Here is a 72,089-nt window from a genome sequence, read left to right as displayed (position 1 = left end):
GCGTGACGGGGAGATGCAGAGGGGGCCGTGTGGGCTTCAGAAGCGACGCAGGTGCCGGGGAGTGAGGTGAGTACATTGTGTTTGAGAGGCCCGGGCATATGCGGGGGCATTTCAGGGGTTGGATAAGCCCTTTAATGTGTCTTGTTTACAGCACAAGTGGGTTTCAAGAAGGTACAGTAAGCTAGTGTGACATCACAACTGTGTTTCCATCAGGGAAGCTGTGTGACATCACACAGGGTTTCAATCATGTAGTCTACTGTGACATCACATCACAAGTAGGTTTCAGGCAGTTTAGTTGCTGTTACAATAATTCTCTTTTCTAAAAAAGTAAGACGACACTTGTTCTTAGTTGCAAAAGTGAAATAAAGGCTTAATCCATAAAGGTGCCCAGCTAAATATAAGCAATTTTCAAGCATACAAAGACAGACATGCAGGTATAGATGCGCACATATGGTATGTGACATTTTAACTGTTAAACAAAGGAAGTGGGTAATGTGTCAAAGATGAACAATATAAACTAACCACAGATAAAACCTCTTCCATTTACACATTCTAAGCAGGTGCCTCCTTTACCCTGGGTTCACACCTGAGCGTTTCTGAGACGCGCGTTTTACGCGCGTATTTGTCGTGCGTTTTTATGCGTGTTTTTTTTGCGTTTGACGCGCGTTTGTGAGATTGACTGCAGTGTTGTCCAATGAGTCTATGGGCCAAAACGCGCGACAAACGCCCCAAAAAAAGCTCAAGAACTTGTTTATGCGTCGGGCGTTTTACAGCGCGTTCAAACGCGCTGTAAAACGCTCAAGTGTGAACCAGGGCCATAAGGAAGCATTGGTTTTCACGTGTTGAGCGTTTTACAGCGCGTTTGAACGCGCTGTAAAACGCTCAGGTGTGAACTTAGGGTTATCGATCAAGCAGCTCAAGGTGCATGCATCTTTGCAGCTTTTGGGATGTGTAACGCCCCAGAGGTTCATTACTACTAGAGATGAGCGAATTTAATATTTTGAAATTCGTTCACACTTTGTTTAGTGGTAAAAGTTGAATTGCGTTATGGATTCCGTTACCACGGACCATAATGCAATTCTATGACGGAATGCATAACGGAATTCCTTTAGAGGCATTTCGTTATTCATTCCGTCATAATAGAAGTCTATGGTCTGCAAAATGGATCCGTCTCGTTTCCGTTATGCAGCATAAATGGCAGAGCTACAGGTACATACAGTGGAACCTTCCTTTCCATTCTAACCCCCCTATGTGGTGTAGTGGGCGTTTCCCCACTTGCTGCAGGGAGGGAGGAGTCCTAGTTAGTTAAGTCAGTCTAGCTTGCCCCCTGCTAGGGGAAGGCAGCAGGAGCCCGTCCCTGTTGGACGAGCCCTGTCTGGACCAGCTTGAGCACCTTCAGCTCAGCTGGATAAGGAGGCTAAAGCCTGCAGCCTTGGAGACCAGGAGTGGAGTGTGGCCTGGACAGTTTAGAGACAGACCAGACTACAAGAAGGAAGTTGCAGCCTTCAACTAAAGCTAAGTTATACAGCTATCCTGTTAGCACAGCAGAGCCACAGCAGAGAGAAGTTTGCCTACCACAGTTAATGCCAAAGCCTGCTGGAAACCAAAACAAAGCCTGTAAATCATTTGGAGAAACGTTTAATGAAAGTAAAGCTGTTTTCAACTTCATCACAAAGTCTGGACTCAATTTATTCTTCATCCCCTACTATAACTACCCACTTTTCTGTGCTTTGGAAGGCCACGCCTGGGGTTCCAGCGTATCCATGTAGGAGCTCCGTGACATGTGCATTAACCCCTTAGGGACCCATGATGTACCGGTACGCCATGGATCCCGAGTCCTTAAGGACCCATGACGTATCGGCACGTCATGGGTTGTTCCGATCACCGCTGCCCGGGCAGGCACCTCGGCTAAATGCCCGGGCGGAGGGTCTCGTGACCCCCCCCATGTCAGCGATCGCCGAAAACCGCAGGTCAATTCAGACCTGCGGTTTGTGGCTTTTTATTGTGCGGCGGCGGTGTCATCGGGTCCCCATGGGGCTGTGGAGGTCCCATCGGGTCCCCATCTGCGCTGCCTTCCGGTGAAGAGCCTGTGAGATCCAGCCCCCTGGATCTCACAGGCCCCGGAAGCTGTATGAGTAATACACAGTATTACTCATACAGCTAATGCATTCCAATACAGAAGTATTGGAATGCATTGTAAAGGAATATACCCCTAAAAGTTCAAGTCCCAAAGTGGGACAAAAAAAGAAAGTGAAAAAAAGTTGAAAAAATAAAGTTTTCCCCCAAGAATTTTTTAAGTTTCAAGTAAAAATAAACAAAAACATGATTTTCCCCAAGTAAAGTTAATAATTTTTTTTTTAAATAGGGGGGGGAAGTATACATATTAGGTATCGCCGTGTCCGTATCGACCGGCTCTATAAAAATATCACATTAACTAACCCCTCAGATGAACACCGTAAAAAATAAAAAATAAAAACTGTGCTAAATAAACCATTTTTTTGTCACCTTACATCACAAAAAGTACAACAGCAAGCGATCAAAAAGGCGTTTGCCCACCAAAATAGTACCAATCTAATCATCACCTCATCCTGCAAAAAATGAGCCCCTACCTGAGACAATCTCCCCAAAAATAAAAAAACTATGGCTCAGAATATGGAGACACTAAAACATAATTTTTTTGTTTTAAAAAAGCTGTTATTGTGTAAAACTTACATAAATAAAAAAAGTACACATATTTGGTATCGCCGCGTTCGTATCGCCTGGCTATATAAAAATATCACATGACCTAACCCCTCAGATGAACACCGTAAAAAATTAAAAATAAAAACTGTGCTAAATAAACCATTTTTTTGTCACCTTACATCACAAAAAGTGTAATAGCAAGCGATGAAAAAGTCATATGCACCCCAAAATAGTGCCAATCAAACAGTCACCTCATCACTCAAAAAATTTGACCCTACCTAAGATAATCGCCCGAAAACTGAAAGAACTATGGCTCTCAGAATATGGAGACACTAAAACATGATTTTTTTTGTTTCAAAAATGATATTATTGTGTAAAACTTACATAAATAAAAAAAAGTGTACATATTGGGTATCACTGCGTCCGTATCGCCCGGCTCTATAAAAATATCACATGACCTAACCCCTCAGATGAACACCGTAAAAAATAAAAAATAAAAACTGTGCTAAATAAACCATTTTTTGTCACCTTACATCACAAAAAGTGTAATAGCAAGCGATCAAAAAGTCACAGGCACCCCAAAATAGTGCCAATAAGGGAGCATTCACACGGAAATGCATCCGTGTGTCATCCGTTTTTAACGGACCCTTGGACTGAAAACATTCTAGGAAACCCCATTTCATTACCCATCCGTTTTTTTTGCGGACCGTGAATAACGGATGACACACGGAAGCACCACGTCCGTATTATACGGACTTGCGGAACGGAAAAGCAAAGATAACTGAAGACATACGGAACACACGGATCCGTGATTTACGGACCGCAAAACCAACACGGTCGTGTGAATGCTCCTTAAAACAGACATCTCATCCTGCAAAAATCATACCTTACCCAAGGTAATCGCCCAAAAACTGAAAAAATTATGGCTCTCAGACTATGGAAACATAGGACTCAGCCCTATTTCACCTTAAGGACCAGGCCATTTTTTGCAAATCTGACCAGTATCACTTTAAGTGCTGATAACTTTAAAACGCTTTGACTTAGGCCTCCTGCACACAACAGTATTTTTTCATGGTCCGCAAAAACGGGGTCCGTAGGTCCGTGGTCCGTGATCCGTGACCGTTTTTTCGTCCGTGGGTCTTCCTTGATTTTTGGAGGATCCACGGACATGAAAAAAAAGTCGTTTTGGTGTCCGCCTGGCCGTGCGGAGCCAAACGGATCCGTCCTGAATTACAATGCAAGTCAATGGGGACGGATCCGTTTGACGTTGACACAATATGGTGTCATTTCAAACGGATCCGTCCCCATTGACTTTCAATGTAAAGTCCGGAGTCCCTTTTATACCATCGGATCAGAGTTTTCTCCAATCCGATGGTATATTTTAACTTGAAGCGTCCCCATCACCATGGGAACGCCTCTATGTTAGAATATACTGTCGGATATGAGCTAGATCGTGAAACTCAGATCCGACAGTATATTCTAACACAGAGGCGTTCCCATGGTGATGGGGACGCTTCAGGTTAGAATATACTGAAAAACTGTGTACATGACTGCCCCCTGCTGCCTGGCAGCAGGGGGCAGACCCCCCCCCTGTTTTTAACTCATTGGTGGCCAGTGCGGCCGCCCCCCCTCCCCTGTAGTTAACTCATTGGTGGCCAGTGTGGCCGGCTCCCCCTCCCTCCCCTGTAGTTAACTCATTGGTGGCCAGTGGGCCCCCCCTCCCTCCGCTGTAGTTAACTCGTTGGTGGCCAGTGGGCCCCCCTCCCTCCCCTGTAGTTAACTCATTGGTGGCCAGTGGGCCCCCCTCCCTCCCCTGTAGTTAACTTGTTGGTAGCCAGCCCCCCCTCCCTCCCCTGTAGTTAACTCATTGGTGTCCAGTGGGCCCCCCCTCCCTCCGCTGTAGTTAACTCGTTGGTGGCCAGTGGGCCCTCTCCCCTCCCTCCCCATCCTAATTAAAATCTCCCCCCCTATCATTGGTGGCAGTGGAGAGTACCGATCGGAGTCCCAGTGTAATCGCTGGGGCTCCGATCGGTAACCATGGCAACCGGGACGCTACTGCAGTCCCGGTTGCCATGGTTACTTAGCAATTTGTAGAAGCTTCATACTTACCTGCGAGCTGCGATGTCTGTGTCCGGCCGTGAGCTCCTCCTACTGGTAAGTGAAAGGTCTGTGCGGCGCATTGCCTATAGCACAGACCTGTCACTTACCAGTAGGAGGAGCTCCCGGCCGGTCACAGACATCGCTGCTCCCAGCGATTAAACTGGGACTCCGAACGGTACTCTCCACTGCCACCAATGATAGGGGGGGCGATTTTAATTAGGAGGGGGAGGGAGGGGAGAGGGCCCACTGGCCACCAACGAGTTATCTACAGTGGAGGGAGGGGGGGCCCACTGGACACAAATGAGTTAACTACAGGGGAGGGAGGGGGGGCTGGCTACCAACAAGTTAACTACAGGGGAGGGAGGGGGGCCCACTGGCCACCAATGAGTTAACTACAGGGGAGGGAGGGGGGGCTGGCTACCAACAAGTTAACTACAGGGGAGGGAGGGGGGCCGGCCGCACTGGCCACCAATGAGTTAACTACAGGGGAGGGAGGGGGGGAAGGCCGCACTGGCCACCAATGAGTTAAAAACAGGGGGGGGGGGCTGCCCCCTGCTGCCATGCAGCAGGGGGCAGTCATGTACACAGTTTTTCAGTATATTCTAACCTGAAGCGTCCCCATCACCATGGGAACGCCTCTGTGTTAGAATATACTGTCGGCAGTGGCGTACCAAGGGGGGGGGGGCGGGCCGCCCCGGGTGCCACTCACAAGGGGGGTGCCAGCCAGGCCGCCTGTCTTTAAAAAAAAAAAAATTATATTTTTTATTCTTCAGGCCAGGGCCGCACCGCCGATCGCCACAGGCGGCGCGGCCCTGGATGTAATTGCGGCCGCTGTGTGCTGTGGGGCAGGGGAGGGAGAGGCGTGTCCCTCCCCTGTTCTTCTGATAGGCCGCAGGCACTAATGCCTGCAGCCTATCAGAGGCCGGCTCAGGCATCGCGATGATGTCATTATCATCGCGACGCCTGAGACCGGCAGCACACAGCAGGGACACAGGCCGGAAAAGGCTTGCATCGCTGCTGAGCTGATGGAGGTAAGTATTCGTTTTTTTGTTGTTTTTTTTTCCTCTTTGCGGGGGGGGGGGGGGGCACTATGGGGGAACTAGCACTATGGGGGAACTAGCACTATGGAGGGGCACTATAGGGGGGAGATCATCTGGCACTATAGGGGGGAGATCATCTGGCACTATAGGGGGGAGATCATCTGGCACTATAGGGGGGAGATCATCTGGCACTATGGGGGGGAGATCATCTGGCACTATGGGGGGAGATCATCTGGCACTATAGGGGGAGATCATCTGGCACTATAGGGGGGAGATCATCTGGCACTATAGGGGGGAGATCATCTGGCACTATAGGGGGGAGATCATCTGGCACTATGGGGGGAGATCATCTGGCACTATAGGGGGGAGATCATCTGGCACTATAGGGGGGAGATCATCTGGCACTATAGGGGGGAGATCATCTGGCACTATAGGGGGGAGATCATCTGGCACTATAGGGGGAGATCATCTGGCACTATAGGGGGAGATCATCTGGCACTATAGGGGGAGATCATCTGGCACTATAGGGGGGAGATCATCTGGCACTATAGGGGGAGATCATCTGGCACTATAGGGGGAGATCATCTGGCACTATAGGGGGAGATCATCTGGCACTATAGGGGGGAGATCATCTGGCACTATAGGGGGGAGATCATCTGGCACTATAGGGGGAGATCATCTGGCACTATAGGGGGAGATCATCTGGCACTATAGGGGGAGATCATCTGGCACTATAGGGGGGAGATCATCTGGCACTATAGGGGGAGATCATCTGGCACTATAGGGGGAGATCATCTGGCACTATAGGGGGAGATCATCTGGCACTATAGGGGGGAGATCATCTGGCACTATAGGGGGGAGATCTGGCACTATAGGGGGGAGATCTGGCACTATAGGGGGGAGATCTGGCACTATGGGGGAACTAGCACTATGGGGGGGGCACTATAGGGACAGCTGGCACTATAGGGGGGGCTGGCACTATAGGGGGGGCTGGCACTATAGGGGGGGCTGGCACTATGGGGACATTTCTTACTGGCACATTATGGGGGGGCACCATGGGGGTATCTGTGGGCTTTTTTTTAATTATTGGCACATTCTGGGGGGCACTATGGGGGAGAGCAGCACTATGGGGCATCTGGTGTTACTATAGGGGCATTATTTGGGGGCACTATGGGGAAGTGGGGGCTCTAAAGTGGTCTTTTGTATTGGAACATTATGGGGGGCACTGGCATTTGGTGGCACTTAGGGGGCATTTTTTTACTGGCACATTATGGGAGGCACTATAGGGGAGAGCGGCACTATGGGGGAGTGGAGCACTATTGGGGCATATGGTGGCACTAAGAAGGGGCATTTTTTTACTGACACATTGTGGGGGAGGAGCACTATAGGGGCATCTGCTGGGGGCACTAAGGGGCATTTTTTTACTGGCATATTATGGGGGACACTATGGGGAAGGGGGAGAGGAGCAGTATGAGGGCATTTACTGGGGCACTATATAGGGGTATTTTATACTGGCATACATTATGGGGACATTAGCTCAACTGCGGGCACTAAGCGGGGGTATTTCATGTACTGTCATATTATAGGGAAAATTAGTACTACTAGGGGGTATCATGGGGAGCTATACTACTACTGGGGGCTATGAGGAACATGATTACTAGGGCACTATAGTAGTATTTCCAGGGGGACTGTTTCTGCAGTATAGTATTGGGGGTGGCAGGAAACTAATGTCTGTTTCTCAATCTCTGCAGAGACGGGAGATGGCAGAAAAATCATCATGGCGGTCTGGTTTGAATGGAGAAGATGAGGAAAGAGAACGTCTACATCAAAGGTGACATCACTGGATGTAAGAGGTATGTGGCGCTATGTAGGAGAGGAGATGCCCCTTATGAACCACTGATCACCCCTGATCACCCCATATAGACTCCCTGATCACCCCCCTGTCATTGATCACCCCCCTGTAAGGGTCCATTCAGAGGTCCGTATGATTTTTACGGATCCACTGATACATGGATCGGATCCGCAAAACACATACGGACGTCTGAATGGAGCCTTACAGGGGGGTGATCAATGACAGAGGGGTGATCACCCATATAGACTCCCTGATCACCTCCGTCATTGATCACCCCCCTGTAAGGCTCCATTCAGACGTCCGTATGATTTTTACGGATCCACTGATACATGGATCGGATCCGCAAAACACATGCGGATGTCTGAATGTTTTGTAATAAATATTATTGAAAACATTGAAAAAAGTTTGTGCATGTTTTCTTAACTTTCTTGGGGGGGGGGGGCCAAACAAAGGGTTCGCCCCGGGTGCCAAATGCTCTAGGTACGCCCCTGACTGTCGGATCTGAGTTTCACGAAGTGAAAACTCACCTCTGAAAAAGCTTTTATGCAGACGGATCTTCGGATCCGTCTGTATGAAAGTAACCTACGGCCACGGATCACGGACACGGATGCCAATCTTGTGTGCATCCGTGTTCTTTCATGGACCCATTGACTTGAATGGGTCCGTGAACCGTTGTCCGTCAAAAAAATAGGACAGGTCATATTTTTTTGACGGACAGGAAACATGGATCACGGTCTCGGCTGCAAAACGGTGCATTTTCCAATTTTTCCACGGACCCATTGAAAGTCAATGGGTCAGCGAAAAAAAACTGAAAACGGCACAACGGCCACGGATGCACACAACGGTCGTGTGCAGGAGGCCTTACCCAGGCCGTTCTGAGATTGTTTTTTCGTCACATATTGTACTTCATGACACTGCTAAAATTGGGTCAAAAAAAATCATTTTTATTTATAAAAAAATACCAAATTTACCCTAAAAATGTCACATTTCCAAGTTTCAATTTCTCTACTTCTATAATACATAGTAATACCTCCAAAAATAGTTATTACTTTTCATTCCCCATATGTCTACTTCATGTTTGGATCATTTTGGGAATGATATTTAATTTTTTGGGCATGTTACAAGGCTTAGAATTTTAGAAGCAAATCTTGAAATTTTTCTGAAATTTTCAAAAACCCAATTTTTAGGGACCAGTTCAGTTCTGAAGTCACTTTGCGAGGCTTACATAATAGAAACCACCCAAAAATGACCCCCTTCTAGAAACTACACCCCTCAAGGTATTAAAAACAGAATTTACAAACGTCGTTAACCCTTTAGGTGTTCCACAAGAATTAATGGAAAATAGAGATACAATTTCAAAATTTCAATTTTTTGGCAGATTTTCCATTTTAATAATTTTTTTCCACTTACAAATCAACGGTTAACAGCCAAACCAAACTCAACATTTATGGCCCTGATTCTGTAGTTTACAGAAACACCCCATATGTGGTCGTAAACTACTGTACGGGCACACGGCAGGGGCAGAAGGAAAGGAATGCCATACGGTTTTTTGGAAGGCAGATTTTGCTGGACTGTTTTTTTTGACACCATGTCCCATTTGAAACCCCCCTGATGCAACCTTAGAGTAGAAACTCCATAAAAGTGACCCCATCTAAGAAACTACACCCCTCAAGGTATTCAAAACTGATTTTACAAACATCGTTAACCCTTTAGGTGTTCCACAAGAGTTACAGACGTGGACAAAATTGTTGGTACCCTTTGGTCAATGAAAGAAAAAGTCACAATGGTCACAGAAATAACTTTAATCTGACAAAAGTAATAATAAATTAAAATTCTATAAATGTTAACCAATGAAAGTCAGACATTGTTTTTCAACCATGCTTCAACAGAATTATGTAAAAAAATAAACTCATGAAACAGGCATGGACAAAAATGATGGTACCCCTAACTTAATATTTTGTTGCGCAACCTTTTGAGGCAATCACTGCAATCAAACGCTTCCTGTAACTGTCAATGAGACATCTGCACCTCTCAGCAGGTATTTTGGCCCACTCCTCATGAGCAAACTGCTCCAGTTGTGTCCGGTTTGAAGGGTGCCTTTTCCAGACTGCATGTTTCAGCTCCTTCCAAAGATGCTCAATAGGATTGAGGTCAGGGCTCATAGAAGGCCACTTTAGAATAGTCCAATTTTTTCCTCTTAGCCATTCTTGGGTGTTTTTAGCGGTGTGTTTTGGGTCATTGTCCTGTTGCAAGACCCATGACCTGCGACTGAGACCAAGCTTTCTGACACTGGCTAGTACATTTCTCTCTAGAATTCCTTGATAGTCTTGAGATTTCATTGTACCCTGCACAGATTCAAGACACCCTGTGCCAGACGCAGCAAAGCAGCCCCAGAACATAACAGAGCCTCCTCCATGTTTCACAGTAGGGACAGTGTTCTTTTCTTGATATGCTTCATTTTTTCGTCTGTGAACATACAGCTGATGTGCCTTGGCAAAAACTTCGATTTTTGTCTCATCTGTCCACAGGACATTCTCCCAGAAGCTTTGTGGCTTGTCAACATGTAGTTTGGCATATTCCAGTCTTGCTTTTTTATGATTCGTTTTCAACAATGGTGTCCTCCTTGGTCGTCTCCCATGTAGTCCACTTTGGCTCAAACAACGACGGATGGTGCGATCTGACACTGATGTTCCTTGAGCATGAAGTTCACCTTGAATCTCTTTAGAAGTCTTTCTAGGCTCTTTTGTTACCATTCGGATTATCCGTCTCTTAGATTTGTCATCAATTTTCCTCCTGCGGCCACGTCCAGGGAGGTTGGCTACAGTCCCATGGATCTTAAACTTATGAATAATATGTGCAACTGTACTCACAGGAACATCTAGTTGCTTGGAGATGGTCTTATAGCCTTTACCTTTAACATGCTTGTCTATAATTTTCTTTCTGATCTCTTGAGACAGCTCTTTCCTTTGCTTCCTCTGGTCCATGTCGAGTGTGGTACACACCATATCACCAAACAACACAGTGATTACCTGGAGCCATATATAGGCCCAATGGCTGATTACAAGGTTGTAGACACCTGTGATGCTAATTAGTGGACACACCTTGAATTAACATGTCCCTTTGGTCACATTATGTTCTGTGTTTTCTAGGGGTACCATCATTTTTGTCCATGCCTGTTTCATGAGTTTATTTTTTTACATAATTCTGTTGAAGCATGGTTGAAAAACAATGTCTGACTTTCATTGGTTAACATTTATAGAATTTTAATTTATTATTACTTTTGTCAGATTAAAGTTATTTCTGTGACCATTGTGACTTTTTCTTTCATTGACCAAAGGGTACCAACAATTTTGTCCACGTCTGTATTGGCAAATGTAGATGAAATTTCAGAATTTAAATTTTTGGGCAAATGTTCCATTTTAATCCATTTTTCTCAGTAACAAAGCAAGGGTTAACAGCCAAACTAAACTCAATATTTATGGCCCTGATTCTATAGTTTACAGAAACATCCCATATGTGGTCGTAAACAGCTGTACCGGCACACGGCAGGGCGCAGAAGGAAAGGAATGCCATACGGTTTTTGGAAGGCAGATTTTGCTGGACTGTTTTTTTCGACACTATGTCCCATTTGAAGCCCCCCTGATGCACCCCTAGAGTAGAAACTCCAAAAAAGTGACTCCATCTAAGAAACTACGGGATAGGGTGGCAGTATTGTTGGTACTAGTTTAGGGTACATATGATTTTTGGTTGCTCTATATTACACTTTTTGTGAGGCAAGATAACAAGAAATAGCTGTTTTGGCACCGTTTTTATTTTTTGTTATTTACAACATTCATCTGACAGGTTAGATCATGTGATATTTTTATAGACCAGGTTGTCACGGATGCAGTGATACCTAATATGTATACTTTTTTATGTAAGTTTAATTTAAGTTTTACACAATGATTTCTTTATTGAAGCCAAAAAAAGAAAAACATGTTTTAGTGTTTCCATAGTCTGAGAGCCATAATTTTTTCAGTTTTGGGGCGATTACCTTGGGTAGGGTATGATTTTTGCGGGATGAGATGACGGTTTTATTGGCACTATTTTGGGGTGCGTGTGACTTTTTGATTGCTTGCTATTACACTTTTTGTGATGTAAGGTGACAAAAAATTGTTTATTTAGCACAGTTTTTATTTTTTATGGTGTACATCTGAGGGGTTAGGTCATGTGATATTTTTATAGAGCCGGTCGATTCGGACGCGGCGATACCTAATATGTATACTTTTTTTTTGTTTATGTAAGTTTTACACAATCATACCAATTTTTTTTAACTTTATTTGGGGAAAATGACGTTTTTGTTTATTTTTACTTGAAACTTAATTTTTTGGGGGGAAAACTTTATTTTTTCAACTTTTTATTTAACTTTATTTTTTGCCCCACTTTGGGACTTAAACTTTTGGGGGTCTAATCCTATACAATGCATTCCAATACTTCTGTATTGGCTGTATGAGTACTGTGTGTATTACTCATACATCTTCCGGCCTGTGAGATCCAGGGGGCTGGATCTCACAGGCTCGTCACCGGAAGGCAGCATGATGCCTTCCTTAGACATTGCGCATGCATTCCATGCCATCGGGTCCCCCCTACAGCCACATGGGGGCCCGATGGCACACCCGATCGCCACCGCAAACCGCGGGTCTGAATTGACCTGCGGTTTGCGCGCGATCGCCGATACGGGGAGTCACATGAAACCCCCCGGCGTTGTGATTTCAGCAGGCATCCTGTCACAATTAACCCCCAGCCGCAATCTTTTTTTAAACTTAGGACGTACCGGTACGTCCTGAGTCCTTAAGGACTCTGGAAACAGGGCGTACCGGTACGCCCTAAGTCCTTTAGGGGTTAAGAAACCACAAGTAGTGCGCCCAACAGGTGCTGCAGATGCGACATGGATATTACTGCACATGTTTTTGAACAGAACTTCTATTTTTTCTTGTAAGCAATCAGATGGATTTATGTGACTTATTATAGTGTTTTTATATATGCACATTGCCTACTTTCTTTGTCTCACAATTATGATGTCATATACACTGACTGACAAAAAAAAAAAAAAAGCACCTAGACCTAGAGAGACTGCTACAAAACCTGGCATGCCGTTATGTCTCAGCCAGATATGTAAATGATTATAGGTATGGTCTGATTAGACACTGGGTCTTTCAATAAGAGAGCAGAAAAGTTCTTATCCTGTTGTCCTATAAAAAGGCTCTCAGAGGCTGCTTTTGGGTTTTATACCTTTTGGTGAGAGATCATTAACTGCTAGACATGAATCTACGATGCACTTAAAGACATTTTGTTCAGATTGTGTAAGAACACCCCCCCAACTGGTAACACCCAGTTGTCAATTTACTTATTCATTTTGAGGAGGAATAGTGGAAGAAAGACAACACATAATTATTTAATGTGGAATACAATTTTTTACCAAACAGGCAACCCCCCCCCCCCCTCACTCCCTTCTGGGTAGACCTGCGAAGGGAAGCATACTTACCTGCTTCTTGACACTGGCTCCTTCCCTCTCTGGCCTCAGGTGCTCTTCTCTTTTCCCTGAATGTAAACTTCCAGTTTGACGCCACTGCAGCCAATCGCTGGTGACGTGCTCATCTTGTGTCACTTGATCATTTGACATGATACAAGGTGAGCAGGTCACTGCTAAGCAATTGGCTGCAGCAGCGTCAATCCAGTTCACATTTATGGACCAGAGCGGAGGAGCGGCGGGCAGAAAGCATAGTATCCGGGAGCCAGCTGCAGGAAACAGGTAATTATGCTTCCCTTCACAGGTTTGTACAGAAGGAAGGTATAGGGGGTTGTCAAGCCCTTAAAGTGCAAAACCCCTGACTGACTCCAGTGCACGACCTTGCAGATTCTGGGCCTTCTAGTTGTTGCTTCTCTCTGTCTGGAGTACTTTAATGTAGCAATGACTTTCTTGCTGTAAATGTCTTAGAGATGATGGGTTTCTGTGACTAAGGTCCAGTTTTCAGAGGAGTGGGCACATGTAGCTCCTCTGTTTTCTTCAGCTGGCGCACAGCCCTCACGCACTGAACTAGGCAGGACCTAAGTCCATCTCCTAGCCTCCTAAATGCCCTTGGTCAGGATAGCTAACTGTGATGTGTTCAATACAATAAACCAGAACATTAATTTACCATGAGAACAAACTGTTTTGCAGTTACCCTGTTCTGGGGTACTTCCCACTTACTAATAATGTTCCCTTTTATGCCCTTGTCAATAATAATGCACCTCTGAGCCATTATGCCACCTGTTACTAAAGTGACCCTTTTTATGCGCCCACTCAGTAATAGTGCACCCTTTTCTACCAGCCTCAGTAGTGTTGCCCCTCTCTTTAATAATGCTCCTGTGTCCACTCAGTAATAGTGCCCACTTTTGTGCCTATTCAGTAATAATGCCCCTTTCAGCCTCTCTCTGTAATGTTGCCTCCTCTCTGTAATATCCCACTCAGGAAGGATTCACCCAAATTTTACCCCTACTACAGTACAGTTCTCACCATTAATACCGATCTCTGCACCACTGAAAATTAAAAAAAGTTTGGACTCACCTAACCTTGTTCCCATGACACCATGACAAGGGACATCTTCATCAGTATCAGTGGTCCATCACATGTGGTGCTACGGTGTCACTGCATCCCATTGCTTGTGCCAGGCCAGTAGCATCATCAGCATGCATCTCGTGGGCCACGGGTCTAAAATAGCCTGCAGCCTATGAGACTAGTGAATGATGGGACAGGAAGCTTGCAGAGTGGCCCCCAAATGCAATGTGGGATGCCGCCGGCCGGTATATCTTGCCACTACTACTCCAGTTCAATTCTCTTAGCAAGGGGCTTAATTTGCTGTTGTTATGTAGCATCAGACTTATCTTGCCCAGCTTCATCACTGGTTTAGGCTGCCATAGGACAGTTAGTTCTTCAGTTAGAACAATCTTTTCTCATACGAAATTCTAAATAGCAGGAATTCCGCTATTCCATATCCGCAAAATTTCTGAAATTTTTAAATTAACATGGAGATTTCACAGTGTCTGAGGTAAAAATTTGGACAACGTATCCCACTTTATGCCTATAAACTGGCATACGTCAGAAGTTTCTATTGGAGGCATACCTTTGACATACACTGCCAACACAATCTCACTGATCTCAAGGAATGCTTCTTAGAATTTGGATAGGCAGAGGGTGCGGTAGGCACATCCCTGGTACGCTTTCATAGTTGGCAGTGTCACATAGCTGTAGAAGTAAATATGTTATATGGTTTCGAATCACATGAGCAGTACAGCGTTACTTACTCGCTTATCAGGTTCCCCACCTACTGACTTAACTAAACATCCTGTCTGACATACAAGAGAAGATCAGGACAGAGTCTAATACACATTACCACTATTCTAGCAGAATGAGAAGAATTAAGAAATCAAAAGGTAATAATCATCTCATTTACTCCTAGAATATCAGAAATTTGAAACAAATTGTTTGGCTTAATAGAGTACTTGCATATAGATATATATGGATTTTTTTCCTACTGATCACATCTGAATACTACATTTTTTTTATTGATGTATGCATTTTAAGTTGCAGTACATTTGCTGCACGTGATGAATTTTTTGTTTTTGTTTTAACAGCGAGATTGATGATGTGACAAAAAGGAGACAAAAACACCATATACTGCATAGAAGGCACAATTCTTTTTTTTACCCTAATGAGAGTCAATTGGCAATATATGCGACTATATGCCTGTACAGTGATATATAACCAAGGATTCCATTACAGGCACCGGTATACGTCGAGAGCATTTTCTGCAAATGCAGTGTACACAGAACCCAGTACGATCACTTTGATGTTCACTATAGCATAATGTTTGCACTCCGATGTACTAAAACCAATGTATCTTTGTAGACCTGTATACATGCATTTGTTCTTAGGACTATAAGGCCAATTGGTAATGGACCTGCAAGAATACAAAGTCGATAATGGGCTCGTCAGTGCTATTTTTGCATATATGTTTCCTTTCCATTGAGTGATTATGAAAAATAAAAATTCATCCGTACCTGGGTTTTAGGATATGGCCTCATGGTCAGGTTTTGCATGCAGCTTTGAAAGCCAAAATAGGATAGGACAAATACAACTTTCTTATCTTTAATTCACTCCTGGTTTTGGCTTCCAAAACTGCATGACTGTGGCTGTATCCTCACAGAAAACTATTACAACAAATGCAACAGCTTCACTTTTATGCTATGGCTGCAAACAAGAAGTATTTCTATACTGCATTTTTTTAGTCCTCTTTTGGTCCCTTATGGGTTCTGTCACACGGTCAGGTTTCCTGATGTCGTTTTGGAAACAAAACTAGGTGTGAATAATTTTTTTTTTTAAAGTAGTATATGTTTCTGTTATGTAGTTACATAGCTACTTCCACACCTGCGCTTTCCGTTTCTGCTATTGAGATCCATCATAGGAACGTTATTTAGGGGCAATAATAGGACAAGTTCTATGTTTTAGCGGAATGGATATACGGAAATACGGAATCGGAATGCATACAGAGTACATTCCGGTTTTTTTGCGGAACCGTTGAAATGAATGGTTCCCCATACCGACCGCAAACAGAACCTGCAAAAACGGAATGGAAACGGAAGAAAAAAATAAAATATTTGTGTGCAAAAGCCCTTAGATCCATATTATGGATGTAAGGTACAATAGAGAATTGGTTGTTATTATCTCTTTAAATTTGCGTGAATATAAAAAAAGGATTCAATACAGATCAAATAAAGCGGTATCACAGACCTTCATATCAGTAAAATTCGGACACAATTCAGCCGTTGTTTAATAGGATTGTGTGAATTAGGCAGATAATTGTGACATAATACTACTAATAATAAAAACTAGTAAACTGTGAAAACCTAATATCTAATATAGCAACCATTTCCAAAGCCCCAACCCTAATATAATTCCCTGATTGAGCCTTGTTAGATATCACAATTAGCTATACCGTGCACAAATGTAGGTTTTTCTTTATGTGAAAAGATTAGTTACATTATCTCTATTACAGATGAGCGGACCATAATGCAGTTTCATGACGGAATGCATTTAGAGGCATTCCGTTATTCATTCCGTCATAATAGAAGTCTATAGGCTGCAAAATGGATCCTTCCCGTTTCCGTTATGCAGGGGAGTCCTCTCCTGCATAACAGAAATGGGACGGATCTGTTATGCAGCCTGTAGACTTCTATTAGGACGGAATGAATAACGGAATTCCTCTAAAGGCATTCCGTTATGCATTCTGTCATAGAATTGAGTTATGATCCGTGGTAACGGAATCTATAACGCAATTCTGCTTTTACCACCAAACGAAGCGTGAACGAATTTCATAACATGCAATTCGCTCATCTCTAATCTCAATCTTTTTCTAATATTTTTCACATACCAAACCCAATAACTGTAGCTAAACCCCTAAATACTATGGGGGAATTTTTCTTTGGATACCATTTTTTAAGCATGCAAAAGTTACACATTTTGAGCAAAACTGTAAGACTTTTTGCAAATGTCTTCTGCCTTCACCGTTGGTCAATAGTGCATTCAATCTTTGCTTTCAGTAAAACCCTATAAGACAGTCCTGCTAAATGTAGAAATAGACCCATGCAACTGTATACAGTACCTATACAATTGTATATGTCTCCCATAGACTTCCATAAACAAAAAGGATATCATGTAGTATATGTTTTGTATTTTTATACCTTTGCATGGAAAATGATTTCAACTACACTTTTCAATAAAGTTCGGACAGGGGGATCATGATATTCCCTGTCCAACTGTATATCAAAAAGACACAGGGCTGTTTTGTGTTTATTGCTAACCTTTTAAAGGGGTTGTCTCACCTGAGGTACTGGGGGCATATTGCTAGGATATGCCATCAATATCAGATAGGTGCGGATTCCACCTCTGGGACCCAACTGCTATCTCCTGCCACGGTCCCTCCTGTGAGAGAGGTGAGAAGATCGGATAGACTTGCTGCACGTGAGGCTATCTGACAGGTCTCTCTGTTTTCATGTATGTTGTTGTTTGGCAGGATCTCTCTTTAGGTGCCGCTCGTTATCAGTGATGAGGCTCTATTTAGATCCGCCTCACACTGCGGTTGATAGTTTCTGCTTGGAGTTGCTAGTGCTGGTTTGTCTTGGATCTCCTGCTTCTCCATACATCTCTAAGCTAAGTACTTGTTGCCTTCGCTGTTTCTTATTATCTGGTGTGTGTTGTTTCTAGGCCTCAGGGTTACGCAGGTTCCTTCATTCTGGAAGGAACCAGCTGTCTAGTCCCCTGCTACCTATCCTAGGGCTCGTCCGTTTTAACAGGGCTTTCGGTATCTGGTGTATGAGTATTTCCACCATCAGGATCTGCCCATACTTGCAGGAGTTAGGGAAAGGCCTAGGGATTACTAGGAGGTCACCATCCCTCTTCCTTAACTTTTGAGGCCAAGATTGTTGTCTATTCGTTGTGGTGTGTATTTGGTATTTTCCCTTCCCCTTAACCTGTGACATCTCCAGAATGGAGCTCCTAAATTGAAAGAAAGCACCATGCGCATACACAGCCGCCATTCATAGTGGGAGTGTCAAAAAATAGCCCAGCTTTGCGCAAGAATGGGGTCCCCAAAATGAATAAAAACACACCATACACGGCCATCACTCCATTTCCTTCTATGGAACTGCCAGAAATAGCCAAGCCAGCTCTCAGCTATTTTTGGTGCTCCCATTGAAATGAACATAGGGTTGTCGTGCATGCGCAGTGCAATCCTTTTCACTTTGGGAACTAGAGACATGTGTGAGCCACCAATGGCTCAGATGAGACTACCCCTTTAAGTATGTCACCTCAACTTCGCTTTTGAGGCTCCTTTAACAACGGTGTGCTATGCCTGCTGCTGTGCCTGCTACCCAGATAGCAAAAGTATATGGACAATAAGGTAAGCAGATAACGTTGGCTCAATGCTGGTAACTGTTGTTATTTTGTTATTTCTTGTTTTGATCCTCAACTTTTTGTTTTGTTGTCATATAGCTTCAACAAAATACCTTCATATGGTTTTGGTGATTGTAGCCATTGTTCTTAAAGTGATGGAAGTATCTGCAATATTAATCATAGGTAATGTGAACCATTTATTTACTACAAAAAAATTACCCCTACTCATAAATTTACACTCATGAACTGCATAAGATGCTGATATCGCATGCTCACTAGAGGAACTCTTTTATTTCATTATAAACCTTGTTGTTATCATTGCATATTTAGTAGATGACTTATAATCAGCAATATTCAATGCTTTAGAAATAAACCCCAGTACTGGCTCCACAGACATCTGCAAATGGAGTTGTCTTCTGCTGGACTTTTGGGGACCCATTGTTGTATCAGGGTCTAAGCCTAATAGCAGATCATCTGGTACACTAGTGCAGTGCACCCCGGGTACAGTGCCTTCAGAAAGTATTCTTCCCCTGGTGTTCTCCCTGTTTTGTTGCTGCTTCAGCTCCTTCAAGTTAGATAGGTTGGTGTACAGCAGTCTTCAAGTCATGCCCCAGATTCTCCATTGGATTAGGATCTTTGACTAGGCCATTCCAAGCCATTTTAATGTTTTCCTTCTTCTTACAACACTCAACAGACGTCTGGGGACCGAGGAGACCAGTTTCTCAAGTTTAGAAATAGGAATGCTCTCCCATTCTTGTCTAATACAGGCCTCTAACTGTTCAATCGTCTTGGGCCTTCTTTGTTGCACCTTCCTCTTTATGATGCGCCAAATGTTCTCTATAGGTGAAAGATCTGGACTGCAGACTGGCCATTTCAGTACCCGGATCCTTCTCCTACGCAGCCATGATGTTGTGATTGATGCAGAATGTGGTCTGGCATTATCTTGTTAAAAAATGCAGGGTCTTCCCTGAAAGAGATGACGTCTGGATGGGAGCATATATTGTTCTAGAACCTGAATATATTTTTCTGCATTGATGGTGCCTTTCCAGACATGCAAGCTGCCCATGCCACACGCACTCATGCAACTCCATACCATCAGAGATGCAGGCTTCTGAACTGAGCGTTGATAACAACTTGGGTTGTCCTTGTCCTCTTTGGTCCGGATGACATGGCGTCCCAGGTTTCCAAAAAGAACTTCGAATCGTGACTCGTCTGACCACAGAACAGTCTTCCATTTTGCCACACTCCATTTTAAATGATCCCTGGCCCAGTGAAAACGCCTGAGCTTGTGGATCTTGCTTAGAAATGGCTTCTTCTTTGCACTGTAGAGTTTCAGCTGGCAACGGCGGATGGCACGGTGGATTGTGTTCACTGACAATGTTTTCTGGAAGTATTCCTGAGCCCATTCTGTGATTTCCTTTACAGTAGCATTCCTGTTTGTGGTGCAGTGTCATTTAAGGGCCCGGAGATCACTGGCATCCAGTATGGTTTTACGGCCTTGACCCTTACGCACAGAGATTGTTCCAGATTCTCTGAATCTTCGGATGATGTTATGCACAGTTGATGATGATAGATGCAAAGTCTTTCCAATTTTTCGCTGGGTAACACCTTTCTGATATTGCTCCACTATCTTTCTGTGCAACATTGTGGGAATTGGTGATCCTCTACCCATCTTGGCTTCTGAGAGACACTGCCACTCTGAGAAGCTCTTTTTATACCCAATCATGTTGCCAATTGACCTAATTAGTGTTAATTGGTCTTCCAGCTCTTCGTTATGCTCAAATTTACTTTTTCCAGCCTCTTATTGCTACTTGTCCTAACTTTTTGGGGATTTGTTGACACCGTGAAAATTTGAATCAACGTATTTTTCCTTTAAAATGATACATTTACTCGGATTAAACGTTTGATCTGTCATCTACGTTCTATTACAAATAAAATATTGACATTTGCCATCTCCACATCATTGCATTCAGTTTTTATTCACAATTTGTATAGTGTCCCAACTTTTTTGGAATCCAGTTTGTATATTAGATGGTCATTGGATATCAATTTTACTGCAGGCCAGTGGACTACAGGCCCCAAATATTATGCATTCACCGTACAGAAAAGAACAATTGATAATGCGGCTGGAGGTACATTAGGCGGTCACCGTATAACAAGTTTACTGTTGGCCAGTTAGATTACAGGCTCCAAAAATTATGCATTCACCGTACATAAAACAGCAAGTGATTATGTGGCTGGAGGTATATTAGATGGTCATTGGATATTAATTTTAGATCAGGCCAGTGGAGTACAGGCCCCAAAAATTATTAATTCAAAGTACAGAAAAGAACAAGTAACCGTGTTGCTGGAGGTATATTAGACGGTCATTGGATATCAATTTTACAGCAGAGAGTGCGGAGGGTGCTGAAGCGGAAGGCTGAGTGAGCCACTTAACCAACTCTGGTGCGTCCTTTGACATAATCGCATGCACCTTCTCCAACTTCCCACTTAGGCCACGGCCTGGTGCACCTGCCGACCCCTACCAATCATGTTGCCAATTGACCTAATTAGTGTTAATTGGTCTTCCAGCTCTTCGTTATGCTCAAATTTACTTTTTCCAGCCTCTTATTGCTACTTGTCCCAACTTTTTTGGGATTTGTTGACACCGTGAAAATTTGAATCAACGTATTTTTCCTTTAAAATGATACATTTACTCGGATTAAACGTTTGATCTGTCATCTACGTTCTATTACAAATAAAATATTGACATTTGCCATCTCCACATCATTGCATTCAGTTTTTATTCACAATTTGTATAGTGTCCCAACTTTTTTGGAATCCGGTTTGTATATACAGCAGAAGTCACGTAATTAGTAGAATAATGTCCTTCTGTGTGCAAACAAACGGTCACTTGATGTCCCATGATGTGAGTAAAAATACACCTGTTCTGAAAGTCCCCTGAGTCTGCAGGCCCCTGAGAAAAGGTTGTGGAAAGGTATAGAACAGGGTTGAGTTATAAAAAAAAATACCCAAAGTTTGAACATCCTTTGGAGCACCATTACATCCACTATAACAAAATGGAAAGACCGGCAAAACTACAATCCTGACAAGAGAAGGCCACCCAGAAAAGCTCACAGACCGGACAAGGAGGAAATTAGTCAGAGATTCAACAAAGACACCAACGATAACACTGAAGAAGCTCCAAAGATCCACAATGTTCATGGAAATATCTGTCCATAGGACCAGTATAATCCACATACTCCATAAAGTGGGGCTTTATGGAAGAGTGGCTGCAGCTAGAGATGGCCTTGCTTTTCGTGGAAATCTGGGACGCCATGTCATCCGGACCAAAGAGGACAAGGACAACCCAAGTCACAAGGACAACCCCACGATAAAGCCTGCCTCTTCCTCTGCCTGTCATTTTCAAGCTGACCCTGTGACAAAGTCCCTATAGAAGAGCAGTATTTGTAGAAGCAGGTATATAGAACCCCTTAATGAGTATTTGCTGGAAGCAGGTATATCAAACCCCTTAATCAGTTTATTTTGGGGCAATAGGTATATTACACTAGTTGCAATTAGTTATTCCAATTGCGTTTGTCCCTCTGTATAGCTGCGGTATCTCAGCAGAACCGCACACAAATGCTGCACAATACAAATGCACTATAATATACTTTCTATGTTAGTATACCACACCCTTCAGTATGTCACACCTATCGATAGCACACCTATACCAGTCCTTAAAAGGACTTTTGTGGCCCTATTAGCTAGCGTTTGGTGTCCCTAACAGTCTGTTCATGTTCCACACAACAACCTCTCCCTACACTGGCAAAAGACTGACTGTAAAATGGCGGCCAGATCGGGTTTATTTATAAGGAAGGTTAATGTCCATGTACTGAATCGTCTCAATTGGCTGTCCTGTCCCACCTGATGAATGTGTCATGGGTCAAAGTTCGGCGCTATGCATAAAATTTAGGCGCGTGCAAATATCGCCATTGTTGCGGAGCTTGAAGATATACCCTCAATATCTTCACTTAAATCCCCTTGTAGCTGAAGAAACAGGTCAATATTCAAGAGACAATTTCCCCAGTGACTGGACGACACACAGTTTGGGAGTCAACTGACTTTACTAGGCATGTGCACCTGCTTTCAAACCTCCAACAGCCTCATTTACATACAATACATAGATTACTATGGTACAAGGAGAGGTGGGGTCAGACAATAGCAAGGGCTGATGGGAGGTTGAGGGGGGAGGGGAAGAGGTACAGACAAGAAAGACATTCGATAAGTGGCGATGTTTGCCACAATGCTCCCCCAGAACCAAGCCGGCATACACAGTCTGATCCCAACGGATCGGCTTGGGGATGTCCGGAGGAGCGCTCACAGATCACTTTTCAAGTTCAGTTTGTCTGGATAACCCGTCGGCGTTGCCATTTTGCTTCCCAGGGCGGTAGTGGATGGTAAAGTCAAAAGGCTGCAGCGCCAAACTCCAGCGCAGCAGCCGGGCATTGTCTCCTGACACCCTGTTCAGCCACACCAGCGGGTTGTGATCTGTGAATAAGGAAAAGGGTTGTCCATACAAATAGGGCTGCAGCTTTTTAAGGGCCCACACCACGGCCAGGCATTCTTTTTCTATGGCGGCGTAGCTTACTTCCCGGGGTAAAAGTTTTCTGCTTAAGTAAGCCACTGGATGCTCGCCGCCATCTTCTCCGACTTGGCTCAGTACTGCCCCCAATCCAAACATAGAAGCGTCTGTGTGGACAAGAAAGCGTTTAGTTGGATCAGGGGCGGCAAGTACAGGTGCATTCACAAGAGCCGTTTTTAGTTGCTGGAATGCCTGCTCACACTCTGGGGTCCAGACTACTATCTTAGGAAGATTCTTGCGGGTCAAATCGGTGAGGGGTTTGGCCAGGGTACTGTAGTTGGGTACAAATTTACGGTAGTATCCTGCGGTACCTAGGAATGCCAGTACTTGAGTTTTGGTCCGAGGGGTTGGCCATTTGGCTACAGCCTCTACCTTAGCCGGTTCAGGTTTTTGTTGGCCACTCCCTACCCGGTGTCCTAGGTATTGGACTTCTGCCATCCCTATATGGCACTTACTGGGTTTCAGAGTTAATCCTGCCTCCCTAATACGGTCTAGTACGGCTCCTATGTGGGTCAGGTGTTCAGTCCAGGACTGGCTGAAGATCGCTATATCATCTAGATAGGCGCAAGCGTACTCCTGGAACCCATCCAATAGCCGATCCACCATCCTCTGAAAAGTAGCCGGAGCGTTTTTCATCCCGAATGGCATGACCTTAAACTGGTACAGGCCAAACGGGGTGACAAACGCCGACTTAGGGATGGCGTCTTCGGCTAGGGGAATCTGCCAATACCCCTTACAAAGATCTATTGTGGTGAGGTATTGGCCCCTGGCCATTTTGTCCAGGAGCTCGTCTATCCGGGGCATAGGGTAGGCATCGGATATGGTCTTATCATTAAGCCTCCGGTAGTCTACGCAGAAGCGGGTAGTCCCATCCCGCTTCGGCACCAGAACTACTGGGGAGGCCCAAGGGCTTTCAGAGTGCTCTATAACTCCTAGTTTTAGCATTTCTTCAATTTCCTTGCGCATATTATCCTTTACAGATTCAGGTATGCGGTAAGGAGGTTGGCGGAGAGGGGTCTGCCCTGGTGTTTCTACTCTGTGGGTGGCTAACGGGGTGTACCCGGGGATATTAGAAAAAGTGGTTCCTTTTTCCCTTATTAGACTATGAACCTGCGCCCTTTCCTGGGGACTCAGCCGTTCACCTAACTGAACCTCTTCCAGGTCCTCTTTCTGGCCCTCTTTCTCTAGGAGGTCTGGAAGAGGTAAATTGTCAAAGTCCTCTGCGGCAGAGGCGCAAATAGCAGTCACCTCTTCTATGCGCTCGTAGTAGGGCTTCAGCATGTTCACATGGAGCATGCGTCTGCCCCCTGCTCCAGCGCACGGGCCGATCACATAGGTGGTATCACAGATTTGCTCCACCACCTTGTATGGGCCCTGCCAGGAGGCCTGCAGCTTGTCATTAGGGACTGGCCGTAGGATTAACACCTTCTGCCCGACCTGAAAGCTGCGGTCCCTGGCCCCCTTATCATACCATCTGCGCTGTCGTTGTTGGGCCGCTTGGAGGTTAGTACGTACCGCCTGGGTCAGAGCCTCCAAGCGTTCCCTAAACTCCAGCACGTATGGAACAATAGGGGTACCATTCGTAGTTAGCCCTCCCTCCCAGTGTTCTCTGATAAGGTCTAAGGGACCCCTCACTCTCCTTCCGAACAATAATTCAAAAGGGGAGAATCCCGTGGATTCTTGGGGTACTTCCCTATAGGCAAAGAGCAAGTGGGGCAAAAACCGTACCCAGTCTTTTTGAGTGTCTATGAACGTGCGGATCATCTGTTTAAGTGTTCCGTTAAACCGTTCACAGAGCCCGTTGGACTGGGGGTGGTAGGCGGAGTTTAAGATCGGTTTCACCCCACACACTTTCCAGAGTTGGTGGGTGACCTCTGCAGTGAACTGGGTGCCCCTATCCGATATAATCTCCCGGGGAAATCCCATACGGGAGAATATTTGCATAAGGGCATCGGCTATAGTCTCTGCATGTACATTGGTCAACGCCACTGCCTCTGGGTATCTAGTGGCGTAGTCCACCACGGTCAAGATGTATTTCTTACCGGAGGGACTGGGTTTCGCTAGGGGTCCTATTATGTCTACGGCTACTCGACTGAAGGGTTCTTCAATTATGGGCAGGGATCTGAGTTTGGCTTTATAGCGATCCCCTCTCTTCCCTACCCTCTGGCAGGTATCGCACGTTTGACAGTATTGTCTAATATCCTTTGAGATACCTGGCCAGAAGAAGTTCTGTGTCAGCCGATGTTTCGTTCGGCTGATTCCTAAATGTCCTGATAATGGTATATCGTGCGCGATGCGCAGCAACTCTTGTCTATACTTTCGGGGTACCACTAACTGCTTAGTGGGCACGGGTATGGACCCTGCTACTACCTTCTCTGCATAGCGGTATATGAGACCTTTATCCCAAGCATATCTCTCTCCCTCCAACCCTCCTTGGTCCTTGTTAATCCTATCTTTATATACCTGCAGGGAGGGATCTAGGGCCACCTCACTGCCAAATTCCAGGGGGGCATCCCAGGGGAGAATAGGAGGGGTGTGTGGCATATTGTTTACCTGAGCCTCAGAGTGATCGGATGGAGCCGTGGTGCGTGCTTGCTGCCGGGTAACAACCGGGTAGGCCTCTTGGATAGTTGGTTGAGGGACAAAAGCAGAGGTGAGCTCCCCCAAGTCGTTGCCCAAAATAACATCAGCGGGCAAATCCTGCATAATTCCCACCTCCACGTTTCCATGCCCTGCCCCCCAATTCAAATGCACCTTGGCAGTGGGAACTTTGTAAATTGCTCCCCCTGCCACCCGTACAGCTACACAGTCTCCGGTGAGGGTGTGCTTAGGCACCAAATGATTTCGGACCAGGGTTAACGTGGCCCCAGAGTCACGTAATCCTTGTATACTCTTCCCCTCCATGTGTACCACCTGGCGGTGCCCCTGACTGTTGTCTGAGGCGGCTTGTATGGGGTTTACCTCGTGTAGGATCCCCAGAGGCTCTTCTATTGAGGTGATTGTGGATGTTGGGAACACAGATTCTCTTTGGCAGCAGTGTACTGCAGCCCGATTGGGGGGAGAAGGACCCTGGTAGTTCCAGTTCTGGCGAGGTCGGTTACGTGGGCAGTCTCTCTGGATGTGCCCCTGTTGGTTGCAGGTGTGGCAGCGGATCGGTGGTCGGGTATTGTACCTAGGAGGGTACTGGTTGTGGCTCGCGGCTGGTCGTGGGTGAGCCAAGGTAGTCACTGCTGGCAGAGGGGTGGTAGATCCATACGTGGTCCGGTGTGGTGTGCGTTGGTCTCGTCTGGTGTCTTGGAACTCGTCAGCTAGCTTGGCTGCCTCTGGTAGGGTACGGGGTTTGCGATCTCGTACCCAATTTTGCAGTTCTGTGGTTAGTCCATTAAAAAACTGCTCCATTACTATTAACTGAAACATCTCTTCCATAGTGGTGACCCGTGTCGCTTCCATCCACCCCTTGGCGGCTCGTTGTAGTCGGTGTGCCCATTCAGTGTGTGAGTCTTTTGTTTGTTTCTTGATGTCCCGGAATTTGAGTCGGTATGCCTCAGAGGTAATGGCATACCGTGCTAGGATGGCTTGTTTGACTTTGTGATAATTCCTGATGTCTTCGTCTGGGACGGTTCGGTATGCCTCTGCGGCGCGGCCTGACAATCTACCTGCCAGCAGGGGTACTTGGTCGGCTGGGCTGATGTCGTGTAGCTGGCACAACCTTTCGAAATCCTGTAGGTATTCGTCAATATCACTTTCTCCTTCTGTGTAATTTTTAAAAGCTTGGTAGGGAATCTTAGCTTTTCCCTGGGTAGTGCTGGTGGGCGCTGGGGCTCCTTCCCCAACTCGCTGAATAGCGTTTTGCTTAGCTACAATGTACTCGTGTACATCTGCTATCAGTCTTTCTAGTGTCTCCACGGAGGGGGTGTTTGGGTAAAAAGCTAACCTGCTATTGAACTCTCTTGCAAATTCCGTTGGCTCTGTCTCCTGTGGAGTTGCCGCAGTGGTCGCTCTGTCCCCCTCCATGAGTTCGGCCACAAGAGTAGCTTTGGTTTTGTTGCTGGCTTTTCTTCCCCTTGCTTCCAATAATTCCTTTAACGCAGTTCGTTTCAATGTGGCATAATTCGTCTCCATTCACCGTTCGTTCGAATGACTGCACATATTCTTGAACTCCGGTATATCCGAATGGCTGTTTCAACGAACTGCTGCTTTGCTGTGCGGTTTGAATCCCGCCGCTTGCCACCAATTGTTGCGGAGCTTGAAGATATACCCTCAATATCTTCACTTAAATCCCCTTGTAGCTGAAGAAACAGGTCAATATTCAAGAGACAAATTCCCCAGTGACTGGACGACACACAGTTTGGGAGTCAACTGACTTTACTAGGCATGTGCACCTGCTTTCAAACCTCCAACAGCCTCATTTACATACAATACATAGATTACTATGGTACAAGGAGAGGTGGGGTCAGACAATAGCAAGGGCTGATGGGAGGTTGAGGGGGGAGGGGAAGAGGTACAGACAAGAAAGACATTCGATAAGTGGCGATGTTTGCCACAGCCATATGTTCGCATGTTTGGCAAAACGCGAACGAGCAAAGGTCTCCGCGAAACAACTGCCGGGCGAAAAGCAAGGCCATCTCTAGCTGCAGCCACTCTTCCATAAAGCCCCACTTTATGGAGTATATGGATTATACTGGTCCTATGGACAGATATTTCCATAAACATTGTGGATCTTTGGAGCTTCTTCAGTGTTATCGTTGGTGTCTTTGTTGAATCTCTGACTAATTTCCTCCTTGTCCGGTCTGTGAGCTTTTCTGGGTGGCCTTCTCTTGTCAGGATTGTAGTTTTGCCGGTCTTTCCATTTTGTTATAGTTGATGTAATGGTGCTCCAAAGGATGTTCAAACTTTGGGTATTTTTTTTTATAACTCAACCCTGTTCTATACCTTTCCACAACCTTTTCTCAGGGGCCTGCAGACTCAGGGGACTTTCAGAACAGGTGTATTTTTACTCACATCATGGGACATCAAGTGACCGTTTGTTTGCACACAGAAGGACATTATTCTACTAATTACGTGTCTTCTGCTGTATATACAAACCGGATTCCAAAAAAGTTGGGACACTATACAAATTGTGAATAAAAACTGAATGCAATGATGTGGAGATGGCAAATGTCAATATTTTATTTGTAATAGAACGTAGATGACAGATCAAACGTTTAATCCGAGTAAATGTATCATTTTAAAGGAAAAATACGTTGATTCAACTTTTCACGGTGTCAACAAATCCCCAAAAAGTTGGGACAAGTAGCAATAAGAGGCTGGAAAAAGTAAATTTGAGCATAACGAAGAGCTGGAAGACCAATTAACACTAATTAGGTCAATTGGCAACATGATTGGGTATAAAAAGAGCTTCTCAGAGTGGCAGTGTCTCTCAGAAGCCAAGATGGGTAGAGGATCACCAATTCCCACAATGTTGCGCAGAAAGATAGTGGAGCAATATCAGAAAGGTGTTACCCAGCGAAAAATTGCAAAGACTTTGCATCTATCATCATCAACTGTGCATAACATCATCCGAAGATTCAGAGAATCTGGAACAATCTCTGTGCGTAAGGGTCAAGGCCGTAGAACCATACTGGATGCCCGTGATCTCCGGGCCCCTAAACGACACTGCACCACAAGCAGGAATGCTACTGTAAAGGAAATCACAGAATGGGCTCAGGAATACTTCCAGAAACCATTGTCAGTGAACACAATCCACCGTGCCATCCGCCGTTGCCAGCTGAAACTCTACAGTGCAAAGAAGAAGCCATTTCTAAGCAAGATCCACAAGCTCAGGCATTTTCACTGGGCCAGGGATCATTTAAAATGGAGTGTGGCAAAATGGAAGACTGTTCTGTGGTCAGATGAGTCATGATTCGAAGTTCTTTTTGGAAATCTGGGACGCCATGTCATCCGGACCAAAGAGGACAAGGACAACCCAAGTTATTATCAACGCTCAGTTCAGAAGCCTGCATCTCTGATGGTATGGGGTTGCATGAGTGCGTGTGGCATGGGCAGCTTGCATGTCTGGAAAGGCACCATCAATGCAGAAAAATATATTCAGGTTCTAGAACAACATATGCTCCCATCCAGATGTCATCTCTTTCAGGGAAGACCCTGCATTTTTCAACAAGATAATGCCAGACCACATTCTGCATCAATCACAACATCATGGCTGCGTAGGAGAAGGATCCGGGTACTGAAATGGCCAGTCTGCAGTCCAGATCTTTCACCTATAGAGAACATTTGGCGCATCATAAAGAGGAAGGTGCAACAAAGAAGGCCCAAGACGATTGAACAGTTAGAGGCCTGTATTAGACAAGAATGGGAGAGCATTCCTATTTCTAAACTTGAGAAACTGGTCTCCTCGGTCCCCAGACGTCTGTTGAGTGTTGTAAGAAGAAGGGGAGATGCCACACAGTGGTGAAAATGGCCTTGTCCCAACTTTTTGGGGATTTGTTGACACCATGAAATTCTGATTCAACATATTTTTCCCTTAAAATTGTACATTTTCTCAGTTTAAACTTTTGTTCCGTGATTTATGTTCTATTCTGAATAAAATATTAGAAGTTGGCACCTCCACATCATTGCATTTAGTATTTATTCACGATTTGTATAGTGTCCCAATATTAGCAGATTGACAGATGTGCCAGAAGGAAGCTCCCCTGATGACCAGCTCACTGTCAGTGAAACCTTCCAAAAAAGGGCTTTTTCTTATGTTTCCACACCTGTATGTAAATGTGTGGTAAGATGTGTTGGGCATAGTCTACAGATACTCCACACACTTTATTTTTTTGCTTCATGGAGTTAGTTGGCCTGTATAATTATGTGTGCAGTAAGTGGCTGAAAGACTTCTGTGGGAAGTGAAGACCTTGTAAATGCATGTTAAAGGTAGGGCTACTTTCACACTGGCGTTTTGGCTTTCCGTTTGTGAGATCCGTTCAGGGCTCTCACAAGTGGTCCAAAACGGATCAGTTTTGCCCTAATGCATTCTGAATGGAAAAGGATCCGCTCAGAATGCATCAGTTTGCCTCCGTTCCGTCTCCATTCCGCTTTGGAGGCAGACATGCTTGCAGCGTTTTGGTGTCGATCTGACGAAACTGAGCCAAACGTTTTGACACACAATATAAGTCAATGGGGACGGATCCGTTTTCACTGACACAATTTGGCACAATAGAAAACAGATCCGTCCTCCATTGACTTTCAATGGTGTTAAAGACGGATCCGTCTAGGAAATGTTAAAGATAATCCATTCTGAACAGATGCAGATGGTTATATTATCTGAACAAATCCGTCTGTGCAGATCCATGACTGATCTGCACCAAACGTGAGTGTGAAAGTAACTCTTATACTTCTTTAGCAAAAAGTTTTCTCACTTTTACATCAACCAGAAGTGGGTTGAAATTATTCATCACACAAAACCAGTTCCTCCTGTCATATTAAAACAACTTGACGTGTAATATTTTGTGGCTTTAAGGGGTTGTGCAATAATGGGGTTTTTTGGCAACCCAACCCACCACACACATCCACATGGCCGGACCTCTAACCCTGGGTTCACACCTGAGCGTTTTACAGCGCGTTCAAACGCGCTGTAAAACGCTCAAGACATGAAATCCAATGCTTCCCTATGGGAATGGTTCACACCTGGGCGTTTTACAGCGCGTACGAACGCGCTGTAAAACGCCCGACGCTCAAACAAGTACTTGAGCTTCTTTGGGGCGTTTTGACGCGCGTTTGTGGCCATAGGACACTGCAGTCAATGACACAAACGCGCGTCAAACGCGCGTTTACTATTACAAAAAACGCGCATAAGAACGCGCTCAGGTGTGAACCCAGGGTAAAGGGAAGCTTACTTACCTTCTTCCTGACACTGGCTCCCTGCTCCTTCTCCTCCTGTCTGTGATGATCCACTGGGCTCTCTCACTGAAAACATTTGGCTTGACCTCGCTTGCTGTCAATCACTGGCCGTGGTAGTGACTGGCTCTCCTTAACTCATGACAAATGGTCACATGATGCAAGGAGATCTGGTCACCTTCGGTGGCCAGTGATTGATTACAGGCAGCATCAATCTGGATGTTTTCAGCATAGGAGCCCAGCGGATCTTCGCAGGACAGGAGGAGAAGGAGCAGGGAGTCAGCGTTAGGAAGCAGGTAAGTGAATAACTCCTTTAAGGCATCACTTTGTAAAGCAGAGTGGTTACATACTGCACTGTACAGCATAGTTTGCAAGAATCTGTGATCTGCACATGGTTTTTGTTCTGGGGTAAGGAAAGATGCCCAGCAACAGCTTATGGATAGAGTGGGTATTAAGTGGCTTTCCGTTCCCCTAGGAAAAATAAATAAATTTGTAGGTCATCAATTCCTGCAAACTGGACTTTGTTCTTCGGAGAGGCAGTCACCTAACACATGCTGATTAGAGATGAGTGAAGTTTTGAAATATTCGATTCCGCTGCTTCAACAAATTTTACAAAAAAATTTGCTTTGTGACAAATTACTTCGTCATGAAGCGCATTTTATTGGAAGTAGTGGGTGCAATGACAGGGAGCTGTGATAGCGCCGTTCCCCATCATTGTACCCCTCAGATGCCGCGTTCATACATGATCGCTGCATCTGTGAGTAAAAACTGAAAATTAACAGAAAAAAATGAAATCATAGTTACCACCTCCATTTGCTCGCAACGGGGCGGCCGCCACCATCTTGCTTAAAGATCTTGAGCAAAATCTCGCTCGGCCCGAGATGACGTCGTCAGGTGACGTCATACATCACAACACACGGAATTCCGACTGAGATCTTCAATCAAGATGGAAGCAGCCGGCCTCTTGCAAGCAAATGGAGGAGGTAACTGTGATTTAGTTTTTTTTTTACACTATTTCAGGTTAAATCCATTTGCTACCACGAACCACAAGGAAATTCAGCTTCGCGGCAAATTAAATTTATCCTGAAATTCAGATCGAATTCGACTTCGTTGGATTCGATTCACTCATCTCTAATGCTAATGGGTAAAAGAGCACACACTTGTTTGCAGCCCTCATGAACCCAAGGAATTTGGCCTCAGAAAGACACCAATAGAACTTAAGGGGGTTCTGCACTTTCATTTAACTGATGATCTATCCTCTGGATAGATCATCAGCTTCTGATCGGCGGGGGTCCGACACCCGGGACCCCCGCCGATCAGCTGTTTAAGAAGGCAGCGGCGCTCCAGCAGCGCCGCGGCCTTCTCACTGTTTACCGCCGGGCCGCCCGCCCAATGACGTCACGACTTGTATCAACTAGAGTGGGCGCGGCTAAGCTCTGTTCACTTGAATGGAGCTTAGCCGCGCCCACTCTAGTTGATACAAGTCGTGACGTCAGTGGGCGGGCGGCCCGGCGGTAAACAGTGAGAAGGCCGCGGCGCTGCTGGAGCGCCGTTGCCTTCTCAAACAGCTAATCGGCGGGGGTCCCGGGTGTCGGACCCCCGCCGATCAGAAGCTGATGATCTATCCAGAGGATAGATCATCAGTTAAATGAAAGTGCAGAACCCCTTCAATGAAGGTTCTCTTAACCCTTTCAGAATACAGACTATTTTTATTTTTTTCATTCCCCCCATATTTTTTGGTGGAACAAGGGTCTGGCATGTTGTACCAAATTGTTTGCCCTATTCTGATATAATTGGTGCAGTTTGAGGCAGTCTAGTCTAATCTTATGTAATCTAGCTTTATGACAGTATTAATAAATGCGCCACAATGGTCTGGGACTCTGGCTGCTTGCAGGATCCACTATAGGGAACCTACTGCATAATACATTATAATAATAACATATACACAGTAAGCATATAGTGCTAGCTAGAACATTGGCTCACATTTACTAAGCTCTGGTGTAAGTTGTGTCTTCTTCAGTTTAGGAAAATTGGTGTAAAAAAAATATATATACAGGTCCTTCTAAAAAAATGTGCATATTGTGATAAAGTTCATTATTTTCTGTAATGTACTGATAAACATTAGACTTTCATATATTTTAGATTCATTACACACAACTGAAGTAGTTCAAGCCTTTTATTGTTTTAATATTGATGATTTTGGCATACAGCTCATGAAAACCCAAAATCCTATCTAAAAAAAGTAGCATATTTCATCCGACCAATAAAAGAAAAGTGTTTTTAATACAAAAAAAAGTCAACCTTCAAATAATTATGTTCAGTTATGCACTCAATACTTGGTCGGGAATCCTTTTGCAGAAATGACTGCTTCAATGCGGCGTGGCATGGAGGCAATCAGCCTGTGGCACTGCTGAGGTGTTATGGAGGCCCAGGATGCTTCGATAGCGGCCTTAGGCTAGTTTCACACTAGCGTTCGTCGGTCCGCTCGTGAGCTCAGTTTGAAGGAGCTCACGAGCGGACCCGAACGCCTCCGTCCAGCCCTGATGCAGTCTGAATGGAGCGGATCCGCTCAGACTGCATCAGTCTGGCGGCGTTCAGCCTCCGCTCCGCTCGCCTCCGCACGGACAGGCGGACAGCTGAACGCTGCTTGCAGCGTTCAGCTGTCCGCCTGGCCGTGCGGAGGCGTGCGGATCCGTCCAGACTTACAATGTAAGTCAATGGGAACGGATCCGCTTGAAGAGGTCACCATATGGCTCAATCTTCAAGCGGATCCGTCCCCCATTGACTTTACATTGAAAGTCTGAACGGATCCGCTCAGGCATCTTGCGCACTTAGAAAATTTTCTAAGTTATTAATGCAGACGGATCCGTACTGAATGGAGCCTCCGTCTGCATTAATATGATCGGATCCGTTCAGATCGGATCCGATCAAGCGCTAGTGTGAAAGTAGCCTTAAGCTCATCCAGAGTGTTGGGTCTTGCGTCTCTCAACTTTCTCTTCCCAATATCCCACAGATTCTCTATGGGGTTCAGGTCAGGAGAGTTGGAAGGCCAATTGAGCACAGTAATACCATGGTCAGTAAACCATTTACCAGTGGTTTTGGCACTGTGAGCAGGTGCCAGGTCGTGCTGAAAAATGAAATCTTCATCTCCATAAAGCTTTTCAGCAGATGGAAGCATGAAGTGCTCCAAAATCTCCTGATAGCTAGCTGCATTGACCCTGCCCTTGATAAAACACAGTGGACCAACACCAGCAGCTGACATGGCACCCCAGACCATCACTGACTGTGGGTACTTGACACTGGACTTCAGGCATTTGGGCATTTCCCTCTCCCCAGTCTTCCTCCAGACTCTGGCACCTTGATTTCCGAATGACATGCAACAGTCCAGTGCTGCTTCTCTGTAGCCCAGGTCAGGCGCTTCTGCCGCTGTTTCTGGTTCAAAAGTGGCTTGACCTGGGGAATGCGGCACCTGTAGCCCATTTCCTGCACACGCCTGTACACGGTGGCTCTGGATGTTTCTACTCCAGACTCAGTCCACTGCTTCCGCAGGTCCCCCAAGGTCTGGAATCGGTCCTTCTCCACAATCTTCCTCAGGGTCCGGTCACCTCTTCTCGTTGTGCAGCGTTTTCTGCCACACTTTTTCCTTCCCACAGACTTCCCACTGAGGTGCCTTGATACAGCACTCTGGGAACAGCCTATTTGTTCAGAAATGTCTTTCTGTGTCTTACCCTCTTGCTTGAGGGTGTCAATGATGGCCTTCTGGACAGCAGTCAGGTCGGCAGTCTTACCCATGATTGCGGTTTTGAGTAATGAACCAGGATGGGAGTTTTTAAAAGCCTCAGGAATCTTTTGCAGGTGTTTAGAGTTAATTAGTTGATTCAGATGATTAGGTTAATAGCTCGTTTAGAGAACCTTTTTATGATATGCGAATTTTTTTAGATAGGAATTTTGGGTTTTCATGAGCTGTATGCCAAAATCATCAATATTAAAACAATAAAAGGCTTGAACTACTTCAGTTGGTGTGTAATGAATCTAAAATATATGAAAGTCTAATGTTTATCAGTACATTACAGAAAATAATGAACTTTATCACAATATGCTAATTTTTTTAGAAGGACCTGTATATATAGATGGTTGCATATTTCTAAACACTATTTAAAGGTGTCTAGAAAAAGTGTTTTGTCAAGTCTCAATGAGTCAGATTTATTACTTGGATACAACATCTTTCCGGTGCTAAATGATGGTAAGTCAGCTAAAAGTTGGCTTAAAATAAGAAATGTGTCTACTTTATCTGCCACTATGAGAAATTGTGTGACTATCTGGCCTAAATCCATTAAGTCTATGCTATTAGACAGCCTTAGTAAGTATTTGGCCACTATGTTCTAGATTTACTCTGATGCTGGGGATGGAGAACTATCTGGAACTCAGCACTATAAAAGTGTCAACAGAAAAATAGTACAATATTTCAGATCAATTAAGATTTTAAAAAAAAGAGCCAAAATGGTGTTCAAAGGTGGACACTCGCTTTAAGGGATTTGTAAAGTATGGCATTCTCTTTAAAATTGTCTGTGAAATAATTATCTGTATTTTTCAGGACTTTCTCATATATTCTAACCAAGTATTATCTATTCCTAGTCCAAAAACTTCCATGTAATACAACTACTGAGGATTATGTTCAAAATTTCCAGGAAGAAACCAATGATTTTGATTTAAATATTCCCCAAAAATACATAGATGCATATTATGCAATCATAGATCTATGTGCTGCAACAGGTAAGGGATATTCAATTAGCCAGACTTCTGGATGTTACCCACTTTCCATAAAATTCTTGATATAAACCTACAAATATGTTGGTTTACACGTAAAGCTTTTGTCCCGAATATAATTATTAAGACATGAACTTGAGTTAAAGTGGTTGTCCGTACTAGAGATATTGATGACCTACTGTATCCTCAGGATAGGTCATTATATAAGATCAGCGGGGATCTGACTCCCAGCATCCCTCACTTATCAGCCATTTGAAGCCTCTTCAGTATTTACTTAAATGCCATCTACTTTGCAATGGCGGCGCAGTGTATCTACAGCTATTCAATGCATTTGAGTAAATTGGAGCAAAAGCTGAAATTACACTGCACTGTTGCTACAATGGAGACGGCATGCAGGTAAACATTGAAGAGGATGCAGCGCTCACAGGTGAGCCGTCACCCCTTCAAACAGCTGATTGGCAGGGTGCCAGGAGTCGGACCGCCGCCGATCTGATATTGATGACCGATCCTGGGGACAGTGGTGTACATAGAGAATTAAGGGCCCCATAGAAAGGATCAAACCAGGCCCCCCACACAGGACAGAAGGGTTTCTGCCTAAACTCTTTTAAATTACCCTTGGGCTATTTTTTCTACTGTCTCGTTTGGTAAAAGTTGTTTATTTAGAGGGTAGAGTCCTTTTACCCCCAGTAGAAGAGGAGATGATCCCAACTGGGCCCCCTCTTGCCCTGGGCCCCATAGCAGTCGCATGGTCAACACGGTAAAAGAGGAGAGAATATTTAAAAGAAGAGAAACTGCTACAAGAGGACATAGTTTTAAATTACAGGGGCAAAGGTTTAAAAGTAATATCAGGAAGTATTACTTTACTGAGAGAGTAGTGGATGCATGGAATAGCCTTCCTGCAGAAGTGGTAGCTGCAAATACAGTGGAGGAGTTTAAGCATGCATGGGATAGGCATAAGGCCATCCTTCAGATAAGATAGGGCCGGGGGCTATTCATAGTATTCAGTATATTGGGCAGACTAGATGGGCCAAATGGTTCTTATCTGCCGACACATTCTATGTTTCTATGTCTGCCGATATGGTAGTTACGCCCCTGCCTGAGGATGTCATCAATATCTGTAGCCCAGACAACCCCTTTAAAGATTTGCATACCCGTTATTTTTTTGTAATATGGGCTTTCCAATCCAATTTATAATAATATAATATTTATAATAACCACATGATAACCATATGATAATTGTGAGCATATACAGTGGAGATCGAAATTAAAACTGACCTTCGTTAGATGATTCCAAATGAAATTTTTAGATAATATTTGTATCCCCAACTAGAGAGAACATTACTAAAGACTTGCCCACCAAATTTTGCAGAGCAAAAGTACAATTTCCATCACTGTCAAAATGAGTATACAATATAGCCAAACTGAACAGAAGGAGATTGCACTCAAATATTAATATGGTGGGTACATACAGTAAATCTCAAAAACAAGAAACCAACAAGGTTTTGGCAGTGGGGTGTGCATCTCAAAAAGTGCAGAGTAAAAACAAAGTATATTTGTAAATATTTGTAGACAAATCCATTTTAACATTTGCAGTGGAATATCGGGCAGCCTTTACAGGCTTCTTGTACATGGCCGTAATATAGTTTTCAAATTCAGCACCCATAGAAATCTCGCTTTTCTTCTTATGTATTTATTAAAGGGATTATCCAGCGATTGATAATGATGGCCTATCCTCACATCCTAACATCAGCAGGGTTCAAGTCCCTGCATCCCCGCCAATCACCTTTTTTTAGGGAGCCGCTGCACTCACCGGAGCTCTAGTGCAGGGATGGCCAACCCGAGGCTCTCCAGCTGTTTCAAAACTACAACTCCCAGCATGCCCACACTGCCTACAGCTATCAGCCTACAGCAGGTCATGGTGAGAGTTGTAGTTTTGCAACAACTGGAGAGCCGCAGGTTGGCCATCCCTGCTCTAGTGAGTGATGCAGGCTCCCGGAAGCTTTCCAAGGACAGCGCCGTACATCGTATAGTGGCAGTGCTTGGTATTGCGGCTCAGCCCTTTGACTTGAATGGGGCTGAGCTGCAACTAGGCCATGTGACCGATGTACAGTGATGTCACTGGCCTTGGAAGAGGCTGCGGCGCCCAAGGCCTCTTCTAAGGCTAGGTCTACACAACGACATTTGTCGCGCGACAAAAAGTCGCGCGACAGATAGGGCGCAACAGTTGTCGCGCGACATTTTGTTGCACTAATGTCGCGCGACAATTTTTATAATGGCAGTCTATGGTGTCGCATTGCAACATGCGACATGTTGCGACTGCGACGCGACAGTCGCAGAAAAATCCATCTTGAATGTGCAGTGCGACACCATAGACTGCCATTATAAAAATTGTCGCGCGACATTGGTGCAACAAAATGTCGCGCGACAACTGTTGCGCCCTATCTGTCGCGCGACAAATGTCGTCGTGTAGACCTAGCCTAACATCTGATACTCACAGATCTAATACTGATGACCTATCCTAAATATCTTTTAATGGATAACCCCTTTTAATACAAAGTCCTTTTTCCTGTACATCCCATTTGTAATCTCTGTATAGAATTACATAGCGATAGATGATAAGCCACGGCTTATTTCTTTCATTCTTTCACAGGAAATGTTTGTGAGCTTTGTCCATTGGATTGGGATGCTTTCAATGGCAAATGTTACTTATTTTCTGAAGACAGAAATAATTGGCCTACGGGTTCCAAGAACTGTCAGCTGAGGAAAGCAGAGCTTATTTCCATTGAAGATTCGAATGAACGGGTCTGGTATACTTATTATACAGTATTGAAATCATGCTAATCTAGTCCACAGAGTTCAGAAGGTACTCGCCATCTGTCTGGTCACACACCTGAGATAGCTGTAGACTGAGCGTTCATTTTTATTTCAGTGGGGAGAAGGAAATTAGTTTCTTCCAGACTCTTCTCTGGCAGTGGCATATCTCCATTAGGCCTCTTTCACACGACAGTATGTCCATTTCAGTGTTTTGCGGTCCGTTTTTCACGGATCCGTTGTTCCGTTTTTTTGCTTCCGTTGTGGTTCCGTTTCCGTTCCGTTGTTCCGTTCCGTTTTTCCGTATGGCAAATACAGTATACAGTAATTTCATATAAAAAATTGGGCTGGGCATAACATTTTCAATAGATGGTTCCGCAAAAAACGGAACGGATACGGAAGACATACGGATGCATTTCCGTATGCATTCCGTTTTTTTGCGGACCCATAGACTTTAATGGAGCCACGGAACGTGATTTGCAGCCAAATATAGGACATGTTCTATCTTTCAACGGAACGGAAAAACGGAAATACGGAAACGGAATGCATACGGAACACATTCCGTTTTTTTTGCGGAACCATTGAAATGAATGGTTCCGTATACGGACCGTATACGGACCGCAAAAAACGGCCCGCAAAACGGAAAAAAAACGGTCGTGTGAAAGAGGTCTTAGAATGAAGGATCATGCTTGATGAAATCCAACATCTTTGAGAACCCTGAGATCCGCTGTTGATAAATCCACATATACTGTATATAAGATGGACAGCCAACCTCGTGTGTATGCTCAACGTAACCTGCGTGTGTGGGAAAAAGCTTTGCCAACGTGTATAAAAACTACATGAAAGTGTCCGGCCATAAATGACCCCATTTCTGCAAACAGTGTTATCTGTTGCTCTAGGATTACATGACAAGTGTGACACATTAGGAACTGAGAGTTTAGTATTTCAGTGATTTCCAGTTTTTACAGGCAATCCAAACAAATCTGACAAAGTGTCATTCCAAGGATTTGTTCATCTCACACCTATAAGACTCATTAGTAGCCATCATCACGAGGGTCTTATATTGCCTACTATTGGACTGCGATTACACACCACTTTTTAGATATTTTATGTTTTTGTTAATTCATGTTTGTTTTATGGATATTTTAGATTTATGTTTATATGCACGTTTAAATTAATATTAACATGTGCAATCTCCTACATATATGCGCTGACACATCAGTCAGATAGGTTTTTTGTGGCTTGGGTCCAGTTTCTATACCACTCTTAATAATATACTAGAGATGGTACAAGACACCTTTCTCCATTAATGCCTGAAAGCGTCTAGTAAAAACGTTTTTTTTTTTTAAAAGTTATCAGTTCATTTTGTTCTCTGCTTCTTTGGGTATTGGGCAGACTGAGCTCTCTTAATTGGCCCCCAGATCTTGACTACAGGCGGCTGCTCTAATGTTTTTCTACATGACCACTGCTATCTCTAAGCCCAATAGCAACCAGTTTAGATCTCAAGGGATACAACAGGGTAATACAGTGTAAATAAATTGTATTTCACTGATATATACGGTATACACAGCCTCTAATGTGACTGGAGATGGGTGTATGGACTTTTTTTTTTTTTACCATTTAATAATTTAATATCAGTTGATGAGTAATTGTCTCTTCCTTGTTTTTTTCCCCCCACCTTTTTCCTTCCACTCGGGAATAGGAGATGGCATTGGGTATGGGGATGTATATAAGAAGTACAAAATATTTATAAAAAAATAAACGACACAGTTATATACATTGAAGTTTCAGCTGTCACTCTGATAAGTGGAAACGTAGTATTATATGGCATCCATTCATGACTGTCTAGAGCCCCCCACAGCAGTTCTGTATTCTGGTTCATAGAGATGTATGATGTATGCTTACATGAGACAGTGCCTATAAACAGACATTGAGGTTTCAAAAACTTTGCATAAATAAGTAGTACAAGAGAATATAAGTAACTTTGTAATATATGTTATTAGAGAAAATGTTCTCCACATATCAGCCACTTATTCTTTTCCCCATCTCCTATACTTATTATTAACTCTCAGTTCACTGCTAAAATCCAATCTGAGAGACAAGGTGTATTATCAGGTGACTGAGGGGTCAGATTACATGGTGCCAATAGATGTCTGTGCAGATGGAAAAAGGAGGGCGGGGGGGGTGAGCTGCAGATTGAGAGACACACATGCAGAGACTGCTGAAAGCTTTCCTATCTCATCCCAGCTACATAGCTCATTACTGCGGTGCAGTGTCCTCCATTCTGCTGCAACTTCTGAGGGTTTGGCACAGTCTATGGGAGACATCAAAGCACCTGTTCTCCGCTCTCTAGCTCAGGGTTAATTGCGGTCTAGAGACAGAGCATTCAGTGGGGAAAACTGGGGGAAAATGCTGAATACTGGTCATATAATGGGCAGATGTAGTGTTATTCCTCATACACATGACAGCTTATTCTGAAAAGTCACATGAAATGACAGGTAGTCAAGTTACTGGCTTTCTTTATTAGAATCTCTATGATTTATATTTCTCAGGATTTCATTTTAAGGCATGTTTCTTCGAAGAATGGACATTTTTGGATTGGACTTACGAGAAATGGTTCAGATTGGTATTGGAAAAAAGGTGGAAAGTTTCAAGGAAACATGTAAGTTCATTTATAAAGGCTTTGTTCGCATGCTGACAGCTCTTGGGGATTGACAGCCTCCTTCCTACATCTCAGAGCCCTATTAGGGCAAATTCACACACAGAAGATTTGTTTTAGAAATGTCTGCATCTGTCTCATCCATCTGAATAGGGCTTGCAGAAATCCAATCAACCAAAACAACCCCATTCAGATCAATGAAGCTGATTTTCAGAAATAGATATTTCTGTATACATTTTCTAATATACGTGTATTTCAATACTCTCATGCCTGTCTTATGAGTCCAATAGGCCCCTGTGTAGAAAATAAGTGGTATGACTCGCAGATTACGGTAGCCCATTGTAATGCATCCCATTTCTACAGGCAAATCTATGCACTATGCACCTTATGTACTGTGTTACTATGTAATCATGTTGTCAATAAGGTTAACTGTTCAAAACACACATAAGGGCTCATACACACAAACTTATTTTCTTTCCGTGTCTGTTTCGATTTTTGTATTTTTTTTTTTTTTTTTGCGGACTTTATGCGGTACCATTCACTTCAATGGGTCTGCAAAAAAAAAACAGAAGTTACTCCGTGTGCATTTCGTTTCACTATGTCCGTATTTCCGTTCCGCAAAAAAATAGAACATGTCCTATTATTGTCCGCATTACGGACAAGGATAGTACAGTTCTATGAAGGGCCAGCTGTTCCGTCCTGCAAAATACAGAATGCACACGGATGTCATCCGTATTTTTTGCAGATCTGTTTTTTGCAGATCGTAAAATACATATGGTCGGTGATTTCCCTCAGAGTTTGGCCAAAACCAGTAATGAAGCCTACTGAGAGATAAGTTATAATGGAAAGATTTGCTCCTGTTGTATGTTTTTGAGCCAAACCTGGTTTTGGCCTTACAATCACTGATGGAAATAACTGACCAAATAACTGAAGTGCGAACTTGGCCTTACACACGCACACACAAGTTCCCCCCTCAACTAGGTGATGCACTGATACGGATTACGTCCACGTGCATTCTGTATTTTGCGGAACGGAACAGCTGACCCCTAATAGAACAGTACTATCCTTGTCCGTAATGCGGACAATAATAGGACATGTTCTATTTTTTTGTGGAACGGAAATACGGACATACGGAAACGGAATGCAACTATGTCAGAGGATCACACAGAAAAAAAGCTAAATTATATCACTTAGGCCTCATGCACACGAACATATTTTCTTTCCGTGTCCATTCCGTTTTTTTTGCGGACCCATTGAAATGAATGGTTCTGCATACGGTCCGCAAAAAAAACGGAACGGACATGGGAATAAAATACGTTTATGTGCATGAGCCCTAAGGCTCCATTCACACGTCCGTAGTGTATTGCGAGTCCTCAATACACCCGGCCGGCACCCCCATAGAACTGCCTATTCTTGTCCGCAATTGCGGACAAGAATAGGACATCTTCTATTTTTTTCTGGAGCCGCAGACTGGAAGATCGGGGGCGTGCTCCGGAAATGCGGATGCGGATAGCACACTGTGTGCTGTCCGCATCCATCCCTGCCCCATAGAGAATGAATGGGTCCGCACCCGTTCCGCAGAATTGCGGAACGAATGCAGACCACACTTGTGGACGTGTGACTGGAGCCTAAGTGATATCATTTTGCTTTTTTTCTGTCTGATCCTCTGACATAGTTGTATGAATTTACCAACTGCAATCTTGGTAAGGATGCACTGTTGTCAACTGTAGTTGAAGTCCTCTGTGCTCTATTCTTTGAAGGACCCGTTCACATTGTGAATTTTTACACAAAAAATCTGCCATGTATATCACAAAAGACACTGCTGCTGTTTCTTCCACGGTTCACTTTAGATGCTGCGGACCCTCTTGGGGCTTAGCTCCATTTACAGCTTTAGGCCTCATGCACACGACCGTTGTGTGTTTTGCGGTCCACAAATTGCGGATCCGCAAAAGACGGATGTCGTCCGTGTGCGTTCTGCAATTAGTGGAGCGGCACGGACAGCTTTTAATATAACTGCCTATTCTTGTCCGCCAAGCGTGTGGAGGAGCTTCTTCCTCGCTGTACGCCGTGTGGGTAGTCATGTGTGCGAGTCACATGTGAAAGGTAAGGAGAGGCTGGGCGGCACAACCTGAATCCCCTGGTCGATCCCCGCAGCACAAGCAACACAGGTGCGGAGGTACAAACGTAATCAAATGAAGCTGCCAAACAGGTGGTGCAACGCCAGAAAAGCAAATAGCCACAAATTCCACAGGATAGCGGTCAGCGGCCTGAAGCCTTGCGCGAAATGGCTGTTGCCGCTGTGCATGCTTGATGACCGTCCGCCCCTGTATGCCCAGACAGGCATCTTACCTGTATCCCGGAAGAAATAAAGGAATTTTGTACGTACTGCTGGGTGAGTTCTGCCTATTATCTTCTCCTATCGGTCATGTGATCGCAAGAGCCGGTCATGTGATGCAGGTCCTGGAAGGCTTTACTCCGTGCACGGAGGATATATAATGATGATTATACCTGTTACCCCTCACTAGATTTCAATAGATCTGGATCAAAAAGGACAGTTTGGTGGTCTTTGACACAGGACTATAATGGGCTGTCTGTTCCGTTCCACAAATTGCGAAAGGCACACGGACAGCATCCGTGTTTTGCGGATCCGCAATTTGGGGACCGCAAAAAACACGGCACGTTCGTGAGCAAGAGGCTTAAGGCTACTTTCACATTAGGATTTTTTGCGGATCCGTCATGGATCTGCAAAAACGCTTCTGTTACAATAACACAACCGCATGCATCCGTCGTGAACAGATCCAGTTGTATTACGGTATGTCTTCTATAGCCATTTCGGATCATGAACACCATTGAAAGTCAATGGGGGACGGATCCATTTTCTATTGTGCCAGATTGTGTCAGAGAAAACGGATCCATCCCCATTGACTTACATTGTGTGCAAGGACAGGCTCCGTCTTGCTCCGCACCACATGGCGGACAGAAAAACGCTGCAAGGAGTATTTTGGTTTCCGCCTCCAGAGCAGAATGGAGACTGATCGGAAGCAAACTGATGCGTTCTGAGCAGATCCTTTTCCATTCAGAATGCATTAGGGCAAAACGGATCCGTTTTTCCCCGCTTCTGAGAGCCCTGAATGGATCTCAGAAACGGAAAGCCAAAACGCTAGTGTGAAAGTAGCCTAACCTTAGATGACTGAAACCCACTGTGATGTTGCAGTAAGATACCTAATGAAACCCTGTGTGATGTCACAGCAGACTACCTGACGGAAAGACATGTGTGATGTCATCTCAGCTTACATGACGGAAATCCAGTGTGATGTCACAGTAGCCTACTTGACTGAAAACCATTGTAATGTCATAATTACCTTACCTGACAGGAACCCAGTTTTGATGTTAGGGTACTTTCACACTAGCGTTTTTATTTTCTGGCATAGAGTTCCGTCACAGGGGCTCTATACCGGAAAAGAACTGATCAGTCATATCCCCATGCATTCTGAATGGAGAGTAATCCGTTCAGTTTGCATCAGGATGTCTTCAGTTCAGTCGTTTTGACTGATCAGGCAAAAGAGAAAACCGTAGCATGCTACGGTTTTTTCTCCGGCGAAAAAAACTGAAGACATGCCTGAACGCCGGATCCGGCATTTTTTCCCGTAGGAATGTATTAGCGCCGGATCCGGCATTCAGAATACCGGAATGCCGGATCCGTCGTTCCGGCATGCGCATGCGCAGATCGGTAAAAATGCGAAAAATGTACAAGACGGATCCGTCGGTCCGCATGACAAGCGGAGAGACGGATCCGTCCTTGCAATGCATTTGTGAGACGGATCCGCATCCGGATCCGTCTCACAAATGCTTTCAGGCAGCAGCAGATCGGCGGATCCGGCGGCCAGTTCCGACGACGGAACTGCCCGCCGGATCACACTGCCGCAAGTGTGAAAGTAGCCTCACAGTAGCATACTGTACCTGATGAAGTCAGCGTCTAATGCCAGACACTACATCATGTAGGCATGGGCAGAAGATGGCTCAACAAAGTGTTAATTAGATGGTCAGAATAAGGCTATTTTCACACCAGCGTTTTCCCCTTCCACTTTAGAGATCCGTCATTGCGTTCCCATGGCGCACACAAAAGTGCAGCAAGCAGCGTTTTTGAATGTGTCCTGGGATGCGGAGCAAGACGGATCTGTCATGACTCACAATGTAAGTCAATGGAGACGGATCCGTTTTCTCTGACACAAAAGAAAACTGATCCGTCACCCATTAACTTAAAATGTTTTTAGAGACGGATCCGTCATTGCTATGTCAAAGATAATACAACCGGATCCGTTCAGAACGGATGCAGACGGTTGTATTATCATGACGGAAGAGTTTTTGCTGATCCATGACGCTGGTGTGAAAATAGTCTAACCTGGACAAATACAAAGTAAAACCTTCCTTTAAAAATTCCTGTTAGGTGTCAGTAAATATTCACAAAGCACTTCCACCTTACTTTGATATTCATGGTTGTAGACATGATGACATGGTATAATCTGTTGCTTTATCAACAGATCTGGTTCATCAGAAGAGCATCAGTGTGCCAGCTACGGAAAAGATTTATCAGCAGAGAACTGCTTTAACCCAAACAAATGGATATGTAAGAAGAATATGTCCCGGTATTGAATAGATTTAAAAAAAATTTTTTTATGTAAATTATGTTTTATGGAAAATTGTCTTCGTTGGATTTGCAGCGTTAAAAGGACTGTATCGCTTTTATTTTGTAACTAAATAAAAGTATTTGTTAACGAATTCCACAGGTTTTGCTTTTTCCATGTCTGAGGGCGCTGACATATGGCCCTTGCAGCTGTGTAGACGCTACACCATATGTAGCAGTGCTCAGTACACACTTTTGGCGAAGGAGTACTTAGAGCAAGGCGTCTTTAAAATTACCTACTAGTACTTGGGCAGATGCAGGCACTCACTGTCCTACGTTTACTAAGCCAGACTTGGACTAAACTAGGGGGCTCAGTAAAACTCTGCCTCCCTAGGGCTCACGCATTACTTCAGCCAGTCCAAGTCTTTGGAATCATCCATTCTCTGTTGACGAATTGAAATGGAGGAAACTTGGGGACAGGGTGGCCAAATGTGTGAAGAGTTCATAAAAAATATATTAAACAGCTCACTCTGAAAGTACTAGTCAATGCCGAGTGCTTAAAGGGGTTCTCCGGGAATTAAGAAAATGAACATGGGTGGGCCATTTATATGGATACACCTTAATAAAATGGGAATGGTTGGTGATATTAACTTCCTGTTTGTGATATTAACTTCCTGTTTGTGGCACATTAGTATATGTGAGGGGGGAAACTTTTCAAGATGGGTGGTGACCATGGTGGCCATTTTGAAGTCGGCCATTTTGAATCCAACTTTAGTTTTTTCAATAGGAAGAGGGTCATGTGACACATCAAACTTATTGGGAATTTCACAAGAAAAACAATGGTGTGCTTGGTTTTAATGTAACTTTATTCTTTCATGGGTTATTTACAAGTTTCTGACCACTTATAAAATGTGTTCAATGTGCTGCCCGTTGTGTTGGATTGTCAATGCAACCCTCTTCTCCCACTCTTCACACACTGATAGCAACACTGCAGGAGAAATGCTAGCACAGGCTTCCAGTATCCGTAGTTTCAGGTGCTGCACATCTCGTATCTTCACAGCATAGACAATTGCCTTCAGATGACCCCAAAGATAAAAGTCTAAGGGGGTCAGATCGGGAGACCTTGGGGGCCATTCAACTGGCCCACGACGACCAATCCACTTTCCAGGAAACTGTTCATCTAGGAATGCTCGGACCTGACACCCATAATGTGGTGGTGCACCATCTTGCTGGAAAAACTCAGGGAACGTGCCAGATTCAGTGCATAAAGAGGGAAACACATCATCAGTCTGTGAAGAGTGGGAGAAGAGGGTTGCATTGACAATCCAACACAATAGGCAGCACATTGAACACATTGTACAGGGAGTGCAGAATTATTAGGCAAGTTGTATTTTTGAGGATTAATTTTATTATTGAACAACAACCATGTTCTCAATGAACCCAAAAAACTCATTAATATCAAAGCTGAATATTTTTGGAAGTAGTTTTTAGTTTGTTTTTAGTTTTAGCTATTTTAGGGGGATATCTGTGTGTGCAGGTGACTATTACTGTACATAATTATTAGGCAACTTAACAAAAAACAAATATATACCCATTTCAATTATTTATTTTTACCAGTGAAACCAATATAACATCTCAACATTCACAAATATACATTTCTGACATTCAAAAACAAAACAAAAACAAATCAGTGACCAATATAGCCACCTTTCTTTGCAAGGACACTCAAAAGCCTGCCATCCATGGATTCTGTCAGTGTTTTGATCTGTTCACCATCAACATTGCGTGCAGCAGCAACCACAGCCTCCCAGACACTGTTCAGAGAGGTGTACTGTTTTCCCTCCTTGTAAATCTCACATTTGATGATGGACCACAGGTTCTCAATGGGGTTCAGATCAGGTGAACAAGGAGGCCATGTCATTAGATTTTCTTCTTTTATACCCTTTCTTGCCAGCCACGTTGTGGAGTACTTGGACGCGTGTGATGGAGCATTGTCCTGCATGAAAATCATGTTTTTCTTACCTTGCAGACTTCTTCCTGTACCACTGCTTGAAGAAGGTGTCTTCCAGAAACTGGCAGTAGGACTGGGAGTTGAGCTTGACTCCATCCTCAACCCAAAAAGTCCCCACAAGCTCATCTTTGATGATACCAGCCCAAACCAGTACTCCGACAGAGTCGGACTGGAGCTCTCTGCCCTTTACCAATCCAGCCATCTGGCCCATCAAGACTCACTCTCATTTCATCAGTCCATAAAACCTTAGAAAAATCAGTCTTGAGATATTTCTTGGCCCAGTCTTGACGTTCAGCTTGTGTGTCTTGTTCAGTGGTGGTCGTCTTTCAGCCTTTCTTACCTTGGCCATGTCTCTGAGTATTGCACACCTTGTGCTTTTGGGCACTCCAGTGATGTTGCAGCTCTGAAATATGGCCAAACTGGTGGCAAGTGGCATCTTGGCAGCTGCACGCTTGACTTTTCTCAGTTCATGGGCAGTTATTTTGCGCCTTGGGTTTTCCACACGCTTCTTGCGACCCTGTTGACTATTTTGAATGAAACGCTTGATTGTTCGATGATCACGCTTCAGAAGCTTTGCAATTTTAAGAGTGCTGCATCCCTCTGCAAGATATCTCACTATTTTTGACTTTTCTGAGCCTGTCAAGTCCTTCTTTTGACCCATTTTGCCAAAGGAAAGGAAGTTGCCTAATAATGATGCACACCTGATATAGGGTGTTGATGTCATTAGACCACACCCCTTCTCATTACAGAGATGCACATCACCTAATATGCTTAATTGGTAGTAGGCTTTCAAGCCTATACAGCTTGGAGTAAGACAACATGCATAAAGAGGATGATGTGGTCAAAATACTCATTTGCCTAATAATTCTGCACGTAGTGTATAAGTGGTCAGAAACTTGTAAATAACTCATGAAAGAATAAAGTTACGTTAAAACCAAGCACACCATTGTTTTTCTTGTGAAATTCCCAATAAGTTTGATGTGTCACATGACCCTCTTCCTATTGAAAAAACAAAAGTTGGATTCAAAATGGCCGACTTCAAAATGTCCACCATGGTCACCACCCATATTGAAAAGTTTCCCCCCTCACATATACTAATGTGCCACAAACAGGAAGTTAATATCACCAACCATTCCCATTTTATTAAGGTGTATCCATATAAATGGCCCACCCTGTATTACTTTAATGAAAGGTATATGGGAATATATTTGTAATAGTTATAATGGCTTGTTTTGTCTAGGGAGCAATCATCAGGGGAAATAAAATGGCAGCCGTCTTATTAGTACAAACAAAACCTGTCCTATTCACATAGCAGGACAAATGACTGCAGAGCAGTGAGCTAAAGTGCTGCCTTATCCTCCTCTCCTACTTGTCAGGGATTATGATCCTGAATACAGTTTAATATGATCTTCAGCTGAATCTGTAAAAATTGAGTTCATGGGAAGACATGAAGTACAGAGATGATGGACAGGACAGGCTGTGGTGATGTGGGGCTGTGGTAATGGAGACTGCATACAAGAGCTGCTGCTCGTTAGCCACATCCCCCACTTCTCTCTGTACTTCATGTCTCCTCATGAACTCTATTCCTATATTAAACTATTAGGAGAGGAGGAGGCAGCTCTTTACCTGTGTTGTGAACTTGTTGTGTCCTCTGTGTGCTTAGAACAGGTTTTGTGTGTATTAATTGGACAGCGGCCATTTTATTTCTCCTAATGATTGCTCCCCAGACAAAACGAGCCATTATAACTAATGAAAAGTATATTTATAATAAAGTAATATTTAAATATTTTTATTTTCTTAACTCCCAGAGAACCCCTTTAAACCAATCTGGTGCCCTCGGATACAACACTAAAGTATTTAGCTAATAGAAAGGAGGGATCTCCAGGCATATACAGTAAATGTACCAAATTGAATAATACTGATAACATAGTAATATAGTTTATAAGGCTGAAAAATACATATGTCCATCTAGTTCAGCCTGTTATTCTGCAAGTTGATCCAGAAGAAAGCAAAAAAACAAACAAAAAAAAATGTGAGGTAGAAGCCAATGTAATTAGTTGCACAGTGTACACTGCGGTCAATCACATACAGGCAGCCCAGTGATGTTGAATAGAGATGAGCAAAGTTTTGAAAACTTTGATTCGACCGATTTGCCAAAGTTCAACAAGAAATTCATTTAGTTACAAATTAATTAGTCCCATAAATCAGGGAGAGCGGTGTCAGCAGCATCAGTGGCAGTAACTGTGAGAGTATCTAACCCACGGGTGTCAAACACAAGGCCCGCGGGCCGAATCCGGCCCGCCAGACCTCGTCATGTGGCCCGCGTAGCCTAGGGTTGCCACCTGTCCGGGATTGACAAACTGCAGTGTGGATGTCCGACCGAGAGTGCTGTGAGACAGACTCTGATCGCATAAGCTTAGCTGCTGTCACTCACTGCGGCAGCCGGGCCGGGTGATCAGCTGAGGCAGCCAGCGCTCCTCCCGAGCCTCCCCGAGTCCCTCCCCTCCCTCCCTCCTCTAGTCTACACAGTCACTACAGTGTAACAGTGAATGATGCCAGGCAGAGCAGCTGCTCACTCACTGTGTTCAATCAGTCTCCGGTCTCCAGTCTTTGCTCCTCCTCGCTCCTCCTCGCTCCTCCTCGCTCCTCCCCTGCCTCCCAGACTAGTCCCTCCCTCCTTCTCTCTGATAAGGAAGTCAAGTCCACACAGGAAGTGACATCAGAGAGAGAGGCAGGGAGGGAGAATTGAAATCATTCTTCTTCTCCTCTCCAGTCCAGCTCCAGCGCCCAAGTAGTGCCCAGCCCAGTGCCCACTGTGCCCTGCCTGCAGACAGTGCATCAGTGGTTTTTCAACCTGACCAAGACAGTCCTGACACCAGATAATCACTTCTAAAAAGTTATAAATATAAAACATTTGAAGTGTAATGTAACAGTGTTTAAAGGGCTTCTGTCACCCCACTAAAGTCTTTTATTTATTTTTTTGGCTACTTATAATCCCTATACTGCAGTTTAACAATACATAATGTTATAATATCATTTTGGTTCAGTAGATTCTCCTAAAAACGTACTTTTATCATATGCAAATTACCTGTCTACCAGCGAGCAGGGCGGTTACTTGCTGGTAGCAGCTGCATCCTCCTGTCATATAGACGCCCCCTCCTCATGTTGATTGACAGGGCAGCGAGCGCTCTTGTTCTCTGGCTCGCCCTGTCTGCATTGAAAATCTGGCGCCTGCGCCGTACCTGTCTTCAGTCGGCGCATGCGCCGGGTGTAGATGTGACGTCATCGGCGCAGGTGCATTGAGGATGGAGCGGCCGAGCGAGCGTCCTCCTCTCAGTGCGCCTGCGCGGACTGAAGACAGGTACGGCGCAGGCGCCAGATTTTGAATGCAGACAGGGCAAGCCAGAGAACAAGCGCGTTCGCTGCCCTGTCAATCAACATGAGGAGGGGGCGTCTCCATGACAGGAGGATGCGGCTGCTACCAGCAAGTAACCGCCGTACTCGCTGGTAGACAGGTAATTTGCATATGATAAAGTGATAGGAAGTGATAATAAATCGCATAAGGAGCGCTGTGTATTACCGGTACTTACAACTACAAGCGCTCGCCGAGAGGAGGGAGGAGGCAGGCTGGGAGGATGGGCGCTGGCAGTGTGAGTCATACGTCACGCGCCTGCGCCGCCCACTTTATGAATGAAGCAGGCGGCGTGGGCGCATGACGTATGACTCACGCTGCCAGCGCCTGTCCTCCCGGCCTGCCTCCTCCCTCCTCTCGGCGAGCGCTTGTAGTTGTAAGTACCGGTAATACACAGCGCTCCTTATGCGATTATATACATACGGTAACCATTAACTATTAGAGATGCGATTATACAGTGAGCAGGGCCCGTGTAGTAGAATACAGTCACTGCACGGGCCCCGCTGTCATTATAAAAGCAGATGCCGGCCCCCGGCCCTTTGAGGGTGACCAAACTGCTGATGCGGCCCCCGATGAATTTGAGTTTGACACCCCTGATCTAACCCCTTCAACCACCATGATGTAACCGTATGTCACGATTGCTGAGGGAATGTATGGAACGGGCTGTTGCAGTGAGCCCGTTCAATATGTGGTGGGTGTTGGCTGTATCATACAGCAGAACCCCGTCATTTACCCCTCAGATCTACAGTATTTTTATACTATGGGTGTTGCACATGGCGATACCCATGATTAGGGATGAGCGAACCCGAACTGTATAGTTCGGGTTCGTACCGAATTTCGGGGTGTCCGTGACACGGGTTCGGTGTTCATCGCTTTCTTGGCGCTTTTTGAAAGGCTGCAAAGCAGCCAATCAACAAGCGTCATACTACTTGCCCCAAGAGGCCGTCACAGCCATGCCTACTATTGGCATGGCTGTGATTGGCCAGTGCAGCATGTGACCCAGCCTCTATTTAAGCTGGAGTCACGTAGCGCCGCACGTCACTCTGCTCTGATCAGTATAGGGAGAGGTTGCAGCTGCGACGTTAGGGCGAGATTAGGCAGTGATTAACTCCTCCAAAAGACTTCATTCAGAGATCGATCTGCAGCTGTGGATGATTGAACTGCTGCTATTGAATTGCTCACTGTTTTTAGGCTGCCCAGAGCGTTTTTCAGTCACTTTTTTCTGGGGTGATCGGCGGCCATGTTGTGTATTGTGGTGTGCCAGCACAAGCTGCCACCAAGTGCATTTAACCCTCAATAGTGTGGTTGTTTTTTGGCTATATCCTACATCAGGGTGAAGCTGTCACACCAAGTGCATTTAACCATCAATAGTGTGGTTATTTTTTGGCCATATACTACATCAGGGGCAAGCTGTCACCAAGTGCATTTAACCCTCAATAGTGTGGTTGTTTTTTGGCTACATCCTACATCAGGGTCAAGCTGTCACACCAAGTGCATTTAACCATCAATAGTGTGGTTATTTTTTGGCCATATACTACATCAGGGGCAAGCTGTCACCAAGTGCATTTAACCCTCAATAGTGTGGTTGTTTTTTGGCTATATCCTACATCAGGGTCAAGCTGTCACACCAAGTGCATTTAACCATCAATAGTGGGGTTATTTTTTGGCCATATACTACATCAGGGGCAAGCTGTCACCAAGTGCATTTAACCCTCAATAGTGTGGTTGTTTTTTGGCTATATCCTACATCAGGGTCAAGCTGTCACACCAAGTGCATTTAACCATCAATAGTGTGGTTATTTTTTGGCCATATACTACATCAGGGGCAAGCTGTCACCAAGTGCATTTAACCCTCAATAGTGTGGTTGTTTTTTGGCTATATCCTACATCAGGGTCAAGCTGTCACACCAAGTGCATTTAACCATCAATAGTGTGGTTATTTTTTGGCCATATCCCAGTCTAATTCTGACTGTAAACGTATACCTGTCACCCAGCGCCTAAATAATAGGCCTCAAATTTATATTCATCCAAATCTGTCATTATTGCTGTAGCTGGTCAAGTTATTTAGTGTCCGTCAAAGCACAGTTTTTGTTCTGGGTTGAAATACAATTCCCAATTTAGCAATTTCCTAATTTAGTGGTTTCTGCTGTATCAGACCTACATTAAATCTATCCCTAAAAGGGTATATAAGATTCAAGGTGCACATAGGGTCATTCTCAATAACTTCACACACACGCTACTGTGCATATCCCAGTCTAATTCTGTCTGTAAACGTATACCTGTCACCCAGCGCCTAAATAATAGGCCTCAAATTTATAGTCATCCAAATCTGTCGTTATTGCTGTAGCTGGTCAAGTTATTTAGTGTCCGTCAAAGCACAGTTTTTGTTCTGGGTTGAAATACAATTCCCAATTTAGCAATTCTCTAAATTAGTAGTTTCTGCTGTATCAGGCCTACTTTAAATTTATCCCTAAAAGGGTATATTAGATTCAAGGTGCACATAGGGTCATTCTCAATAACTTCACACACACGCTACTGTGCATATCCCAGTCTAATTCTGTCTGTAAATGTATACCTGTCACCCAGCGCCTAAATAATAGGCCTCAAATTTATAGTCATCCAAATCTGTGGTTATTGCTGTAGCTGGTCAAGTTATTTAGTGTCCGTCAAAGCACAGTTTTTGTTCTGGGTTGAAATACAATTCCCAATTTAGCAATTCTCTAAATTAGTGGTTTCTGCTGTATCAGGCCTACTTTAAATTTATCCCTAAAAGGGTATATTAGATTCAAGGTGCAGATAGGGTCATTCTCAATAACTTCACACACACACTACTGTGCATATCCCAGTCTAATTCTGTCTGTAAACGTATACCTGTCACCCAGCGCCTAAATAATAGGCCTCAAATTTATAGTCAACTAAATCTGTGGTTCAGGGCCGTAGCTAGAAATAACTGGGCCCCATAGCAACATTTTTTTATGGGGCCCCCCTCCTGGATCTCCCAGCCCCACATACCTCTCAGACCCCCACCCTTTCCAGAGCTCCCACCCAAACACCCTTCCAGGACCTCCCACCCCAACATCCCCACACCCCTCCTAGACCTCCCACCCCCACCCTAAATCTCCCACCGCCAGTCCCCAGATATAATGGTCCAGACATCACGTGTCCTGCTTCCCCCTCCTGCCTATATAATGGTCCAGACCTCCAGGTTTATGCTTCCCCCTACTCCCCATATATAATGTTTCAGACCTCCAGGATCCTGCTTCCCCCTACTCCCCATATATAATGGTCCAGACCTCCAGGATCCTGCTTCCCCCTACTCCCAATATATAATTGTCCAGACCTCCAAGGTCCTGCTCCTCCCTATATAATGGTCCAGACCTCCAGGGTCCTGCTCCCCCTAAATAGAATGGTCCAGACCTCCACTGTTCCCCCCTATATAATGGTCCAGACCTCCAGGATCCTGCTCCCCCCTTCTCCTTAAACATAATGGTCCAGACCTCCAGGGTCCTGCGCCCCCCTTCCTAAATATAATGGTCCAGACCTCCAGGGTCCTGATCCCCCCTTCTCCTTAAATATAATGGTCAATACCTCCAGGATCCTGCTTCCCCCTACTCCCAATATATAATTGGTCCAGACTTCCAGGGTCCTGCTCCCCCCTCCTCCCTATATAATGGTCCAGACCTCCAGGGTCCTGCTTCCCCCTCCTCGCCAAATATAATGGTCCAGACCTCCAGGGTCCTGCTACCCCTAAATAGATAAAGTGATAGGAAGTGATAATAAATCGCATAAGGAGCGCTGTGTATTACCGGTACTTACAACTACAAGCGCTCGCCGAGAGGAGGGCGTCTGCGCGCCCACACTCCAGCAGCGCTGCCAGGCCCAGCAGCACGCAGCTTCGCTGTACGCTTCGCTGTACGCTTCGCTGTACGCTTCGCATCCTCCACTTTCGGCCAGTTTGACTGCCGCCCAGACTGGGAGCGGGACCACTCCATCTCCTGTTTGCAGGTATGCCTCTCTGCCTCCGGCCACGCCCTATCGCACCGCCCACAGCCTGCAGGCCCTGCAGATAGTGCTTTCTCTGTCTGTCCTGGAGGGGCCTGCGACCCCTGTAGCTACGCCACATGAATAAAAAAATATATATAATCCTCCAGTGTCCTGTACCCCCCTATATAATGGTCCAGACCTCCAGGATCCTGCTCCCCCCTTCTCCTTAAATATAATGGTCCAGACCTCCAGGGTCCTGCTCCCCCCTTCTTAAATATAATGGTCCAGACCTCCAGGGTCCTGATCCCCCCCTTCTCCTTAAATATAATGGTCCAGACCTCCCGGGTCCTGCTCCCCCTCCTCCCCAGATATAATGGTCCAGACCTCCAGTGTCCTGTTCCCCCCCTATATAATGGTCCAGACCAGACCTCCAGGGTCCTGCTCTCCCCTTCTCCTTAAATGTACTGGTCCAGACCTTCAGGGTCCTGCTCCCCCCTTCTCCTTAAATGTACTGGTCCAGACCTCCAGGGTGCTGCTCCCCCCTCCTCCCCAGATATAATGGTCCAGGACTCCAGAGTAAGTTTTACCAGTACCAGAGTCAGCCAGCCCTCACCTCACAGCCACTTGAACGTCTGCGCGCCCACACTCCAGCAGCGCTGCCAGGCCCAGCAGCACGCAGCTTCACTGTACGCTTCGCTGTACGCTTCGCATCCTCCACTTTCGGCCAGTTTGACTGCCGCCCAGACTGGGAGCGGGACCACTCCATCTCTTGTTTGCAGGTATGCCTCTCTGCCTCCGGCCACGCCCTATCGCACCGCCCACAGCCTGCAGGCCCTGCAGATAGTGCTTTCTCTGTCTGTCCTGGAGGGGCCTGCGACCCCTGTAGCTACGCCACATGAATAAAAAAATATATATAATCCTCAGCCGGCAGCCCGGGCCCCCAGTGGCGTAGAGCCCCATAGCCATTGCTATGGCTGCTATGGTGATCCCTACGCCCATGCTGTGGTTATTGCTGTAGCTGGTCAAGTTATTTAGTGTCCGTCAAAGCACAGTTTTTGTTCTGGGTTGAAATACAATTCCCAATTTAGCAATTCTCTAAATTAGTGGTTTCTGCTGTATCAGACCTCCTTTAAATCTATCCCTAAAAGGGTATATAAGATTCAAGGTGCACATAGGGTCATTCTCAATAACTTCACACACACGCTACTGTGCATATCCCAGTCTAATTCTGTCTGTAAACGTATACCTGTCACCCAGCGCCTAAATAATAGGCCTCAAATTTATAGTCAGCTAAATCTCTGGTTACTGCTGTGCCTGTATTAGTGTAATACGGTACCTAAATAGATAGCCAGATAGTGTTAGGTGTCTTTAAAAAAAGGCCTGAATTTGAATTCAATACATTGGGCCAAATAATATTTTTGTTGTTGTGGTGAATGATAACAATGAGGAAAACATCTAGTAAAGGACGTGGACATGGTCGTGGTGGTGTTAGTGGACCCTCTGGTGCTGGGAGAGGATGTGGCCGTTCTGCCACAGCCACACGTCCTAGTGTACCAACTACCTCAGGTCCCAGTAGCCGCCAGAATTTAAAGCGATATTTGGTGGGGCCCAATGCCGTTCTAAGGATGGTAAGGCCTGAGCAGGTACAGGCATTAGTCAATTGGATGGCCGACAGTGGATCCAGCACGTTCACATTATCTCCCACCCAGTCTTCTGCAGAAAGCGCACAGATGGCGCCTGAAAACCAAGCCCATTAGTCTGTCACATCACCCCCATGCATACCAGGGAAACTGTCAGAGCCTCAAGTTATGCAGCAGTCTCTTATGCTGTTTGAAGACTCCGCTGGCAGGGTTTCCCAAGGGCATCCACCTAGCCTATCCCCAGCGGTGGAAGACATAGAATGCACTGACGCACAACCACTTATGTTTCCTGATGATGAGGACATGGGAATACCACCTCAGCATGTCTCTGATGATGACGAAACACAGGTGCCAACTGCTGCGTCTTTCTGCAGTGTGCAGACTGAACAGGAGGCCAGGGATCAAGACTGGGTGGAAGACGATGCAGGGGACGATGAGGTCCTAGACCCCACATGGAATGAAGGTCGTGCCACTGACTTTCACAGTTCGGAGGAAGAGGCAGTGGTGAGACCGAGCCAACAGCGTAGCAAAAGAGGGAGCAGTGGGCAAAAGCAGAACACCCGCCGCCAAGAGACTCCGCCTGCTACTGACCGCCGCTATCTGGGACCGAGCACCCCAAAGGCAGCTTCAAGGAGTTCCCTGGCATGGCACTTCTTCAAACAATGTGCTGACGACAAGACCCGAGTGGTTTGCACGCTGTGCCATCAGAGCCTGAAGCGAGGCATTAACGTTCTGAACCTTAGCACAACCTGCATGACCAGGCACCTGCATGCAAAGCATGAACTGCAGTGGAGTAAACACCTTAAAAACAAGGAAGTCACTCAGGCTCCCCCTGCTACCTCTTCTGCTGCTGCCGCCTCGGCCTCTTCTGCTGCTGCCGCCTCGGCCTCTTCTGCTGCTGCCGCCTCGGCCTCTTCCTCCGCCTCTGGAGGAACGTTGGCACCTGCCGCCCAGCAAACAGGGGATGTACCACCAACACCACCACCTCCGTCACCAAGCATCTCAACCATGTCACACGGCAGCGTTCAGCTCTCCATCTCACAAACATTTGAGAGAAAGCGTAAATTCCCACCTAGCCACCCTCGATCCCTGGCCCTGAATGCCAGCATTTCTAAACTACTGGCCTATGAAATGCTGTAATTTAGGCTGGTGGACACAGACAGCTTCAAACAGCTCATGTCGCTTGCTGTCCCACAGTATGTTGTTCCCAGCTGGCACTACTTCTCCAAGAGAGCCGTGCCTTCCCTGCACAACCAAGTATCCGATAAAATCAAGTGTGCACTGCGCAACGCCATCTGTGGCAAGGTCCACCTAACCACAGATACGTGGACCAGTAAGCACGGCCAGGGACGCTATATCTCCCTAACGGCACACTGGGTAAATGTAGTGGCAGCTGGGCCCCAGGCGGAGAGCTGTTTGGCGCACGTCCTTCCGCCGCCAAAGATCGCAGGGCAACATTCTTTGCCTCCTGTTGCCACCTCCTCCTACTCAGCTTCCTCCTCCTCTTCTTCCACCTGCTCATCCAGTCAGCCACACACCTTCACCACCAACTTCAGCACAGCCCGGGGTAAACGTCAGCAGGCCATTCTGAAACTCATATGTTTGGGGGACAGGCCCCACACCGCACAGGAGTTGTGGCGGGGTATAGAACAACAGACCGACGAGTGGTTGCTGCCGGTGAGCCTCAAGCCCGGCCTGGTGGTGTGCGATAATGGGCGAAATCTCGTTGCAGCTCTGGGACTAGCCGGTTTGACGCACATTCCTTGCTTGGCGCATGTGCTGAATTTGGTGGTGCAGAAGTTCATTCACAACTACCCCGACATGTCAGAGCTGCTGCATAAAGTGCGGGCCGTCTGTTCGCGCTTCCGGCGTTCACATCCTGCCGCTGCTTGCCTGTCTGCGCTACAGCGTAACTTCGGCCTTCCCGCTCACCGCCTCATATGTGACGTGCCCACCAGGTGGAACTCCACCTTGCACATGCTGGACAGACTGTGCGAGCAGCAGCAGGCCATAGTGGAGTTTCAGCTGCAGCACGCACGGGTCAGTCGCACTGCGGAACAGCACCACTTCACCACCAATGACTGGGCCTCCATGCGAGACCTGTGTGCCCTGTTGCGCTGTTTCGAGTACTCCACCAACATGGCCAGTGGCGATGACGCCGTTATCAGTACAATACCACTTCTATGTCTCCTTGAGAAAACACTTGAGGCGATGATGGAAGAGGAGGTGGCCCAGGAGGAGGAGGAGGAGGAGGAAGAGGGGTCATTTTTAGCACTTTCAGGCCAGTCTCTTCGAAGTGACTCAGAGGGAGGTTTTTTGCAACAGCAGAGGCCAGGTACAAATGTGGCCAGCCAGGGCCCACTACTGGAGGACGAGGAGGACGAGGATGAGGAGGAGGTGGAGGAGGATGAGGATGAAGCATGGTCACAGCGGGGTGGCACCCAACGCAGCTCGGGCCCATCACTGGTGCGTGGCTGGGGGGAAACGCAGGACGATGACGATACGCCTCCCACAGAGGACAGCTTGTCCTTACCCCTGGACAGCCTGGCACACATGAGCGACTACATGCTGCAGTGCCTGCGCAACGACAGCAGAGTTGCCCACATTTTAACGTGTGCGGACTACTGGGTTGCCAGCCTGCTGGATCCACGGTACAAAGACAATGTGCCCACCTTACTTCCTGCACTGGAGCGTGATAGGAAGATGCGCGAGTACAAGCGCACGTTGATAGACGCGCTACTGAGAGCATTCCCAAATGTCACAGGGGAACAAGTGGAAGCCCAAGGCCAAGGCAGAGGAGGAGCAAGAGGTAGCCAAGGCAGCTGTGTCACGGCCAGCTCCTCTGAGGGCAGGGTTAGCATGGCAGAGATGTGGAAAAGTTTTGTCAACACGCCACAGCTAACTGCACCACCACCTTATACGCAACGTGTTAGCAGGAGGCAACATTTCACTAACATGGTGGAACAGTATGTGTGCACACCCCTCCACGTACTGACTGATGGTTCGGCCCCATTCAACTTCTGGGTCTCTAAATTGTCCACGTGGCCAGAGCTAGCCTTTTATGCCTTGGAGGTGCTGGCCTGCCCGGCGGCCAGCGTTTTGTCTGAACATGTATTCAGCATGGCAGGGGGCGTCATTACAGACAAACGCAGCCGCCTGTCTACAGCCAATGTGGACAAGCTGACGTTCATAAAAATGAACCAGGCATGGATCCCACAGGACCTGTCCATCCCTTGTGCAGATTAGACATTAACTACCTCCCCTTAACCATATATTATTGTACTCCAGGGCACTTCCTCATTCAATCCTATTTTTATTTTCATTTTACCATTATATTGCGAGGCAACCCAAAGTTGAATGAACCTCTCCTCTGCCTGGGTGCCGGGGCCTAAATATATGCCAATGGACTGTTCCAATGTTGGGTGACGTGAAGCCTGATTCTCTGCTATGACATGCAAACTGATTCTCTGCTGACATGAAGCCAGATTCTCTGTTACGGGACCTCTCTCCTCTGCCTGGGTGCCGGGGCCTAAATATATGCCAATGGACTCTTACAGTGGTGGCTGACGTGAAGCCTGATTCTCTGCTATGACATGCAGACTGATTCTCTGCTGACATGAAGCCAGATTCTCTGTTACGGGACCTCTCTCCTCTGCCTGGGTGCCTGGGCCTAAATATATGACAATGGACTGTTACAGTGGTGGCTGACAAGAAGCCTGATTCTCTGCTATGACATGCAAACTGATTCTCTGCTGACATGAAGCCAGATTCTCTGTTATGGGACCTCTCTCCTCTGCCTGGGTGCCTGGGCCTAAATATATGACAATGGACTGTTACAGTGGTGGCTGACGTGAAGCCTAAATCTCTGCTATGACATGCAAACTGATTCTCTGCTGACATGAAGCCAGATTCTCTGTTACGGGACCTCTCTCCTCTGCCTGGGTGCCTGGGCCTAAATATATGACAATGGACTGTTACAGTGGTGGCTGACGTGAAGCCTGATTCTCTGCTATAACATGCAAACTGATTCTCTGCTGACATGAAGCCAGATTGTCTGTTACGGGACCTCTCTCCTCTGCCTGGGCCTAAATATATGACAATGGACTGTTACAGTGGTGGCTGACGTGAAGCCTGATTCTCTGCTATGACATGCAAACTGATTCTCTGCTGACATGAAGCCAGATTCTCTGTTACGGGACCTCTCTCCTCTGCCTGGGCCTAAATATATGACAATGGACTGTTACAGTGGTGGCTGACGTGAAGCCTGATTCTCTGCTATGACATGCAAACTGATTCTCTGCTGACATGAAGCCAGATTCTCTGTTATGGGACCTCTCTCCTCTGCCTGGGTGCCTGGTCCTAAATATATGACAATGGACTGTTACAGTGGTGGCTGTCGTGAAGCCTGATTCTCTGCTATGACATGCAGACTGATTCTCTGCTGACATGAAGCCAGATTCTCTGTTACGGGACCTCTCTCCTCTGCCTGGGTGCCTGGGCCTAAATATATGACAATGGACTGTTACAGTGGTGGCTGACGTGAAGCCTGATTCTCTGCTATGACATGCAAACTGATTCTCTGCTGACATGAAGCCAGATTCTCTGTTACGGGACCTCTCTCCTCTGCCTGGGCCTAAATATATGACAATGGACTGTTACAGTGGTGGCTGACATGAAGCCTGATTCTCTGCTATGAAATGAAAACTGATTCTCTGCTGACATGAAGCCAGATTCTCTGTTACGGGACCTCTCTCCTCTGCCTGGGTCTAAATATATGACAATGGACTGTTACAGTGGTGGCTGGCGTGAAGCCTGATTCTCTGCTATGACATGCAAACTGATTCTCTGCTGACATGAAGCCAGATTCTCTGTTACGGGACCTCTCTCCTCTGCCGGGGTGCCTGGGCCTAAATGTATGACAATGGACTGTTACAGTGGTGGCTGACGTGAAGCCTGATTCTCTGCTATGACATGCAGACTGATTCTCTGCTGACATGAAGCCAGATTCTCTGTTACGGGACCTCTCTCCTCTGCCTGGGTGCCTGGGCCTAAATATATGACAATGGACTGTTACAGTGGTGGCTGACGTGAAGCCTGATTCTCTGCTATGACATGCAAACTGATTCTCTGCTGACATGAAGCCAGATTCTCTGTTACGGGACCTCTCTCCTCTGCCTGGGTGCCTGGGCCTAAATATATGATAATGGACTGTTACAGTGGTGGCTGACGTGAAGCCTGATTCTCTGCTATGACATGCAAACTGATTCTCTGCTGACATGAAGCCAGATTCTCTGTTACGGGACCTCTCTCCTCTGCCTGGGTGCCTGGGCCTAAATATATGACAATGGACTGTTACAGTGGTGGCTGACGTGAAGCCTGATTCTCTGCTATGACATGCAAACTGATTCTCTGCTGACATGAAGCCAGATTCTCTGTTACGGGACCTCTCTCCTCTGCCTGGGTGCCTGGGCCTAAATATATGCCAATGGACTGTTCCAATGTTGGGTGACGTGAAGCCTGATTCTCTGCTATGACATGCAGACTGATTTTCTGCTGACATGAAGCCAGATTCTCTGTTACGGGACCTCTCTCCTCTGCCTGGGTGCCTGGGCCTAAATATATGACAATGGACTGTTACAGTGGTGGCTGACGTGAAGCCTGATTCTCTGCTATGACATGCAGACTGATTCTCTGCTGACATGAAGCCAGATTCTCTGTTACGGGACCTCTCTCTTCTGCCTGGGCCTAAATATATGACAATGGACTGTTACAGTGGTGGCTGACGTGAAGCCTGATTCTCTGCTATGACATGCAGACTGATTCTCTGCTGACATGAAGCCAGATTCTCTGTTACGGGACCTCTCTCCTCTGCCTGGGTGCCTGGGCCTAAATATATGACAATGGACTGTTACAGTGGTGGCTGACATGAAGCCTGATTCTCTGCTATGACATGCAAACTGATTCTCTGCTGCCATGAAGCCAGATTCTCTGTTACGGGACCTCTCTCCTCTGCCTGGGTGCCTGGGCCTAAATATATGACAATGGACTGTTACAGTGGTGGCTGACGTGAAGCCTGATTTTCTGCTATGACATGCAGACTGATTCTCTGCTGACATGAAGCCAGATTCTCTGTTACGGGACCTCTCTCCTCTGCCTGGGTGCCCGGGCCTAAATATATGCCAATGGACTGTTCCAATGTTGGGTGACGTGAAGCCTGATTCTCTGCTATGACATGCAGACTGATTCTCTGCTGACATGAAGCCAGATTCTCTGTTACGGGACCTCTCTCCTCTGCCTGGGTCTAAATATATGACAATGGACTGTTACAGTGGTGGGTGACGTGAAGCCAGATTCTCTGCTATGGGACCTCTCACCAATTGATATTGGTTAATTTTTATTTATTTTATTTTTATTTTTATTCATTTTCCTATCCACATTTGTTTGCAGGGGATTTACCTACATGTTGCTGCCTTTTGCAGCCCTCTAGCTCTTTCTTGGGCTGTTTTACAGCCTTTTTAGTGCCGAAAAGTTTGGGTCCCCATTGACTTCAATGGGGTTCGGGACGAAGTTCGGGTCGGGTTCGGATCCCGAACCCGAACATTTCCGGGAAGTTCGGCCGAACTTCTCGAACCCGAACATCCAGGTGTTCGCTCAACTCTACCCATGATATGTATTTTTTTATTTTTTTTTTAGTTCTTTTATTTTTATTTTGGGACAAAGGGGGTGATTTAAATTTTTATGTTTTTTATTTTTAAAAACGTTTATTTATTTATTCATTTTTACACTTTTTTTGTCGTTCCCATGGGGAACTATAACAAGCAATCATTAGATTGCTATTCTCATAGAACCCAATGCATTAGCATTGGAGTTTATAAGAACATTATTAGTTTCCTATGGAGCCCTATTACAGGCAAGGGCTCCATAGGAAACACTGTGTGACAGCCTGCTGTCATTCACTAAGACAGGAGCTGCTGCACACAAGCTCCGACTCCTCCGATCGCCGCATGGGGAGCTGGAGCATCACCCGAAGTGCGCGTACTAGAACGGCACTGTTCGGGAAGGGGTTAAATCGCCCCCCTTTCCCAATTTTACACATAAAAATATATAGCTCCTAGATAGGACAATCCCAGACACTCAGCATATACACAGATATACAAACCGGATTCCAAAAAAGTTGGGACACTAAACAAATTGTGAATAAAAACTGAATGCAATGATGTGGAGATGGCAAATGTCAATATTTTATTTGTAATAGAACGTAGATGACAGGTCAAACGTTTAATCCGAGTAAATGTATCATTTTAAAGGAAAAATATGTTGATTCAAATTTTCACGGTGTCAACAAATCCCCAAAAAGTTGGGACAAGTAGCAATAAGAGGCTGGAAAAAGTAAATTTGAGCATAACGAAGAGCTGGAAGACCAATTAAAACTAATTAGGTCAATTGGCAACATGATTGGGTATAAAAAGAGCTTCTCAGAGTGGCAGTGTCTCTCAGAAGCCAAGATGGGTAGAGGATCACCAATTCCCACAATGTTGCGCAGAAAGATAGTGCAGCAATATCAGAAAGGTGTTACCCAGCGAAAAATTGCAAAGACTTTGCATCTATCACCATCAACTGTGCATAACATCATCCGAAGATTCAGAGAATCTGGAACAATCTCTGTGCGTAAGGGTCAAGGCCGTAAAACCATACTGGATGCCCGTGATCTCCGGGCCCTTAAACGACACTGCACCGCAAACAGGAATGCTACTGTAAAGGAAATCACAGAATGGGCTCAGGAATACTTCCAGAAACCATTGTCAGTGAACACAATCCACCGTGCCATCTGCCGTTGCCAGCTGAAACTCTACAGTGCAAAGAAGAAGCCATTTCTAAGCAAGATCCACAAGCTCAGGCGTTTTCACTGGGCCAGGGATCATTTAAAATGGAGTGTGCAAAATGGAAGACTGTTCTGTGGTCAGACGAGTCATGATTCGAAGTTCTTTTTGGAAATCTGGGACGCCATGTCATCCGGACCAAAGAGGACAAGGACAACCCAAGTTGTTATCAACGCTCAGTTCAGAAGCCTGCATCTCTGATGGTATGGGGGGTTGCATGAGTGCGTGTGGCATGGGCAGCTTGCATGTCTGGAAAGGCACCATCAATGCAGAAAAATATATTCAGGTTCTAGAACAACATATGCTCCCATCCAGACGTCATCTCTTTCAGGGAAGACCCTGCATTTTTCAACAAGATAATGCCAGACCACATTCTGCATCAATCACAACATCATGGCTGCGTAGGAGAAGGATCCGGGTACTGAAATGGCCAGTCTGCAGTCCAGATCTTTCACATATAGAGAACATTTGGCGCATCATAAAGAGGAAGGTGCAACAAAGAAGGCCCAAGACGATTGACCAGTTAGAGGCCTGTATTAGACAAGAATGGGAGAGCATTCCTATTTCTAAACTTGAGAAACTGGTCTCCTCGGTCCCCAGATGCCTGTTGAGTGTTGTAAGAAGAAGGGGAGATGCCACACAGTGGTGAAAATGGCCTTGTCCCAACTTTTTGGGGATTTGTTGACACCATGAAATTCTAATTCAACATATTTTTCCCTTAAAATGGTACATTTTCTCAGTTTAAACTTTTGTTCCGTGATTTATGTTCTATTCTGAATAAAATATTAGAAGTTGGCACCTCCACATCATTGCATTCAGTTTTTATTCACGATTTGTATAGTGTCCCAACTTTTTTGGAATCCGGTTTGTAATACAAAAATGTATATCCAAAAATGTATCTATTGAAATTGATAAAACAAATAAATAGATGCATAAGGCCTCTTTCACACTTGCGTTGTCTGGATCCGGCGTGTACTCCACTTGCCGGAATTACACGACGGATCCGGAAAAACGCAAGTGTACTGAAAGCATTTGAAGACGGATCCGTCTTCAAAATGCGTTCAGTGTTACTATGGCACCCAGGACGCTATTAAAGTCCTGGTTGCCATAGTAGGAGCGGGGAGCGGGGGAGCAGTATACTTACAGTCCGCGCAGCTCCCTGGGCGCTCCAGAGTGACGTCAGAGCGCCCCATGCGCATGGATGACGTGCCATGTGATCACGTCATCCATGCGCGTGGGGCGCCCTGACGTCACTCTGAAGCGCCCCGGGAGCCGCACGGACGGTAAGTATGCTGCTCCCCCGCTCCCCGCTACACTTTACCATGGCTGCCAGGACTTTAGCGTCCCGGCAGCCATGGTAACCACTCTAAAAAAGCTAAACGTTGGATCCGGCAATGCGCCGAAACGACGTTTAGCTTAAGGCCGGATCCGGATCAATGCCTTTCAATGGGCATTCATTCCGGATCCGGCCTTGCGGCAAGTCTTCAGGATTTTTGGCCGGAGCAAAAAGCGCAGCATGCTGCGGTATTTTCTCCGGCCAAAAAACTTTCCATTCCGGAACTGAAGACATCCTGATGCATCCTGAACGGATTTCACTCCATTCAGAATGCATTAGGATAAAACTGATCAGGATTCTTCCGGCATAGAGCCCCGATGACGGAACTCTATGCCGGAAGACAAGAACGCAGGTGTGATAGAGCCCTAAATTGTCAAAGACAGACACAACCACATGGAGAGTGCACAAAATACGTTGGGACATCAAGTTATAGCATTGCAAGTAGTGGGAAAGGTGGGATGGAAAAACAAGTATAAATAAATACAAAATCAAACCTACAGTAGATAAAAAAACACATTCACAACATACACAATAACACAATACAGACCCAGCTAGTGGCACCTCCTAGAGACCCCGACACATGTTTCGCGTCAGCTTCCTCAGAGGGAGTAGGATATAAAAAAAAATCTTAAAATGTCCTGTGCGCTGATCGCGGAAATGGAAAATAAAAATAAAAAAAACCACACAATTCGTCTTTTTTTTTGTCAGCATTCACCCCCAAAAATTGTGTGATCAAAAAGACGTACGCACCACAAAAATTGTACCAATAAAATCAAAATTTCATCCTGCAAAAGACAAGACCTCATATAGCACTGTAGACCAAAATATAAAAAAGTTATGGCTGTCAAAAAATGGTGACCACCATATACATTTTACCTTTATAATTAAAGTTATACTTTTCTTTAATCCTTGCATCCTATAACTACATATGAAGAGTACCTTGTGGCGCAGGTGACCAGCAGTTGGATCCAATGAACCGATAAAAGAGGAGACAAAAATGGTCATGGCGCATTCCCAGAGTGACATGGGAAGGAACGACAGATTCCTTCTGCTGACATTGACATGCCCTGACTGCTGGAGGGGAGGTGTGGGCCAGTGGGAGATGCAACTATTGCTGCATAAGGCTGAAAGTCTAAATAAGTGGCACGGTTTTCAAACGCCACTTTAAGGTAAAGCTCCATGTGTTGACGCAGGGCTGTCATGCCAACATTAGCACCCTGGCTGTGTCTCACCTTCTGCCCACACATCCTGCATACTGCCACATTACTGTCCCCCAGAAACTGCTTGAAATATTCCCACACTGCCGAGTTTAGCATTTTACCTCTGCCACTGTGTGATGCCTGCTTGCCGCTGCTTTTATGAACCAGTGCACTGCTAGCGTGCTCCTCACCATGGAGTCATACTGACGCTATGTAATGCAACAGCTAACAGAAGGCCTTCCCTATGATAAATTTCACTCCACTGCGCACATGTACGGAGCGAAATATGTAACTGTGGCCTAATACTGACGTAATGTAATGCAACAGCTAACAGAAGGCATTCGTTATAATCAATTTAGTTCCAATGCGTACATGTACAGGATAAAAAAGTTACACTGTATGGAATACAGACGCAATGTAACTGTATTACTAAAGTAAGGGATTAATTCTGAAGGTGGGTGCACTAAAACGTGATGCACATGGCAAATACACCGGCCTAATATACTCAGGCACACTAAATGTATCACAAAAATAAGGGATTTACTCTGAATGTGGGTGCACTAGAACAGTCTCCCTGCTGTTTCCCTACAGTCTCAAAAAATTCTCCACACGATCTCCCTGCACTGTTTCTGCGCTCTCCCTATCAAATATTATTATTTTTTACTTGTTTACTCCAACACTGTCCCTAGTGCATGAGCACTTTCCACATCTCTTCCTATGCTCAGCTCACAGTGAAATGGCGGTGACTGTGCAGGAGGAGGGTTTTATAGGGCGGTGACATCACATGGGATGGCTATCTACAGATTGTCTGGCTGCACGGTATTATGGGTGATCTTGCGTTCCCGAGCTTCTTACTGTCACTTTGTAACATGTGCAGCCACCATTTTAGGAGAAACTGATTAGTTACCAAAAGGCGCAAGGAAATTTGACTTTGTTTGCGAATTTAGGTTTTCCTAAACTTTGGACCAAATTTCACTTGTTGAGTATGGAGTAGTCTGCTGCCAGCTTTCTAGGCAGCATTCTGAAATCAAGCTGGATGAAAACTAAACCTTGCGCCTGTGCAGTACATAGTCCAAGGCTGGCTGAGGTCTATAGTTGTACTAAGTGGTTATATACTCTCTTCCACTGTGGACTGTAGGTTAGATTGCACAGTATATCAGAATGATAATAGATGACATAAATGATGAGTAGGAGCACTTCTTATGCAGTTGATGACAGGCGATTAGTGTTGATCGAGCATGCTCGGCCGAACACCAGTTCGGCTTGAGTATCTCGATGCTCGGCACATGGTGGTATTTGGCCGAATACCGCATGTGCTCAACGGCAATGCTCGAGTCTCCTACCTGCACGTTTCTTGGCTGCAACGTGCAGGTAAGTACTGCCCTTCACTGTAATGCCATAGCCATGTTGGTTACTGGCATTACAGTGATTGGCTGGCCAGAACGCGTCATCGGGTGTTAAATAGCACCCAATGACACGTGTTCGGCTCAGTGTGAGGCCTCATGCACACGACCGTTGTGTGCACCCGTGGCCGTTGTGCCGTTTTCCGTTTTTTTCTGCGGCTCCATTGACTTTCAATGGGGCCGTAGAAAACTCGGCTAGTGCACCGTTTTTACACCGCGCCCGTGACCCGTGTTTCGAGGCCGTGAAAAAAATATAACCTGTCCTATTTTTTTCACGGCCAACGGTTCACGGGCCCATTCAAGTCAATGGGTCCGTGAAAGAACACGGATGCACACAAGATTGGCATCCGTGTCCGTGATCCGTGGCCGTAGGTTGCTTTCATACAGACGGATCCGAAGATCCGTCTGCATAAAAGCTTTTTCTGATCTAAGTTTTCACTTCGTGAAAACTCATTTCCGACAGTATATTCTAACACAGAAGCGTTCCCATGGTGATGGGGACGCTTCAGGTTAGAATATACTGAAAAACTGTGTACATGACTGCCCCCTGCTGCCTGGCAGGTGCTGCCAGGCAGCAGGGGGCAGACCCCCCCCCCCCCCTGTTTTTAACTCATTTGTGGCCAGTGCGGCCGCCCCCCCCCCCTCCCTCCCCTGTAGTTAACTTCTTGGTAGCCAGCCCCCCCTCCCTCCCCTGTAGTTAACTAATTGGTGTCCAGTGGGCCCCCCCTCCGTCCGCTATAGATAACTCATTGGTGGCCAGTGGGCCCCCCCTCCGTCCGCTATAGATAACTCATTGGTGGCCAGTGGGCCCTCTCCCCTCCCACCCCCTCCTAATTAAAATCGCCCCCCTATCATTGGTGGCAGTGGTGAGTACCGATCGGAGTCCCAGTGTAATCGCTGGGGCTCCGATCGGTAACCATGGCAACCGGGACGCTACTGCAGTCCCGGTTGCCATGGTAGCTTAGCAATTTGTAGAAGCTTTATACTTACCTGAAGAGCAGCGATGTCTGTGACCGGCCGGGAGCTCCTCCTACTGGTAAGTGACAGGTCTGTGCTATAAGCAATGCGCCGCACAGACCTTTCACTTACCAGTAGGAGGAGCTCCCGGCCGGTCACAGACATCGCAGCTCTTCAGGTAAGTATGAAGCTTCTACAAATTGCTAAGCTACCATGGCAACCGGGACTGCAGTAGCGTCCCGGTTGCCATGGTTACCGATCGGAGCCCCAGCGATTACACTGGGACTCCGATCGGTACTCACCACTGCCACCAATGATAGGGGGTCGATTTTAATTAGGAGGGGGAGGGAGGGGAGAGGGCCCACTGGCCACCAACGAGTTATCTACAGCGGAGGGAGGGGGGGCCCACTGGACACCAATGAGTTATCTATAGCGGACGGAGGGGGGGCCCACTGGACACCAATGAGTTATCTATAGCGGACGGAGGGGGGGGCCCACTGGCCACCAACGAGTTAACTACAGGGGAGGGAGGGGGGGCCCACTGGACACCAACGAGTTTACTACAGGGGAGGGAGGGGGGGGGGGCGGCCGCACAGGGGAGGGAGGGGGGGGGGGGGGCGGCCGCACTGGCCACCAATGAGTTAACTACAGGGGAGGGAGGGGGGGGCGGCCGCACTGGCCACCAATGAGTTAAAAACAGGGGGGGGGGGGGGTCTGCCCCCTGCTGCCTGGCAGCACCTGCCAGGCAGCAGGGGGCAGTCATGTACACAGTTTTTCAGTATATTCTAACCTGAAGCGTCCCCATCACCATGGGAACGCCTCTGTGTTAGAATATACTGTCGGATCTGATTTTCACGATGTAGCTAATATCCGACAGTATATTCTAACATAGAGGCGTTCCCATGGTGATGGGGACGCTTCAAGTTAAAATATACCATCGGATTGGAGAAAACTCCAATCCGATGGTATAAAAGAACTCCAGACTTTACATTGAAAGTCAATGGGGACGGATCCGTTTGAAATGGCACCATATTGTGTCAACTTCAAACGGATCCGTCCCTATTGACTTGCATTGTAATTCAGGACGGATCCGTTTGGCTCCGCACGGCCAGGCGGACGCCAAAACGACTTTTTTTTCATGTCCGTGGATCCTCCAAAAATCAAGGAAGACCCACGGACGAAAAAACGGTCACGGATCACGGACCCACGGACCCCGTTTTTGCGGACCGTGAAAAAAAACGGTCGTGTGCATGAGGCCTTAGTCAGGGAGAGCTGTGCTGAAGAAGGGAAAGATAGTGTAGGGAGTGAAATATTTTTTTTACGTTGAAAAACTTGTCAGAGACCCAAAAGTCCTTTTAAAGACTATTGTTGTGTGTGGCAGCAGCAATATATATATATTTTTAGCGCAACCTGCGCTATATTGCTAAAACTTTACAAACCCAAAAGTCCTTTTAAGGACTATTGTGTGTGGCAGCAATATCTATTTTTAGTGCATCCTGTGCTAAATACTAGCATTCAAGCATTCAATAGTTAGGCCGCTGCAGACAGCGACATTATCTGCGCTACATCTCCTGTGTAATGTGTGCGCATCCCAAAAATATCTGTGACATCCAATGTACTTTTTCAGTAGACAGTGTCCACTGCGGACAGTGACATTACCTGGGGTACATCTCCTGTGTAACATTTCCACATCCCAAATACCTGTGACATTTCTTGTCATTTTTTATTAGCCGCTGGTGACATCAGCGACATTATCTGCGGTATATCTCCCGTGTGACATTTCCACATCCCAAATACATAATTAAAAAAAAAAAAAATTTTCACATACACTTACAAAATCCTACGCTACTGTATGTGTTACATACTTTCAAGCATATATAACATTTAATATGAAGAAGGCAAGCAGTACGGGCAGGGAAGTGGCCGTGATGCTGATGGTGCACGCAGAGGCCGTGGCCCAGGGCGCATTGAACTGTGTCTGCTGCCAGAGAAAAAGAAAAACAATCATCCACGATACATAGCTTCATGTCGAAGTTTGCAGGGCGGCACAGGACAATGCTCTCGAAGTCAGACCAGTGCGACCAGGTTGTCGGTTGGATTGCAGCAGATAATGCTTCCAGTCGGTTAAGCACCATCCTGTCTTCCACCAAGTTCAGTCTCAGTAGCCAAGAGTCTGGTCAACACAATCCTCACCCTGATCCTGCTTCCTCCACAAGAAGATGACGGTGGGGAACGGCAATTTGTGTTTCATGAGGTGG

The 72,089-nt window shown here is 45.7% G+C and overlaps 1 protein-coding gene across 2 annotated transcripts; it reads left to right on the top strand.

Annotated features, from left to right (window-relative positions):
• Positions 1-14,996: 14,996 nt before the first annotated feature.
• On the top strand, positions 14,997-46,158 carry LOC122942467 (killer cell lectin-like receptor subfamily B member 1B allele A). Of its 2 annotated transcripts, XM_044300107.1 has the most exons (6): positions 14,997-15,126; positions 18,743-18,826; positions 35,784-35,921; positions 38,566-38,717; positions 41,279-41,388; positions 45,927-46,158. In XM_044300107.1, the coding sequence occupies exons 1-6, from the start codon at positions 15,102-15,104 to the stop codon at positions 46,036-46,038; spliced, it is 621 nt and encodes a 206-aa protein (XP_044156042.1). In that variant the 5' UTR covers positions 14,997-15,101; the 3' UTR covers positions 46,039-46,158. The 2 variants fall into 2 exon arrangements, with proteins under 2 accessions (XP_044156042.1, XP_044156043.1); XM_044300108.1 differs by lacking the exon at positions 18,743-18,826 and having other exon boundaries at positions 15,068-15,126.
• The last annotated feature ends 25,931 nt before the right edge of the window (positions 46,159-72,089 follow it).

The sequence above is a fragment of the Bufo gargarizans genome, chromosome 6, assembly GCF_014858855.1.
Source record: "Bufo gargarizans isolate SCDJY-AF-19 chromosome 6, ASM1485885v1, whole genome shotgun sequence".
NCBI lineage: Eukaryota > Metazoa > Chordata > Amphibia > Anura > Bufonidae > Bufo > Bufo gargarizans.
Note: the sequence above shows the minus strand (reverse complement) of the source record. Positions and strands in the feature narration are given on the sequence as shown.

What these genes read in the sequence shown, in the direction of transcription:
- LOC122942467 (XM_044300107.1), top strand. Translation starts at nt 15,102, where the DNA reads ATGAGAAGAATTAAGAAATCAAAAG. An exon ending in ATCTGCAATATTAATCATAG is followed by an intron (nt 18,827 to 35,783) that starts GTAATGTGAACC and finishes ATCTATTCCTAG; the next exon opens with TCCAAAAACTTCCATGTAAT. An exon ending in GGAAAGTTTCAAGGAAACAT is followed by an intron (nt 41,389 to 45,926) that starts GTAAGTTCATTT and finishes CTTTATCAACAG; the next exon opens with ATCTGGTTCATCAGAAGAGC.